Source organism: Canis lupus, chromosome 13 (assembly GCF_048164855.1).
Source record: "Canis lupus baileyi chromosome 13, mCanLup2.hap1, whole genome shotgun sequence".
NCBI classification, from domain to species: domain Eukaryota; kingdom Metazoa; phylum Chordata; class Mammalia; order Carnivora; family Canidae; genus Canis; species Canis lupus.
The window spans coordinates 43,011,090-43,071,541 of record NC_132850.1 but is presented as its reverse complement, the minus strand read 5'-3'; the positions used below and the strand labels follow the sequence as shown (position 1 = coordinate 43,071,541).

At 39.2% G+C, this 60,452-nt stretch overlaps 1 long non-coding RNA gene across 7 annotated transcripts; it reads left to right on the top strand.

Moving 5' to 3' along the window:
• The first annotated feature begins 29,598 nt into the window (after window positions 1–29,598).
• LOC140602992 (uncharacterized) lies at window positions 29,599–57,593 on the top strand. 7 transcript variants are annotated; one of them, XR_012006016.1, is made up of 4 exons: window positions 29,694–29,851; window positions 31,817–33,360; window positions 49,762–52,055; window positions 57,579–57,593. It is a non-coding gene; the product is annotated as an uncharacterized lncRNA (long non-coding RNA). The 7 variants fall into 7 exon arrangements; XR_012006017.1 differs by having other exon boundaries at window positions 49,744–52,055; XR_012006014.1 differs by lacking the exons at window positions 49,762–52,055; window positions 57,579–57,593 and adding exons at window positions 35,818–36,172; window positions 36,784–36,958.
• The last annotated feature ends 2,859 nt before the right edge of the window (window positions 57,594–60,452 follow it).

The following is a 60,452-nucleotide window of genomic DNA, read 5'->3' as shown; positions in this document are numbered from 1 at the left end:
CTATAATTTTATTATTGCTTTTTATATTTACTTATATCAAGGAGAAAAAAATCAGATAGGTACTTTGATTCTTTAGTGCTCTTGGGCAATTGCTTTGTGGCTCTGCACATTGTTAATTTTGTAAATGTCCACTGAATGCTTGAAAATAATACTGCTCTCTACTTTTAGGATTGAGAATACTATCCTCTAATTTTAGGATTCAAAGTTTTAATATGCAAGATACATATTCAAGATTTTTTATTTTGTTTTTCAAAATGTTTTATGACTTTGCTAATTTTACCTGCTAAACTGATCTACCAGTTTCTCACAGACGTGTGTTAACCTATGAGTTTGTCATTATCTGATTGCTCCTTTAGATAGCGTGAATCTAGATGATGTGGTTCTTATAGGCCAGGATTACTATAGTTTTCTGATAAATTATTCCTTTTAGCATTATTCACAATAAAGCTTTTTCCCTTCGATAATGTTATAGCAGCTTTCTTCTTTTTTCCCCAAGTTTTTATTTAAATTCTAGTTAGTTTACATACAGTGCAGCATTAGTTTGAGGTGTAGAATCTTGTGATTCATCCCTTACATACGACACCTGGAGCTCATCACAGCAAGTGCCCTTCTTAATACCCACCACCCATCTAGCCCTCCCTCCACATCCCTTCCAGCAACCCTCACTTTGTTCTCCATCCTTAAGAGTCTGTTTTATGGTTTGCCTCTCTCTTTTTTCCCCTCATGTTCATCTATTTGTGTTCCTTAAATTCCACATATGAGTGAAATCATATGGTACTTGTCTTTCTCTGACTTTTTTCGCTTAGCATAATACCCTCTAGCTCCATCCATGTCATTGCAAGTGGCAAATTTCTTTTTTTGATGCCTGAGTAATATTCCATTGTGTGTATATACCACTTCTTTATCCATCCATCACTCGGTGGACATTTGGTATCTTTCCATAATTTTGCTATTATTGATAGTGCTGCTATAAATGTTGGGGTGCATGTATGTCTTTGAATTAATATTTTTGCATCCTTTGGGTAAATATCCAGTAGTGAACTTCCTGGGTCTTAGCGTAGCTCTATTTTTAACTTTTTGAGGAAATGCCATCCTGTTTTCCAGAGTGGCTGCACCAGTTTGCATTCCCACCTGCTTTCTTCTGGTTAATATTTTCCCGGTAAATGCTTTTCCTTCAAGTTCTTTTCAATCTTTCATTATCATTGCATTTCAATAATGTCTCTTAGAAACAGCCTTAGCAGGATTTTATAATTTTATTCAAACTGAGAATATCTGTCTTTTGACTATGGAGCTTACAAGTTCATGTTTATTGTGATTACTGATATATGTGATTTCTTTCTGTAGTGTGATTTTTTTTTTTTATTTTCCCCTATGCCTTCTTTTTTTCTCCCTTCTCTTTTCCTGTCTTCTTGGGATTACTTGACTTTTCTTTATTCCCTTTTTCCCCACTATCAATCTTTAGATGTCCTATATTCTATTTTCGTACTTTTAGTGGATACCCACAACTTTTAGCTCTGAATCCACAAAGTCTAAAGTTTAATAATATTTCCACATTTCTTCTCGAACAAAATATTTTAGATCACTTACCCACATTTCATATTACTATTGCAAAGTCATAGTTCCATGTTGTTTTATCTTTATTTTAAAAATATTTTTTTTCGGGACAGCCGGGTGGCTCAGCGGTTTGGTGCCACCTTTCGCCCGGGCGGGGTATGATTCTGGAGACCCGGGATCAAGTCCCACGTCGGGCTCCCTACATGGAGCCTGCTTCTCCTTCTGCCTGTGTCTCTGCCTCTCTCTTTCTCTCTGTCTGTCTGTCTCTCATGAATAAGTAAATAAAATATTTTTAAAATTAAAAAAAAATAAAAATATATTTGTCTATTTAAATATACTTAAATTTATTTAAAATAAAAATAAAACAATATGGAATCATAAGGTTAAAAATTACTCTTTTTTTAGAGAACAGTCCATGTTTGTGCATATTTTCCCTCATGTTTGGTATTCTATTTTTCCATCATCGCTAGTGCACCCCGTTTCCTTCAGGTTCAGCTTCCTTGTTACCTAGGTGCATACTTCAGTGATTTTATTTCAGTGAGGGTCTGCAAGCAATAAACTCAGTCGCTGTGAGTGACATACCTTTATTTTACTTTCTTGAATTTTAGGTAAGCTGGGCATTATTCCATCTTTTTCTGAATTCTATTTCTGTTGCTAGGGAGCCTTGTCAATTGAACTACCATCCCTCATAAGTTTTCTTTGCAATTGCATCATGACTTACCAGATATGGTTTTATTCTTTTTATCCTACTTGGTACTAGTATGCTTCGTCAGTCTATAGTTTCATGTTTCTAGTGAGTTCTGGAAAGAACTTCTATCACTATACCTTTGAATATATTGTCTTCTCCATTCTCAAACCTCTTCCTAGATGCCTGTTGAAATGTCCTATGACTCTGTTCTATCCTTCCTGTCACTAACATCCCTTTCAAATTTCACATGTGAATAAAAATGATTGAGTGCATCTAAGGTGATGAGCACTGAGTAACATATAGAACTGTTGAATCACTCTACTATACACCTGAAACTCATACAATACTGTGTGTGAAATGCACTTCACAAAAAAGGAAAAAACCAACAGATTTCACATGTTCTATCTTTTGATCCCTTGGTGTAGCATTCTGTGTAATTTCTTCATATTTAGCTCCAAATCTGTACTTTTTTCTTCTTGTATCTAGTCTGCTTTTGAGTTTTTCATTTAAATAGATATTAATTAATTTAATTTAAATAATTCTTGAGTTTTTTAATTTAAAAATACATTTTAAATTATAGGCAGTTCCATTCAGTTTTTCTTCAAATCTAATTATGTTTTAGCGTCCATTCTATTTTTTAAGTTAAAAGTTTTTTGTTTCCTATTTCATAAACTCTTCCAGCTATAATAACATCTGAAATTATGGAGATGATCATCCTCCTCTTCATTGTGTCTGCTGATTCTCCCTTTTAGTGGATCAGTTTTTCATATCGTTTGCAATTTTGGGCTGTGATTTCATCTTTGTCTGCACTTTCTTCCTGCCAGCTCCCATGTGCCAAGGTAGAAGTGTCTCTATAGAGCATACTCATTTGCCTCTGGTTTTTGTCTAAGACAAATCTTTACATGTGTTTCTTTGCTTGAAATACCAGCATAGTGTGGGAACATGCATTCCAAGCCACACCTGAAGACAGCTCAGGCTTGGGTTTTGACATTCATGGGGAAGGTGGGGGCTATTTTGTTCTATTAGAGCCTCAAGAAAAGACAAACATCCCTGCTACTTTCATGACCTTGTGGATGGAGATTTTCTCCCCACTCTTATATGGCGAGGCACCCCCACCAAGGGTTAGAACCTTATGTCACATCTTCTGAGTCTTCTTTTCCTACATAAACATGAAAGCCACAACTCCTGCCTATTTGGAAGACATTTCTATAGCCAGCGTTCTCCTAGATTGCTGTAGTGTTCATTTGTTCAGACTTCACTCTGGTTCTGCAATTTGAGATCTGGGACTTTGGCTTTCTTTATTCTAAACTCATCTTTAACTAACTGTGTTATATATTATCCAGTGTGTTCTGTGTATGTGTGTGTGTGTGTGTGTGTGTGTGTTTAAACTGGGAAGGGACTCTGCACTGGATCTGTCTATACCATGTTGCCAAGACTGAAAATATTCGCATATAACCTCATTTAGACATATATATTTGAATATCATTTTTTGTCACTTATTAACTGTGCTCTAACTTCTTACTGCCTCAGTTTCCTCCTACAAAAAAATGGAGTTAATTATACCTACTGCATTTGACTGCCATAAAGATTAAATGAGATGGTGCATATAAGCCAGGCACAGCACCTAGCATGGAGTAGCCACATGATAAATGTGAACTATTAATTAGGTGGTTTTGAGTACAATTGATAAACTTCAATTATGCTATTGAATATCTATAACTCTACAGATTTTAGACATTATTAAAATTAGTTTTTATTTATTTATTTTTAATAAGCACAAGCTTATGCTTGTATGCAGTGTATTTATTTTATTCTCCAGAGTCTTAAAGGGGGTAAAAAACCCATTTGGTCCACAACATTTTCTTTCCAATGATTTTTTAGTATCTATAAGGCCTATGATTAAATATAACCCAAAAGATGAACAGATGAGATGTTGTTCTGAGACCAAGTCATTAAGATACATGCCACGTGTCTTCTGGTCTAGCCATGCTTCTGATTTGATGAGCGTACTCCAAATTCAAAGCCTTTTCCTTATGTTCTGGCTTAAATGAGAAAGATTTTCAAGGATAAGATTCAGTCTGTCAAAGAAGATGTTTATCTTATAAGTAATAGGAATCCATGAATGGATTAAAAGCCAAGGAATGGCATAATCCAATTTGCATTCTTATGAGATGGCTACTTTTGGAGGAAGATATAATAGACAGAATTCTAAATGGTCCCTAAGATTCTCACTGCCTGTGAGCAGGTGTGCATAACTTGTGTAATCCTCTACCCTTGAGTGTGAGAGGAACTGTGAATGATGACAAGTCATTCCTGTGATTTAGTTATACTGTATATAAGATTCTGACTTAGTGTCTGGGGTGAGGAAAAGATAGAAGTCAGAGAGATGTGCTCCTACTGACCTGGAAAAAAGCAACTCTCATGTTTATGGAGCAGGATTTGTGAAAGGAACAACAGGTGGCTTCTAGTGCTGATGACCAACAAGAAAGTAGAGATCTCTATGCTATGACTGCAAGCAATTGAATTCTGCTAACATCCCAGTGACCTTGGTAAAGGGTTCTGAGCTCCAGAAAGGAAACATAACACAGCTGATATCCTGTAAGAGCCTCAGCAGAGAAACCAGCTAACCCATACCTGGACTTCTGATCTACAGAAACTGGAAGATAATAAATGGGTGTTTTTTCAAGCTGCTAAATTTGTAGTAAATTGTGATGTAGCAATAGAAAATTAATGTGGAAAGTAATAATCGGAGATGTTTCAGTTGGGTTATCAGAATAATCCAGGCAAAAATGAGAATATATACTCACACCGAGTCTATTGGAATGGAGATGCTGAGAATATTGAATAAAGATCTATCAATCAAGTAGAGATAATAAAACTCAACCACCCACTGTCAGCATGACACTCACCCAGAATATTTTAAGGTTTTTGGGTAGGCTTTCATGGCTTTAACCAAACTGGAAGAATTGGGGGTGAGAAAAGTTTCATTGTGAACATAATGAGTTCAGTTTAGGACAGCTTGGGATTATCAACAAAATGGCCATAATAATTTCCCTCAGTGTATCCACACTTCTTTGCAGTGAGACTTTGTAGCTCTTTCCACCAAGAAATGGAAGCTACCCAACCCTTGTCTCCCGCCCTTGACTTGTAGTGTGTATTGGCCAATAGAATGCAGATGAAGGAATGTGTTCCAGTTCCAAGTCTATACCTGAAGAAGCTCTGGACATTTCTGCTCTTTCTCTTGGAACCATGTAGCCCCTACGTGAGCAAGCCTAGGCTGGCCAACTACAGAATGGAAGATCATGAGCAGCAGGAACAAGCCACTTGACTGAGGCCATTCTGGACCAGCCAACCCACCTTATCAAATAGCCGAGCATGGACACATGAGTGAGTCCAGCCTATACCAGAAGAACCACCCTGCTGAGCCCAGCCCAAATGGCCAACCCACAGAATCATGAGCTAAATCAATAGTTACCATTTTGAACACTAATTTTTCAGAAGTTTATCATATAACAAAAGCTGACATCTATAGAAATATTACATTTGATATTCTCGTGAAATATCCACTTAGATACGAAGGAAGCTTGGTTCCGATCTGGATCTCAGGAAGGCAGATGAAGTTCTACATAAATCTCTCTACATAGAGATTTATTGCTTATTAGCATGGGGATGGCATTGATGTCAGTCAAGGATGTATCTGAGAATATTTATTTTCTGAATAAGATAGTAGTTTTCTGATCATGAAATATTGTTCCTCATTCAGCTCTATGGCCATTATTTCTTAGGAGATGCTATCATGAGATGAACAATTAGGGAAAATTCCTCTAAGAGAGTGATGATTTTTCTCTTGAGGCATTTTGGTGTGTCATGTAAATTGAATCATTCCCCTCAGAATGAAGTGTTTGAAAAATAAAGTTTAAATTTATCCTTTCATTGGAATCGTCCTTATCTTTGGTTATCCTGCTAGACCCACCTACCTGCTGGATATGTCATATCTGTGCATATTGTAGCAACTCAAAAGCAAGCTATAACTAGCAGCTGTGTGATTCAACATAACCTATGAGTTTCCTCCTCATGTGATCCTTGCAATAACCCTGTGAAGTTGGGGTAATGGTTATCCCCATTTTACAGGTGGAGAAAGGAAAATTCCTGAGTTTCAAAAGTTGCTCAAGATCACTCAACAAATAAATTTAAGAGCCAAAGTTCAAGTCTGATTTTCTAACTAAAGTCTTTTGCACCTCCTACTACACTATCACATCCCAGGTGAAGGACTTTTCATATATACAACTGAATTCAGTTCTTAGTACTATTTCTGCAGTATTATTAATCATTACAAAACCTCCTACATCCTATAAAGCTTTATTTTTGTCACTCCCCCCCACACACATACACTTTTCTACAGATTATCTTACTCTGTCTAAAATCCCATGGATGCCCCTCCACATGGCCCAAGAAATAGGGCAGGACCAGACTGGGTTATGCTCCCGAGTGAGTCACACTAACCTATCTTGTCATTATAAATGGCTCTGAGTCTTTATCTGCCCACAAACTCTAATTAATGATCATTTAACTGTACTGTCAACTCTGTTTAAATTTGAGTGATACCAGTTGTTTCTTCCTTGGGCCAACCAATAGTAACAGGGGAAGGCATTCATGCATGCCATTGTCCGGGTGGCTCTGGGCCTATGGCAGCCCAGTTTAATGGGCATTCAGAGCTCATTAGTGAGGAAACACATCGGGAGTGACCGCTCCGGTGCCACACGTTGCAACTAATAGCTCTGCCGAACAGAATCGTTTCTGTTTCTGCTCACTTGTTGTGAAATCCTTTCAATGTCAACAAGTGGTCTTGTCGGCAGGAGCCCGCCATTCTGCCCAGCAGTTTTATCCGTTGCTCTCCTGAGCCAGACTTGTGTCCTCCTCCATTGTCCAGTCCCACAAAGGAGCCTGAGCAATCACAAAGCCTTCACAGCCATTCATCATCAGTACACCGATTCTGTGGGCAAGATTGCCCGCCAAAGTTTGGGCCAGTCCTGTGGGCATAGCATGTGTGGCTCCAAAGGCAGGACACCAGTCCTATGGCCTCCTGCCTTGGGGATCTAAACAGCACAGACATCCAAGGTTTGATTTCCTTATCCAAGAGAAAAACAAAATTACATGCAATGTACAGAATTGGGCTAAGAATATACTATGAGTGTAGCAGAAATTGCAGATGTGGCAAGAGTGGGTAACTTGTTTTTGTTGATACAAAAATATTCCATAGTTTGGGAAAGAGAGAACTCTCTGGTCAAAGGGGAGACTGCACTAATTAGATAGGTTTATCTACTCAAAGGATGTATATATTCTGTTATTCCTGAATAATTCCATCTGTTTTCCCAGTACATAGAAATGAGATTGTCTACAAATTGTCATGTCCCGTTTATGCAATGTTCTGATAATCAGATGATTAAGAACTGGTCACATTTTCTTGAAATACAGAAGCACTAAAAATGATTCTCCAGATACAGCACTTCATACCACGGCAGAAAATGCCTTATATTTTAATATTTTAAAGCTAAAAGAATCAATACAAGAATACAATGTGCTTGGAGACAATATCTTTTCCATTCTTCCAAAGTTCTCCCGAAAAGAGCCTTTATTTTGTATTTGAAAAAGTAGGCAATGATCAATGCGATAAGGATCCTGAGTCCCTCAACTCATCCTTCAAGCCCCTGTGTGCCTATTGCAGCCAGTTTCTGTATACTCTTGGACATACCTCTTTCCTACCTACCAGATTACCAGATTGTCATTATACCTACCAGATTTCTAAGCTACTGGCTTGTGTGTCTGCATCTCTTGCTATACTCAAAGTTGCTAGAAAGCCTTTTCTACTTCTTGCTTATTTTGATTGACTCAGCACATATAAGGGTAGTAGATAAGTGACAATTATATATTGAGTTAAGAATGAATGTCACAAGTTCATCAACAAGTGAAACTATGCCTTTATATTTTCAATCTTCTGGTGCCACAAAAGTGATCAGCCTGTTAAACGTTTTTGGAATATTATACTCCATCAACAAACCTTGCAAATTTTGGACTTTAGGATATGGTAGATGAAAATCACAGAGGAAAGCTAACAAACTTGCCCAAGATTAGGGGAGCTAGAGGGCCATTGAACCAGTGTTTGAGCTTCTTTTAAGAGCTTGTGTCCTAGACTTGCTTCCATTGGTTCCCATTGTGAGGCCAGGGCTGAAGTTTGAATTTACTTCGCATCTTTGGGCTGTTGCAGATGGAAATTTCCTTAAATAAATCTCTCGTGATGCCAGAGCTACTTTGGGAACGTTGGCCCAGCGTCCCCAGCAGGGTGCCACAAAGGAGACTGTTTCCATGCAACTTGCCATCCTCTGTTCTCCAAGCCCTGCAAAAACATCCCTTTGCTGCCTGACCACCTCTAATATTTTACAACGGAATACATCGGAGTTTGTTTTGTTCTCATCTTGCAATCCCCACAGCATGTCGCAGAGGAAGTAATATAGAACTGTTATTAAGAGCAGCTTTTGTGTCCCTGTCTGCATGGGTGGGGAATGGAGAGCTTTGCAGCACATTTCTTTGGGGGACTTTAAAAAGGGTAATTGAATTGTTTAAATCAAATTTGGGGCCCCCTGTCACAAATCATTACCTTGTCTTTCCTCTATCTATCTCCTTGTTTTTCAAATTAATGGCACATACCACACACTGATCTCCATTAGCTTAATTTGGTTGAGACATTTTCCAGCCCATATCATCAAAATGAGAGAGAAAATTATGTTGGCCAGGGGACCATCTGTGGAGTGCAAGATGTTAAAGAAGCAGGCATTTTTCTGCATTTTCTCATTTTTCAGTTTTGAAACTATTCTATATACAACTCTAGATACTTAGTTATTAATTCAAGACTTTTCTTAGATTGCTGACTTGGATTTGGTAAGTAAGACTGGTGTTTCTGTGGTCAAGGATGAAATTCAAAATATTCTTGTCCTCAAACCCTAACACATGAGCTGCATAAAAAATGATTAAGGCTTTGACTTCTTAATCAAACTTTTCTAACTTTTCTCTTAACTAAGAGTGCTGGGTATAGCTAGAGCTATATTCTCTCTAACATTCACAAGACATTCTGTGAAATAAAGTCATGTCCAAGCACACCTGTTCAACACAGTCCATTTTTAAAGCATTGATGCATTAACCAGCAGTGATCCCTCCCTTCTGTGAACTAAGCAGTTTTACTAACTTCTCTGTTGGGTTTATTATCATCAATGTACATCTGAGCTTAAGAAATATACTCTGTAGATGGAATGGTCACTATATAATTCAATTTAGCATGCCTTTTTTTTAATATGTTCCAAGATTACAGAATGCCCATAGGACAGGGCAAGGGGAGGAAAGCACACTTTTCACTAGAGCACAGGTAAAATGATCATATAACCATCAAAATCTAATGTACTCAAAAATCCCTCCATAGACTCCTTGCAGACATAGGGAGAAAGCCTGCTGAAGTACATTGTAAATGGGACAAGATGTAGATGATGACCCTGGTCCCGGCATACAGTTTGGGAGCCACAGAACTAGACAATTTTATCATAGTCAAGTGTTTGTTTTTACTAGACTTCTTTAAGATGATGGAAAGTGCTAAGAGATGCTATTATGACATTTGGAGACCACTAAGTGAGGAGCTACAAGACCAGAGGATCTGTAGAGACCTTCCTTTGAAGGCCTAATATAGTACCCTTCTTTTACACCACCTACTGATGCAGCTACTAGATATTAGAAGCTGATCTAAGGTCTTAGGATACACCACTGAACACAACATAAAAATCTGCCTTTGTGGGACTTCCGTTCTAGTGAAGAAAGACAGGAAATAAAATAAGTGAATTATGTTGTATGTTGGGAGGTGATAAGTGTGGGGAATCGGGACTCCCTGAGCAACTATAATTTTAAACAAGGTTGTTGGGAACAGATCTTTCTTATAAAGAAAGTGACATCTAATCAGAAACTGGAAGGAAATGAGATGTCAGTACAAATTGGGAGGGTATGTTCCAGACAGAGGGACAGTCAGGTACAGACTCTAAGGCACAAGAATATCTGGGCTGCTCAAGAACGGCAAGGACACCAGTGTGACTAGTGTGATTAGACCAGAGCCATCAGGAAATGCAGTGGTAAGAAAAGAGGTCCCAGGTAAGGCAGGACTGGAGGCAGAACAGGGAAGGCCTGGTAGACCACCATAAGAACACAGTTTCTTCTGAGTGAAAGGGGATGCCACTGAGTCTTGAAAGGAGGTGTGACATGATCTGACTTACATTTTCACAGGATCACTTCAGCTGCTGTATTGAAATAAAATGTAGGGACAAGGGCCTAGTTAGGGAGCAATTATAGTAATCTAGGTGGTGGTGATTATAATATGATATAATACATATAATTATATATAATACATGGTATATATAAAATATATGATATGAAATACAGTTAATTTGTTATATATATTATATACATTATATCATGTTTCATATACGTTATATATCACATATACACACATAAATAGAGAGAGAGATATATATAGATATATGGTAGCATAATTGATGGCAGCTTAAACCAAAGTAAGTAGTAGAAGTGGTAAGAATGATCGGGATTCTGGATATATTGTGAAATAATGTTCTGATGGATTCTGGAGTGTGAAAGAGTGGAGTCAAAAAGAATCAAAGATTTGGAGCACAAAGCAAAAATAAAAACGCTACCATTAAAAAAAATTAAAACATTGATATGAATCCATTCATAAAATAGTAAAATTAACTTTACTGCTTAATTTTGAGAGTTTTTTACTTTTTTTCAACTTTTTGCACTGAATATTAAGCAATTTTACTAGGAAATTACTTCAGAACACATTAACAACACTTCAGTGCAACCAGATGCATAACAGAGCCACAGATATTTAATAAAAAATTATTTTTCCTCTGACAAGTATGCATCTTGAATCTTATGCAGCAGGCAAGATCTTGAGCTCTCTGGAGATGATCATAATTTGCTCCTGCCCTCAAGAAATGTACATTCTAGGAGGTAAATAAAATGTGTACATATGGAATATTTAAAGAGAAAGGGGCCAGAAAAGGTTCAGATAAAGTGCTGTGAAGAGTCAGAAGAGGAAGAGATGACTTCTAGCTTTTACTGTAGGAGGAGGATATTTGGGGAAAGGACTCATGAATTACATGGGCCTCTAGGAGTGAAAGGAACTTAAATCTGCTGAAATAAGGAGTAACCTCTGTGGCCTATGAATTCAAAGAGAGCCAGGAATGGATGGTTCCCTTTGAGGTTTATAGGAGGTGAGACTGATTTTTATACCTATGTATATAAGACCTAAGAGGAGTTTGAACTTGATTCAGTATGAAATAGAGCACCACTCATGGTATTTCAACAGGGAAGTAACTTGAAGGGACCCAACATGCAAGACAATGGGAGGAGGAAAGACCAATGACATCCAGCATAAGTAAGAAAGTAATAAAGACCTCATATAAGCTAGTGGTAGGCAAAGCAGAAATAAGGTCACAGATTTAAGAGATTGTAGGGTGGGCTGTTTCTCCCAGGACTGCCTTGAGTAAGAGGAAGACCTGAACTTTTCCTCTCACACCACATGGTCTCTGTAAAATGCAGAACAGAGCCCATTCTCCATCTCAAGGGATAGTTGGGAGGGAGAGGTTTACAAAGTCATTGACAGGAGGATGCCCACACACAGAAAGTTGGTAAGTCACAGTGAGTCTTTTAGGATTTCTATGTCCTAAGTCCCAAGTCATTTCGGCTGGTTATTATCCATAGATGAGCACCAGATATCATCTCTAAGGACCACCTAATGGAGCCGCCCAGCATGGCCATGGACACCGTACACTGAGATGAATCTCCACCATGAGCACTGGCCCAGTTCCTCAGGACTGCCAGGACTGGCTAAGGATGACATCCATGGAAGTGGAAGTTGTGAGCCCTGAATGTCATCAGTCCTGGCCTCCTTGTCCTAGAGCCCACAGACTTCTCTCCTTATTTATACCTCTGGTCCTCTCATTTTTCCCTTCAACCGAAGACATCCTCATCTAGCTGATGTGGATAGAGAAGCCAGAATTTACCAGAAATTTCTCCAAATTCAGTGTTTACACACTGAATTCTCTTGGAATCTTGGTTTTGAGCTTGAAGACCCAAGATTGTTTTCTCCTGGGACACTCCTTTACTGCCCAGTGAATGGTGGTTTTTGTAAGACAAAACGTACATGTGGAAGCATGGGTAGAGGAGGGGGTGGGGTGACACACTGTCTAGTTCATCAGAATATCCTGCTGTAAGATGCTAGAGGGTTTGAATATCGATGGCTAATGGGTGATTGATAGCAGAAGAGAACACTGCAGAAATGGGAGCGGGTTTAACAATTAACTCAGAAATGGTCAAGCTGAGCTGGGTAGTCCTGAGACATCCTTGAGGGAAGAGGACACTACACATAGGGAATGAATGACTGCAGAAGTCTCTGCTTGAGGTTGAAATTTGGGGCTGTCTTTTCAGAGGAGATTACAAGGAATTGCAGGAGAAAATCAATTGCTAACAAGGAAAGTGTGAAAAGAAAAGAGAAGGGAAGTAGGAGGAGACCCAGGATGGTGACACATCACAAAGGTGTCAGGCCAGATGATTCTGGACAGAGAGGCAAGAGTTGTTCATGCTAGAACAAGGTCAGGGCACTTGGGGGTATGAACAGGACTTGACCACTAAGATATGCTGGTAATAATGTTGGCGGCATAGTAATCAATTATTTCAATATGTCATTATCCCATAATACAACCTTCTTTAGATATTGCGGCAAGAAAGGTGTGGAGCTGGCACTCCATGATAATCAATCCTGGGGACAAAGTAGGTTGCAGTGGGTGTTGGAGAGACAAGAATGACCAAGGTATTCAATAAATAGCGTTTTTGAGAAAGAGTGTCTCAGATCAGTCGTGAGTTGCTGTGACAAAAATGCATCCTTTTGTTGTTACAGTAATAGAAACAGCAGCTCAGTATAATTAAGATTTCGGTTAGCAGCCCTAGCCGTGAATATTCTCAGGTTGTGATATTTAAAGTGATTGGCAACCCAAGGGCCTCTCAGCTGGAATAGTGTCACAGAATCCTAAATTTGAATTATATTTTTCTTCCTGCAACTTAAGAAAACAAGGTGTAAAAAGAATCTGAGTCTCTTTCTATTATTAGCTTCCTGCATCTGCAAAGTACCTCTAGGGGGAGGTTCTACCAAAAGGCAGATGATAAGAAAAACTCTTGACCCTCCTGCTCTCCTCCCCGGGGGGCTTGCACTTGTGGCTGATAAGTAACAGAAATCCCTGCAGTTCAGTAGCTTTTGTAGGAAACCAGAATCCTTCATGATGCCCCCTACCCCCCAAGAAATGCTAGGAATCAGAGGAAGCTGTCATCTAACAAACAAAAGCAAACCAAACAAACAAAAATCTGCTTTTCTTGGTACATTGACTTTCCCCCTGTGCTCTGACCGGTGAGCGTTGTAGTATCTGTCCTAAGTCCTATTGATGACATCCAACCCCTCAGTGCTCTCTCCACCCCACATTATTTCCTATTATGGAATTTGACAAATCACTAGATGAAATACTTTTAAAGACACTTTTCCTCCCAGTAAGGGCAGAATTTAGTCTTGTAAGAAAAAAAACAAAAACAAAAACAATGCTGTGCATTCAATGATAGGGTTCATTTGGAGGAAAAAAGAGACTTCAAATGAAGCATGTGGGTTCTGTGGGTTTTTAAAGGCAAAAGGTAAGATGCTGGCCCAAAATATCTTTTAAATCAAGGACAACAAATCTCTAGGGTTGGCAAATGATGCATGAATGACAAGAATCTAAGCCTTAATCACAGTACTTATAACTGACAATTGATTAATCCCAGTTTACAGATTAATTACAGATTTACATTATTTTTTACTGACACTAGAATTTTTTGTTTGAATGAGAGTTTACATTTCTTTGGTTTCTTTCTCCTGTTTCTATCCCAAACCAAAGAGAGGACAGCTCTCCTATCATAGTGCCAGACCAGATACAAAAACAGAAAATGAGGAAAGGATATAATGGACTCTGAGAGTGTTCTGTGACCCCAAAGAGATGTTTGTTCTTGTATCTTTTTTTATTTAAAAAAGAGAGGAAAAAAAAACTTCACAGAGAAGTAAACCTGAGACACTGATTCAAGAGCCAGACAGTTCAATGAACAGGATAATCGGGGTAGTTTTTGACAGGTGCGGCTGCCTGCCTATAGCTGGCATATAATCATTACCATGTTAATAAGGCTCTAATAGGGGGGCTGATCATTCAATGGGGTGTGAGGATCCTAATTCAGCTCCCAATCCCACATGAATGTGCTAGAATTTGCAAGCTTTGTTTTCCTCTTTTGTACCTCTGAATGCCAATAATTACTGGCTATAGATTCAAAAATTCTTAGAACTGGAAGCTAAATTAGCTCTCCTAATACTGCACAAGAATGTCAATACTCATAAAAAAGGAAGCAAGTGGTTTTTTTGTATTCTTTTTTTTTTTTTTTTATTACACTTGTAGGCATTGTGAAGACCGGCAGTTAAAGTGGGCTGGTTTACTGCATGAATAATGACATTACTGTCTCTCACAGGAAGCACCCTCCCCTTTCAGGAACAGAAGTTATCCATTGGTCCCAGTGAAATAAGACTTCCAAAAATCATACATTGCTTTTTAGCATTCTGCCCTGCTAGTTGTGAAAGACTTCTCTCTGGCCTGGTTTAGAGACAGAATTTTTTAAATGAATATTCTATAACTCCTAGTTGAAATGTAGGTATCTCCCCCCCTTCTACCCCCAAACCTTTTTTATATTCCCAGAGCACTGTCTTCAAACCTCTTGGGTCATGAATGAAATTGTAATCATAATTATTATGATATTGGATATCATTTAGATGGCACAATATGCTAGGTGCTATACTTGATGCTTTATGTGAATTACCACATCCTTCAACACCTCCTTAAGATACACATTGTTTTTTTAGGTCCATTTACAAAGAACGACACTTAAAGTAATTAAATAATTTACCCAAAGGCATATGTCCATTAAGTGGTGCAGAAAGGATTCCAACTGCCTATCTTATAACACAAGTTCTTCCCATGTTTCTTATAGGTGGCATTCACACTGTCTGAAGTGCCCCATGACTTGACTTAATTTAATGGTGACTGCCTCTCCACCCCCCCAATCCCACCTGATGTCACAAGGTGCCACAGCCATTCATTTCCCCAGTGTCCATGGAGCTAAGAAATCGAGCTGATGCCAGGAACACTTGAATTTCCCTCCCTCACACATCAGACCCTCCTCTCTCCAAACAAGCCATGGAAAATGAAAACTTCAGTTGTTGATAGGTAATCTCTGAAATGTACTTTGTCTGCACTGATGTCCTGTTACATTGCTGTCCTTTGGGAGTCATGCCAGCTGCTCTGCCAGCTTCTAATGCGACTTGTGGTGGCAACCACAGACCAGAGACCTTGTGGATAAATACTGCACGTGTGCTCACCTTAAAACAAAAATCTCTTTGGGTCAATCAGGCCAGGCTGAAGTGCCACATGCCTACATTTGAAGTCTTAGGAATACTGATTACCCTCCTCAGGCTTGGTTGTGTTTGATTAATCTACTGTATTCATGAAAGTTTTGCAATTTTATAATTTGGACAGCTAAATGTCTTGACCATTGTCACAGGGCAGACCTGCCACCTGAATCCAATTTCCATGATGTGTCAGAATTACTTTCATTATGAATCAAAATCACTGGAATCCTTTAACACACACACACACACACACACACACACACAAATAAATAAAATCTCCATAAGTTGCACCCAGACCGTGTGAAACATCACTAGGAAAAGATACTGTTAGGCCTACTCCTTATATGGAAGACTGAAGTCTCATTAACAGGTTTCTGATGGACCAACATAAGTCGAAAAAGATAAGTAATGGAAAGAGGTACCAACTGATATTATTTATTTATTTATTTATTTATTTATTTATTTATTTATTTATTTTTTATGATAGTCACATAGAGGAGAGAGAGAGAGAGGCAGAGACATAGGCAGAGGGAGAAGCAGAGGGAGAAGCAGGCTCCATGCACCAGGAGCCCGACGTGGGATTCGATCCCGGGTCTCCAGGATCGCGCCCTGGGCCAAAGGCAGGCGCCAAACCGCTGCGCCACCCAGGGATCCCATATATTTATTTTCTTAAATGACACTGACTCTGTCACTGTCTATGACTCTTTATAGCTATTGCTGCAAAAGACCTTAAGCTCAAAATTTAGCAGCTGAGGGCAACAATAAACTTTTTATTGTCTCACAGTTTTTGTAGGTCAGGAGCTGAGGAACAAGTGAGATGAGTGGGTTCTGGCTCAGGGGTCTCTCATGGGGTTGCTGTTAAGATGTGAACCAACACTGCAGTGACCTGAAGCTCGCAAGGCTGGGACATGTGTTCTGAAGATGGCTCGCTCACACGGCTGTCCCACTGTCCCTTCACTGTCTCATCACATGGATCTCTCCATGGGGCTGCCTGAGTGTCTTCTTGCATGGCAACTGCTTCCCACAGTTCCGTAAGAGAGAACAGGGTGGAAGCCATAATGTCTCTCCTGATCCAGTCTTGGAAGTCGTATACCACTCTTTCTTCAATATTTTATTGGTTGCACGGGTCAGCCTTACTCAGCAGAGGAGGGGACTACACAGGGGCAAAAATGTGAAAGGAGAGAATCACCAAGGGCCATCTGGGAGGTAGGTACCACAAACTCCACCCCAGAACTCTTGCCTCTAGTGGTGCTTTGGGATAAGAGGAAAGACGTAGCTCCTGCTCAACAAACAGAATAAGCCAACTGGTTAAATTCTTCACATACAAGTTTATACTGAAGCAGAGACCATACGGACCCCGATCACAAGCTACCTCATATGTATTTTCTATTAATGTCCAATTCATGGCTAGGAAATACAAAGGCTTCTATTTCCTATGTAATCATATATTCATCCTTTCATTCAACAAAAACTTGCCAAGAATCTGCTACCTGCTATGCACTGTGCTATGTTGGATAACAACAATAAAAAATAGATCTAGAATGCGCTCTCTAGAATTCAACATCCACTTTCACAGAGGAGTAGCACTGAGGTACTAGTTCCTCATGGAAAATTCTCCTAACATTCTAAGCTTGGAACTCCTTATTAAGGAAAAATTGATGTGTTTGTGAGTCCCATTCCACTTTCCATGTTCCCTAAGTATCAAAGAACTACCAGACCCAGGGAAATGTTAGACAAGTAACACACATTTCCCAGTTAGGCAGGGAAGGACATTTTGGCAAGGTCAACTAGGCAAACATAAAGCTACAAAAGGTACCTTGCAGTATTTAAGACTGTGGTAATAGATATAATATCTGGTTTTGGTTCATAACATCTAACTCATTACATTACCTAGAGTATTTATGTGCAAATTTTATGTTATTCATAAAGTTGAATATATTAATCATGTCCTGTCGGATAAAAATATTTCACTAATGTAAGAGATGACTGAAATCACCATCCTTGACCTGATAGTGTTTTTCCCCTTAAATTGTTCGACTTGGTTTTGTTCATCAGAAAAAAAAAATAAGTGTAAAAATAATAGTACCCATTTCACAGGACTATGTGAGAATTGAATACAGTAGTTCATATATAATAATTAGCACAGTGTCTGAACCATAAGTTCTCAGTAAATATTGTTATTACATATCAGTATGTTATAAACTACTCACAGATAACTGGCTTTGCTTTGATGTTACTCATTTATTATCAATTTTTTAGAGAGTTTCAGTGATTGATCAAAAACTCAAATCTCAAACTCAGCTTTTCTCTTAAAGCCTTAAAATCCTCCATAGTTAATGGGCTCTCCTATGATCTAAAGACGATGTCTCTTCTACATATTTTTTCCTACATTATTTTTCATCAGTGTTATGTGACCCAGGAACTGGTTATATGACTCAAGTATAGCTGGTGTTTTAAATGAATTACAATGTCATTTTAGACTAAAATCAGAATCACTGAAGTCTATGACATGCATTTCCCTGTGCAAAATGGGATGACTGTTTTTATTAGCCTTCTGTCACTGAATACACCACAATTAGTATCTTAGGAATGCAGGAATGCACATGTTGTTGAAATTATTAAGTGGAATAGTAGGTGAAACTAACTTCTGCTGCCCTCCTTCAGATAACATCCTTGAGTTTTTCACTTGCCAGGTTTTGCATCTGTCTGTTATCATACAGAGTAGAACAATATATTTTGCCAATATCCAAACTTCCTGATTTTGTGAGTATGACCTTTAGAGCGAAATTTAGGCCCCCCTGCTTCCAATTCTGCTGAACGCAAAGAAAATGTGATTTCCTGGAGCAAAATAAAAGGCTTAGAAAGAAGACTAAGAAGTCTCTCTAGATATCAAATCGCTCTTGCGAAACACGGTTTTGATGAAGCAGCAAAAACGAATCAGAAACATATGTATTAAATTTCCCTTGAGTTACTTGGGGTTTCAAAATCAAGGGATTAAGAAGGTGGTAAGGGCTGCCCTGTGGTTGCACAGTGCCCTATGAAACCCCCCAAAACATGTTTTGTGGGAGAGATTTAGTCAGTCCCTCAAAATTTCAGGATATTCTCCAGCTGACCAGGAAGTATCCAGAACTCATAAGATTGTCTCTTATTGCCAGATCTCCAGTCCCATTTCTAGATCAAAGAAGTGGAGTTAAGTACCCAGATGCTGGGAGGCTTATTTGTACTGAAGTAATGATCCTTTCCTTAGGTTTGTCATGCATTAGAAATAATCCTTTCTTTTTTCCGTCTTAAACCAGAAAAGAAATACTAGACACATTTTGCTTTACTGAACTCCAGTTCTGAAGATACTGCCCTCAGAAGAATTTGTTAAATTGGGAGGTGTGACTAGCTCATCTTTCATTTAGCTTAATTGAGTAAAGTAACCCTTTGGTGCCTTAAGCCCCAAGTCTCTGATTGTTTTGTTATTGGGGGATGTCAGTAGTTGTCTCCAGAGGATGTTGAAGAATGCTTAAAAATGCTCCAATTACATTATTAAATTATATTCTAAAAAAATAGATTCCTAACATCACTATTAAAGTAAAGGGAAGGTGGGAGAAAGAGTGAGGTGTCTGGAGGTCTAACAACAAAAGGTCTGCTCTGAGGTATTGGAGTTCCATGTGTTGAACAAATTCAGATTAAATTTAAATCCAGCAAGATTTGGAGACCATTCTCTTTGGAGCTTGGAGAAATTGGCAAATCAGCTATTAAAAATAGGACTGGAGTGTTTTATCTGTGTTGTCCTTTGTAATTAGGCTGCTGAATAACAGAAGTATTATCACACCAGGGTTAGTGCCAGAGGATTATCCAAAGTTTTACAAATGGGATGCTAAAGTGGCCTGAACAGGTGCACATACAAAGACTAAGGGAGGGGAGAAGCAAGAGAATGAAAGCTGAGGCCTACTACTTTCAGCCACATAGTAAAATTAATGGTTTCTGTAAATGAATGGCACGGTTAGATTACCATTGAACTTGTAAAATTAGAGGAAGGAGTCAGATTCTTCATTACACTCCTTTTTCTCTTTTTTAATTTGAACGGAGGAGGTCGACCTTAATTGTCGTTTTACCTCCAAAAAGAAAATCTTTTCATTCAAATAATTTTGCAGCAGGCACAGTGACTCCTCAAAGGAATTGTGCTTTCTGAAATCTTTTTCTTTTCTTTTCTTTTTTTTTTTTCTTTCTGGTCTTCTCATGTGACCTCTGTGCTGGAGAGAAAAGGGAGTTAGATTTAAACAAGTTCATATTTGTGAAATTGGTGAATTTAGAAAAAGGGAGAAAAATGGCTTCTACCTTAAAAACAATAGCAAAAATGGAAAGTCAAATGGGCTTCATGTAGGCAAATGATAGATTAATATATTAATAATATATTAATATGTTAATAAAATATTAATATACATATGTGTATGTATATCTATATTTTTTACTAAGGTCTTTGCCTAGAGGCAGCCCAGGTGGCGCAGCGGTTTAGCGCCGCCTGCAGCCTGAGGTGTGATCCTGGAGACCCGGAATCGAGTCCCACTTCGGGCTCCCTGCATGGAGCCTGCTTCTCCCTCTGTCTGTGTCTCTGTCTCTCTCTCTCTGAATAAATAAAAAATAATAATAAAATCTTAAAAAAATATTTGCTTAGAATTAAAAGCAATTATGTCAGAAGTCCTGGATTCTAAGCATCTTCATTTGAACTTTATATTAGTTTCCCCCAAATGTATCTATTTTCTAAGATAATGGCAGTTCCATTCATTTAACACTGTGTTACTTCTTTATTATAATTTACTTGCAGGAAAATAAAAAAGCTTTAGATTATTTAACTTAAGAAATTTAAGTGTTCTGAAGCTACTCTATGAAGACGATGCATTTCCATTTCTTCTCCTTCACTGTCTTACTCAATTCTTCCGGAGCTGAATGGAGCACGGTTTTTACTTGACTACCTGGGTAAGCCTGCAGCACTGACTTTGCTTGATTGGTGTTAGATTACAAGAACTTGACAGCATTACCAGGTTTCCAGGCCTTCCCAGGGCACCACGCGTATGTTTTGATTTTAGCCAACATGATGCATATGAAGTATGAAACTCAGTTCTCAACAAATGACAATATCTCAATATATATTTAGCTGTTACTGTTGTTATTGTTGTTATTTCATCTTTCTGCCAACACATCCCCACACAACAACAGGATCTACTTGTAAACATAACCTATGGCCCTGAAACTACATCATTGACACCCCCTTCCAAGATGAAATATACAGTCTGAATTTCATCAGACACTAATCAAATGATCTTGTCAGCCATGTTGAGGTTATGAGTTCTGTAGCTATTTGAGAACAGTACCAAAACATTTTCATACATCAACAATTAAATCTTAAAACTGTGCTTACTTATTTGCATAAAAATTTGGGGATTAGAAACTGTGGGTATCACTGGCTAAGAACTTACTGTGTCAAGTACTGTGCTAAGGACACTATGCCCAATGCTATATTGAATTTTCCAACAAACCTTCTTTGGAAGTATTATATTTCCATTTTTTATAGTTGAGGATCCTGGAAGTTAGAAATGTTAAAAACTTTACCAAAAGATGCAATAAATGGCAAAGTCAGAAAACTCACACCTCATTGTCTAGTAACTAAAGACCTACATTATGTACTGCATTGTTTTATATCCTATTTCAATATATTTATTGATTGAAATCAAAAGACAGTTCACATTTCCTAAGAGCCATAGAAGACCTGGTCTGTGGAGTAGAAGTTTCAAACTCAGCTCTTCATATGAAACCTACCGACTACAGTTGTGTTCATCTAAAGAATGGCAATGCTTTAAAATCCAAACCTGAGATGAAAAATAATTTCTGTTAAACAATTGGCAGCAACAGCTTGAGAATCTAACTAGCATTTCTATTAAATTGCCAGTAAAGAGCTGAACAAGTTTAACTTTAATCTTCAGATATTTCTCATAATATGAAGTTCTAATTTGTATGTTTAGATGATCAAAATAGAAACTATGCCTTGAAAAATCATCTTTGACAAGACCAAGGGAAAATTCTAACATGAACCATGAACTTTGGGTAATTATGATGTGTCCATGTAGGTCTGTCAATTGTACCAAATGTATCCACTGGTAAGGGATGTTGATAATGGGGGTGGGAGGGCCTAGGCGTGTGTTGGGACAAGGAGAATGTGGTAAATCCCTGTATCTTTCAAATTTTCTGTGAAGCTAAAATTGTTCTTAAAAAGTCTAAAAAAGTAACCCTGAGCCTGCAACTGGATGCTAGGACTTTGAAGTTACTGTTTTTGCTTTTGTGTCTACATTTGCATGTATTCTACATTGGGCCTCATTTCATTCTCCATCCTTGGTTGGCATGTCCCTTGAGCATACTATAAAGCTGCTCCTGAAATGTCCATAGAACTAGTATGCCAGTATCTTTACAGAAACCTGCTGAGCCCTCACGCTCTTTGCTGGCTATGTGTCTAATTCATACGAAGTGTCACTGAATAGTTCGTTTGTAGTATGTTACCAAATAATGTCACAGTTCACCTACCTACTTATCTCTTGATTAAAATATGGTAGTATCAGCTTCTATGGCAGTAGTGTTGTAATATTTTTACTGGCTTTATGCACATGGATTTATTAAACAGAGTGTAATACTAATCACTTAAAAGGATAGGAGTGTTTTTAAGGATCAGAGGTGATGGCAAATGTGCAATAAGTATTTGTAGAATAAATGAAGGAATATATGAGCAAAATAAAATGATGTGAGAGAAGAAGCCACTAAACAGAGATTGGATGTAAGTCAGTTTAGCACAAAGTGGAGCAACAGAGGAGGAAAACACTGCAGATAAGCATTCTGGGACTGGTTATGCCATGATTACCGTAGGCTAATCATATGTCCTAGTTTGCCCAGAACAGACCTAGTTTGCCTGACTTACATCTGCCTTTCTGATATAATTATTAATATCATCCACTTCTACTCTTTCAGAGGTGCCCTGGTTTGAATGATAAATTCTATAGTCACTTGACATATTACCATGTAACTGAAAAAAAATCATTTAAAATTTTCCAGATTTTTTTCTTTACATAAAATAAAATAGTTGAACTAGGTAGACTATGTCCTACCTTCAGCTTCTTGGATATGTGAAGTCATTTCTTTCCCATCTCCCTGCCAACAGTTCCTACTTTCTACTGGGAACGTTAAAAAAAAAAAATAGTGACAGAGCTTCTCCAGACACAAAATCATTTGGGGGAGGGGACAAATATAGAGCTGCATTAGCAATAAGAGTGAGGAGGATCATATTTGAACCATAATGTGAAACACAGCCAGGTTATTACAGAACTACAAGCCATAAATAAAAATCATAACTATGCACCAGCATACACTGTAAATTTAAAGAAATATCAAACTACATTAATAATTAAGAAAAGTATTTGATTGTTTTTGTAATGTCAGGCATTTACTAATTAGGATCAAGAATCAGAATGGAACTGAACTTCTCGAAAGCAACATGGAATGCTAAAAGACAATGGAGTAATGCCATTCTAGGCCCAGACAAGCTATCATTTGAGTGCATGCAGAATAAATGCATTTCCAAAAATGAAAAGTTTTAATAAATGATCTCTCGTGTACTCTTCCTCAGGAAGCTACTAGAGGAAGTGTCTTTAAAAAACAAATAAGGAACTAAGAAAATAGAAGATACAGGATTATAGAAATAGGAGATCTAACATAAGGGAGGGAAAGGAAGACTAATCATCTCCCTATGAGGAAAGATCCAAAACAACAGCTCTGGACCAGGCGTAGAGAATAATCTGCTCAGATTATTTTATTCTAAGAGCAATCTACAAAAAGGTCAAAATATTTAGAGCACCTAATATGTTTGAATGTATCCAAAGGGGGTTTTCACAAGTTGGAGAGATTCTGAAGTTAAATTAATGGCTCATTTATAAATATATTTAGATCTACCAATTACTAAATATTCCTACAGCCCCCAGAAGATGGGATATGGAAAATACGCTGGTGTGTGATGGGAGGAAGAGGTAGCCATCATGTGGGACGTTAACAGATAAATATTTAAAACTGAATAATCGGAATGCAAATATAGAAAGTATGCAGCAGTGTAATATAGCAGAGTAGTTACATGTGCAGACTCTTGAGTCAGACTCTCTGAGTTTAAATCCCACCACCACCAGGGGCACCTGGGGGGCTCAGCGGTTGAGCATTTGCCTTTGGTTCAGGGTGTGACCCCAGGACCCTGGGATCGAGTCCCTCATCAGGGTCCCCATAGAGAGCCTACTTCTCCCTCTGCCTGTGTCTCTGCCTCTCTCTGTGTGTCTCTCATGAATAAATAAATAAAATCTTAAAAAAAAAAATCCCACCACCACCAGTTAATAATCATATGACTTTGGTCATATTGTTTATTTATCTGTATCTCAGTTTTATCATCTGAAAACTGGGTTTATAGTCATCTACTTCACAAGATTGTTACATGGGCTATACTTTTCAAGTGCTTAGAACAGTACTTGCTTACTGCAAGTAATATGGGATAGGTTACTAAGAAAACATTGCTAGAGATGTGATAATAAATATGGAAAGAGTCAACTGAGGAAGTAGAACTTGGTTGTGGGGGAAGGAACTGAGGCTGTAGAGAGAAGATTCTTCCTTTTCATACTTTGTAGGCATTCTTTTTTTTTTTTTTTTTTTTTTAGTTTATGTTCATGAATAACTTCACACACAAAAAAAAATACAGCTAAGTTTAAAGTGATAAGAAGTATATTTTTCCCCTATAGCCTGGGCCTGGATAAAGCAGTTTTTGTTCAGGTTTTGCAAATATTATGATAAACAGGACAGGAAGAGTGCATGCTCTTTCAGACCATTTGTATTAACCTGATTCTTAGGTGTGGGCAAGAGGGATTTATTGAGGTAGTTTAAATACAAAGGTATTAATTTAAAAGATATTGGGGAGCTCACAAAACTGATTGGCATGCTACGGAACTAGGCCTTAAAACGGACAGGCAGGGATCCCTGGGTGGCAGCGGTTTGGCGCCTGCCTTTGGCCCAGGTCGCGATCCTGGAGACTCGGGATCGAATCCCACATCGGGCTCCCGGTGCATGGAGCCTGCTTCTCCCTCTGCCTGTGTCTCTGCCTCTCTCTCTCTCTCTCTGTGTGACTATCATAAATAAATAAAAATTAAAAAAAAAATTAAAACGGACAGGCATGACGGGAAGCCACAGCTATAACTACCCCTGGAATGTCCCTGCATACCTGAGGGAAGCATACCCTACTGCTCACCCTGGGACTCTGAATACCTCAGCTTGCACTTTCGATGCTGGAAGTTATCACTGGCACGATTGCCACGGCTGTCCCTGCAGATCGGATGCTGCTGCCACCAGAGCCTTGCCGGAAAGAAGTCTCCCTTTCTATGTTGCTTTATATCAATAACCCCAGTTTAAATCATACCCCAGGGCATATGTTTGGGGCAGGAAGCCTGGGAAGACAAATTATCAGGTATTTTTCATTTCTAAAGCACGACGCGGGCTCTACTTTCCCACAGGAGCCATCGGTCAGGTAATTTTCCAATTATACAACTGGACGAGGTAGACTGTTCATTGTTACTTATACTCACTGCTTCTCCAATGGGAGAAGCACGTTATTCACCCCCATTGATTCAGGCTCAGCAATGTGATTAGCTTTGGCCAATCAAATAGGAGTAATGGGAGTAATATCACTTCAAGACAGAAGCACCAAGGGCCCGCATATGGTTCCTCCAACTCACTTTTCCTTGCCTCTGAAAATATAGAAGCATGCTAAGATAACGCTTCTATCAGTCTAAGTCTCTGAATGAATATAGTGAGCAAAATTTTTTTTGCCAACCTGTGGTGGATACATGGAATGAGCAAGAAATCAACATACTTGCTTAAAACCACAACAATTTGGGGAATTGTTACTACAACTTAATCTTGCCTGTCCTGACTGTGGTGATTCAGCTGCTGGGCAGTCAAAAACATGGCAGATGCCCATCTGCCATGGGCAGTAGTAGTAGTACTTATCTGTACACCAAACATGCTAACACTTGTCCACATACACAAACTTCTTAATTATCCACTAATAACTGCAAGAGCAGCAGCTCTCACGTTATTTCAGAAAACTGTTGTTGGCTGCCCTTTGTTTGCCTTTGACCTACACTCTTTCCAACCCTACTTTCTGTCCTGTCCCTATGCCTTATCTCTCTTTTTGACTCTTGCCCTAGGCAATCGGCCCTATACCTGGTTTTCCCACACCTGGACTCTGACTGCTTTCAGAGATAGAGCAGTGAACGAAACCAAAATTCTTGCCCTTGGGAGCTGACATTCTCACGGAGGGAAAATGGTAGAGGGGTTTATTTCCATACCCTAGAAATAAAGTTAAGCAAATTAAAGATAAGCTAGTGGGCAGTAGGAAAGGGTACTTTCAGTTTTAAAGTTGATCAGGGCTGATCAAGGTTGTCCTCATTGAGAAGGTGATACTTGAGCACAGACTTGAAGGATTAAGGAAGTGAGCCTTGTGGGCATCTGAAAGTTTTCTAAGGAGATGGAATGGGCAGTGCAAACTCTCTAAAACACAACTATAACTAGAATTTTTAGAGAACACCAAAGGGGTCTTTTAGAGGAACTCCTGACTTATTAATTTACATGGGCACCCACTTTCTTTGTTATAATATTTTTTTCTAATTTATGATTGCACAATCTGGGCTTCTGTTTATGCCTTTGATAATACCATCTATAAGTTTGTATCCTTGTATGAAAGAAAGTTCTCAGTTCTTTTTATCTTACTTTTACGTCAGTAAATTATTCGACCATAATTATCCCAGAGACTGGTGTGAGGCAACTTTTCCTCAATCAATTACAACTTTTTCTTTTCTTTTCTTTCCTTGTTTTTTTCTTTACAACTTTTTCTAATGATCCATTCTACTCATATTCTTTCCTGGAAGCCATCAAGAGTCCATATTTGGCCTTGTTACTAATACCCAAAACAACCACCACTGAGACAGTAATCTCTGGGTGTAATGGAAGATGTATAAATGCCTGGAGATCTGATGGCCATTTTATAAAAATTAAAGAAGAAAAGAGCAATGAAAGGATGTGTTCACAGATGTCTTCACCTCCTCTGAGAGCAACATGAGGAAGCACACTGGAGCTGACCTCAGTTTTCAAACCAGATATACATTCCTATAGCTGAGTTGTTTGAAGTTTGCCCCATGTGGTTTAGCATGTGGTATAAGATGTCAAATAAAGCATAGTATAAGATGTCAGTGTCCTTTTGGACAAAGCAACTTCTGAATTTTCAGCAGGACAAAATTACATTCATAAGAGTAGAAAACACCCACTGCCATGAACAAGTCCCTTCTTGTCTTTAGATTAAGTCTTTTCAAATATTTCAAGATTAAAATAGACCATGCAAACAATACCTATAATCAAATTTTCTTCCCTAATACCTGTCACTCATTAACCTCTTGAGGGAATGCATTCAAGGTTTTCACTTTATTGAGTTACCGTTGACCCACTGTATGAAGCAGAGTATATGCAGCCATCATGCAGTTGACTAAATCTAAATTTTGGTTAGTAAGAATAAAAACTTTTCCATTGTATTTTACTATTAAATCAGAATCCAAAGAGAACTACCAAGAGATTGAGGTTAAAGGCAAGTTAACATAGTGGTCACCTAGGTAGTAGCACTAATTTATAGAATAAAAATGATACTATATCCTTTTGTGTACTTCTAAAATTCCGGAATTATAGATTTGCAGTAATAGAAAAGCAGGAAAGAAAGAAAGAAAGAAAGAAAGAAAGAAAGAAAGAAAGAAAGAAAGAAAGAAAGAAAAAAAAAAGAAAGAAAGAAAGAAAGAAAGAAAGAAAGAAAGAAAGAAAGAAAGGAAGAAAATTTAAACCACATAAACTTTGACACTGTGAATCCCACCAGCTGAATGACTTTAGGCAAATTCTTTTATTTTTTTAAACAATTTAAAAAATTATTTTATTTTGATTATTTAGTTTTAGTTTATTTTTATTTTATACAGTGCTATATTAGTTTCAGGTGTACAATATAGTGATTCAACAATTCAAACATCACCCAGTGCTCATCAAGACAACAAGTACACTCCTTAATCCCCATTCCCCATTTTACACATCCCCCCCCCGCACCTCCCCCTTGGTAACCATCAGTTTGCTTTCTATAGTTAAGACTCTGTATCTTGGTTTCTCTCTCTCTCTCTCTCTCTCTTTCTTCCTTTTGTTTTATTTCTTATATTCCACATATGAATGAAATCATATGCTATTTATCTTATTTCACTGAGAATTATACTCTCTAGCTTCATCCATATAGTAGCAAATGGCACAATTTCATTCTTTTTATAGCTGAATATATAATATATATTTATATATATATTTCGCCTCTTCTTTATCCATTCATCTATTGATCAATGGATACTTTGGCTGCTTCCATAATTTGGGTATTGCAAATAATGTTGCTATAAACATTGAGGTGTATGTATCCTTTTGAATCAGTGATTTTTGTATTTTGGGGATAAATACCCAGTAGGCTGATTGCTAGATCATAGGGTAGTTCTTTCACAGTGCAAGAAAATTCTTTTTTCTCCACATCTTCGCCAACACTTGTTTCTTGTGTTTTTTATTTTAGCCATTTGACAGATGTGAGGTGCTATCTCATTATAGTTTTGATTTGCATTTGCTTGATGATGAGTGATGTTGAACATCTTTTATGTGTCTGTCAGACATCTGGATGTCTTCTTTGGAGAAATGTCTGTTCATGTCTTCTGCATATTTTTTAATTGGATTCTTTGGGGGTTTTTGGTGTTGAGTTGTGTCATGTCTTTTCTTTTTAAGATTTTATTTATTTATTTTGGCAGACAGAGAGAGACACACAAGCAGGGGGAGGGGCAGAGGTAGAAGCAGAGGCAGAGGGAGAAGTAGACTCCTCGCTGAGCAGGGAGCCTAATAATAGGTGATGGGGGGGCTTGATCCCAGAACTCTGGGATCATGACCTGAGCCAAAGACAGACACTGAACCAACTGAGTTACCCAGGTGCCCTAAGTTGTATCATTTCTTTATGTATTTAGGGTAATTACCCTTTATCAGAAATGTCATTTGCAAATATCTTCTCCTATTCAGTAGGTTGCCATTTAATCTTGTTGTTTCCTTTGCTATAAAGGAGCATTTTATTTTGATGTGGTCCCAATAGCTTATTTTTGTTTTCATTTCCCTTGGACTTTAGGCTAATTCTTAATTTCTTTAAGCCTCTGCTTTCTCAACCTTAAAAGTGGGCTCTGATCCATCAATTACTAATATTACGAGGATTGAATGAACCAACTTACGTAAAGTGCCTAAAACATATGTAAGAGGCAGTCAATAATTTTAACTTCTTCTCCCCTTATTTTATAAATGATTAAGTAAAAGCCCATGAGGTATCAGAGTCTTGCCCAGAATCGGTCATCCAGTGAATGAATGGTAGAACTAAGGCAGAATTTTAAGCCCCAGTGCCCCTTTAATATTGTACAAATTATTACCGTTATTTTTTTTTTTAGTTTTTATTTTCATCAACTTAAATATCATCTGTTACAATGTGAGGCTGAAAATGGGACTGACTCAATTCATTTTGTGATTACATGATAATAAATGTCACTAATAGAGGTAAAAATTATGGACTCTAAATTCAGAATTTTGATTCCTAGAACTGACTTTGGGGATTGTGGTGCCAGTGGCCATTTGGATCCCTTCCACAATGTTCACAACACATGAGGAAGCCTTGTTCTCACCCTCACCAGATGTTCCTGGGTCATGAGTGTGGACAATTATTCTTTTATGATGTAACGGTATCACCTGGCACCAGGAATCTCTCCAGGAATTCTCTTGGCCTTCATTGGAACTTATCTCAAAGAGCTCCCAGCAAGGATGCCAAACAGTCTCCCCCTTTTCCACTAGCTACTACTTGGCTAGTCTGGATCATTGCAACATAGTGGGTAAGAACACAGGATTGGAGTTAGCTGTCTGGGTTCAAAGCCAATTCTACCACTTACTTGTTAGGTGACTTGGGCAAGTTACTTACATTCTCTGTGCTTTGGTTTCTCCACTATATAAACTTAATCCATATGTATAAAGTTTTTAGAAAAGTGGTTGGAACACAGTTAATACAACGTGGTTGTTGTTACTAGTATTATCAGGCTCCCTCCAATGGGTAGGTCTCTCCTGACTTTATAATCTGCAATACCAAAATATTTGTACCTTTCTTCTCTGTTGACTAGCATTTTACAATGCTTAATAGATGTTTTCTACAGGAGGTTCTCCAACTAGCAATTTAAACTCAATGCCTTCAGATTCGTAGAACATGTTAATTACATCTTCAATTGTTTTTGAAAGAAGGAGGGCATAAGCAAACAGACAAATCCATTCTTTCATATAAGTCCTGATAATTTGATATTAGAGTGTACATACTTTGGGCAAATGAGTCTAGAACAAAGTGCCAAGATCTTCCTCCATGTGTATATATGGGTACAATTTTATTTTTTCAACCTAGAAACTCGATTTAACTTAATTGGCTGATATGAACAATAGTACAGCATAGGCTTTGGGGTCAGACTGGCTAGGTCTGAATCCCCATTTCATCACTCACTATTTGTTTGACTTGGGGAGACTTTATTAACCTCTTACCTCAGTTCCCTTATCTATAAAATGCAGATAATAATTATACCTAATGGCAGGATTGGTACAAGGATTAAAGGGGTTATTATAAAGCACTTAGCACAGACTCTGGTACATTGGAGTGCTATACACATACACATTATTTAATTACATAAATAAGGGTTAGGTATCATCAGAATGGCACAGACTAACTAGCATGGAATAGAATTATTCCAGTGTGAGACTTTGCCATATAATTCTCACAAGGTTTTCTCCAACAGCAACCATGAAGACCAAAAGATACTTTATCCATTCACCAGGATTACTAAGTCCCTCTTGTGACTTTGTAGGAATGGCTATGGACCCAGTCCTCTTATGTATCTCAGAAAGTCTTCTCTGGCCCTAGCATAAGCACATTGCCAGGCCTCCTAAGTGTAAAGAACATACTGGGCTTGAGTATGTTACATTGAGTATCAATGTAACAGTGATAGCCCATATTTCTCTGCCTCCTGCCCTCATTTGATCACATAGAATAATAATTCCCTATAAATTACCCAAGAAACATCCTAGGGAGTTGTAACACAACACTGTATTTGTGTGTTTCATTGATTTTCTATATAGTTGTTCTATATTGTTTCTATATTGTTGTTCTGTTTTCAATTTCAGTGATTTCTGCACTTAACTTTATTATTTTCTTCCTTTTGCTTTTTTTTTTTTTTGGCTTATTTTGCTCTTCATTATGTAGCTGTCTTAGGAGGGGCCTTAGATTATTAATTTGAAACTTTCCCTCTTCTCTAATGTGTGATTTTAGTACTATAAATGTCCCTTTCAATACCATTTTAACTATGTCCCAGAAGTTATATTATGCTACATTTTCACTCTTACTCAGTTAAATGTATCTTTAAATTCCCCTCCAGACTTCTTTATAGATTCTTGTTGTTTAGTTTGTGTTTGAGAATTTTGCCAATATATTGATGCATAATTTAAATATGTTGATTTCCTGAAGACAACCCAACCTTTGGAAATCGCGTAAGATGTTTCAAGCACCACCTGCCCAAATAAAACTCAAATACTTCCCTTCCCTTCATACTACACTGGGTCTTTCTGAGTACTCCATGCTCCCTTAGCCAAACTAGAAAATGTAGAGTTGGGTGAAATATCTCACATTTTCTCCTTGCCCCTTGAGCCCCTAATCATGCACAGAATCCTAATAATCATGCTCCTAAGATGTCCTGTAATAGTTTTCCTCTCCCATAGTCAGTATTCTGATCATTCTTTCCATTGTTTGCCTCCCCCTATGTTTTCAGTGGAGATCATATGAAGAACTTGGACTTCTGTTCTACCTAGCAGTAATGAGAGTTCCTACTTCTTCCCATTTGGAAGGTGCCAGAGGAGACCAATGGAAAGTCAGAACCTTCACCACTAACCAGCAGTAAAGAGGACACTTCTATCCATGGTGTCAGTGGAGGAAATACGAGGAACAGTAATAAGACACTCCTACTTCCCCCAGCAAAGAAGAAATCAGTGGAGGCCTAATGGGGAGCCAAAACTTTCATCCCCACCTAGCAGCCCCTCAAAAATTACAGGGGATGAGAAAACTACACAAAGAAATGGTGAAGAATAACTCTAGAATTTGGCAAAAAATGCATAAGTCTACAGATTCAAGAAGTTGAACATAATCTAAACACAATAACCTAAAGAAATTCAGTCCAAAGCACATTATCGTTCACCTTCTGAAAACCAAAGACAAAATATCTTGGATGCAATGAGAGAAAAATGACACATTACCTACAGGGATAAAACAATATGGATGACTATTTCTCTTAGAAACCACAGTGGCCAGAAATGGCACATTTTTCAAGTGATGAAAGAAAAGATGACATTACAACCCTACATGTGTATGTCCTGAACACAGAGCTGCAAAATACAAGAAGAAAATTTGTAGAATAGAAAGGATAGTCAAGTCCACAGTTAGAATTGATTACTTTAACATCCTTCTCTCAACAATGCATAGAACTACACAAAAAATTAGCCATCATCATCAATAAGATCTAATGGGTATTAACAAAACACTTTAGTCAACAAAGTAGAATACAGATTCTTTCCATTGTCCACAGAACATCTATCAAGACAGCCCACATCCTGAGCTGTAAAACAAACCTCAACACATTGAAAAGAATTAAAATCATACTGAATGTGCTCTCCAACTATGATGGAATCAAACTGGAAATCAATGACACAAAGATGAGAAAATCTCCAAACACTTGGAAACTAAACAAGAATCTATAAAGAAGTCTCGAGGGGAATTTAAAGATACATTTAACTGAGTAAGAGTGAAAATGTAGCATAATATAACTTCTGGGACACAGCTAAAATGGTATTGAAAGGGACATTTCTAGCACTAAAATCACACATTAGAGAAGAGGGAAAGTTTCAAATTAATAATCTAAGCCCCTCCTAAGACAGCTACATAATGAAGAGCAAAATAAGCCAAAAAAAAAAAAAAAAAAAAGCAGAAGGAAGAAAATAATAAAGTGAAGTGCAGAAATCACTGAAATTGAGAACAGAACAACAATATAGAAAATCAATGAAACAAAGAGCTGGTTCTTTGAAAAGATCAATAACATTGACAACCCTCCAACAAGACTGACATGATTTGCTAATATTAGGAATGAAAAAGGGGATATTACTACAGACTCTGCAGACATCAAACGGGTAATAAGGATAACCAGGAGCTCTGCATATATACATTTCACAACTTAGATGTAGTGGAATGGACCAAGAAAGGATGTTTTACAAGAATTAACCATAAAAGACACAACTGGTAAAGCCACCAGGATGGCTCAATCAGGTAAGCATCTGTTCTTGGTTTCCATGATCTCAGGGCTGTGATATCCAGCCCCACACTGGGCTCTGCACTCCGTCCTCCCCCTCTGCTCCTTCCGCACCCCACCTTTCAAATAAATAAATAAATAAATAAATAAAATATTTTTTAAATTAAATTAAACTTAATGAAATTTAAGAACTTTATATTCCCCATAAAACACCTTTATAAGAGTGCAGAGAAAGGCCATAAAGAGATTTTATAGTATATATATTTAACAAAGGACTTATATCCAGAATATATAAATAACTCCTTTGAATCAGGAAAAAAGAAATGCAGACAATTGAATAAGACATGGACAAGTGTCTTGAACAGGCTTTTCACAAAGAGGATTCTAAGTGAATGTACACACATGCATCCACACTAAAGACCCTAAAGATCAGTAGTTATCAGAGAAATGCAAATAAAACCACTACTCATCCATCAGAATGTCTAAAATAAAACCTGTGTGGGTCTCCTGGGTGGCTCAGTCAGTTAAACATCCAATACTTGATTTCAGCTCAGGTTGTGACATCAGGGTCATGGGATCGAGCCCCATGTCAGGCTCCGTGCTGAGTGTGGAGCCTGCTTCAGATTCTGTGCCTCCCTCTCCCTCCGCCCTTCCCCCTCCCGTTCGCACTCTCTCTGTCTCTCTCTTTAAAAAATAAAATAAGTGAAAATACCAAGAATAGGAGAGGATTTAGATCATATGAATTCTCAGAAATTAGTGGCAGGAATGTAAACCACTGAAGCCACTTTGAAAAATTGCTTGGCAGCAACTATAAACTGATTATATGCATAAAGCGTGATGTTGTGATTAGTACATTCGCCCCTGAGTATAAGCCTAACAGAAATATGTGTGTATGTAGACAAAGTAACATGTACAAAGCATTCACAGCAGCATTATTTTTAAAACTTAAAACAGAACACAAGTCCACTAACAAGAAAATGGAGAAACTGTAAGTATTTATAAACAAAATATTATAAAGCAATGAAAGAGATAAATTACTGTGGCAGACACCATGATCAATATCATACACCAAATGTTAAGGGCAAGAAGCCAGCCTCAAAAGAATTTACACTCTATAATTTCATTTAATAAAATTTACAGATGGGCAAAAGTAGAGCCGTGTTTTGTAATTTGTGTAATGTCTTCAGAGAAGCACGAGGGAACCTTCCAGGATACCGGTAATATCCTATCTCTTGCTTGAGGTTGTGGCTACATGGTCGTGTGTGCTTTTTAAAATTCATTGTTGTGCTCACTTCAGACATGTGTAATTTGCCATGTGTATTTAAACTTCAATGAAATGTTTTGAAAAAATATCAGAATTTGGTCAGCTGGTAGGTGCAGGAAATAAGGAGTAGTTGTAAGTCTGTAGAGTAGGGCAATGGTGAGCCAGCCAACATGAAGGGCGGAATGGGAAACAATCCTGCTTGGAGGCTCACTGCACGGGTTCCAGAGCTATAAGGTCTTGGTTTGAATACTGGCTCTGTCACTACTTCTAGGAGTTCATGCAAGTTATATGACCTCTCATGCCTCTGTTCCTGCAACTGTAAGAAGGTAATGATAATTGCAGCACTTGCTCTATTCGGAGGGTTAGTGCAATGATGAAATTATTCAATGTTTGTATAGTGCTTAACTTACTGCTTTATAGAAAGTACATTTTACACATGTATTTTTAGAATAAAATGAATATTGAGGGACCCAGTTTAGGAAGGAATTAGGGAATTCAGTCTTGGACAAGTTGAGTTGGAAATATATCTAGATCTCTCTATAGAGATAGCTATGATAGAGGTCATGAGCATAGAGGTGTTAACTGGAGCCCTACAAATGCACGAGAGTCTTCCAGGAAAAGCATATATTAGAACAATTTATGGAAAGAAGATGGAGCAGGAGGCAGAAAAAGTCACCCATGATGTGGAGGAAGAACGGAAAGAGAACTTCAGGGACAGCCAGAAGAGCTCACATTCACGGGAGCCAAGGAAATAAAGCACGTCACATAGGGAGAGGAAAGATATGATTGCATGGTTAGAAGATCCAAGGTTACCTTGGCCAGATTAATATCACCGCATCAGGGGTGGAAGGCAGCTCGGCGGACTCACACAGGAATGGAAAGTGAGCAAGTGGGGAAAGCAGGTGTGACTTAACTCAGGAAAAGCTTGGAAGAGAAAGAGAAAGAAACCGGAGAGAAGTTGGTGTTCGCAGGACACTGAGTGGTGTTCAGGCCGAAGGAAGGAGCAAAACGGCTTGTAAGAGGCTAAGGAGAAGAGGGGGGAGAAGAGACTGGGGTAGGACTTTCTAGAAGGGCAGGCAGAGACAGGACAGGGCTTGCACTCACCGAACCTCTTCTCACTGATTGGGGGTATCCCCGTCTGACACCCACACTTAGGAAGCTAGCCCACTCATACTCCATGGTGATGGCTTTTTGTGGTTGCTCTTGGCAGCTTTCCCTCGGTGCTTGAACATAAATATCCCTACAGAAGAATATTGATACTTTATGTGGCAGAAGTCAGATCCTAAAGGGAGCAAAGGGAATTGAGGAGATATGGACGACGTGTTTCCGGATCTCTGGGGATGGTTTGCTGTGATGGTTGTCATTTCCTCTCCTGAAGTCACCTCACCAGAACCAGAGCCTGGCCTGGCCCAGAAAGGGAGAAAGAGGATTATCGACCATCATTTCTCACAGGCTTTCTGGGTCTTGAACTCCAACGTAGCCAAAGGGAGGGATGCTGGAGTCATTGGCAAACACCTGATCACCACTGAAGCTCAGAGGCTTTACCAACCAGAAGTGTGGTCAAGGTCTAACTACCAGTTGTTCATTCATTAGAATTACCTAGGGTTAATTGGCTACCTGACCCCATATAGCACAAACTTCGTCGGCATTTTGTTTTTGTTTTTTGTTTTGTTTTTCCCTCTGAAATGTTACTTCATCCCTTTTCTGGTCACCACGGAACACTTTTGGTTTTATCTTCTTTCCAGAAAATCATCTTTTCCAACTCTCTGAAGGAACTCTGTTCAAAGTATTATGATAACATAACCAATGGTCCATTCAGAAATGTACAGAAAATATTTGATGGTCAGTATAGGGAGCAGAGCTGGGTAAACAGGGAAGGCAGGGTATTTAGAGCAGAGCATTTTTTAAGTCTGTTACTTCCAATTCCAATACAAATAAGGCTATTGGTGTTGTGTCGATAATAATGCTATTTCTACTCTTTTTGAAACCTGGAGGAGTTCACACAAACGGATTTCTTTAGAGTCTTAATGCTTAGCCACATAAGATTTACAATGAGTTTCTATAAAATTTTGACCATTTGGCATGAAAACCTTCCCAATATATTACATTTCCTTTTCTTGATACCCAGTGTAACTAAATCTCCAGCCTTTTCTTAATAGCTGTTTTGTTTATGCAGGTCTCCACAGATAGAGAGCTGCTGAGATACCTAGGACTGCTTGCTGAGGCACTTAGTGACCTCAGGTGGCCATACTTCCTGCACTGTTGTGGCTACTCTGTATAGGATTTATCTCTTATATACAGCCATGAGAACACAATAAAAACATTTACTCTCATTTTAAACATAATTAAAATTACTCAGTCATCTGGATTTCGAGCCTACAACAGATAAGAAGCTGTGGCTGCCCCAGTGTCTGTTCCTGGCAGCCATCCCATCTAAACCTCTGCTCAAAATCCATGTGGGCTCCATGCAAGGCACCGTGATAAGCACAACAATAAAGGTAGTAGGGTTCTTAGAATTGTGTCATGTTTTATAAAAATGCATCCTGCTTCTTCATTCAGTATACTATTTGATCCTAACAAAGAACCCGGCGAGGAATAAAATAACATTTATTGGGCATCTGCTGTGTACCAGGCATGGTGTGACACTTGTTATATTCATTATTTCATGTATTCACTCAGGAAATTTTCACGGAATGGCTTCCCAGGTAGCCAGGTACTGTTCTAGGCCAGGTAGAATGGTGCCAGGTACTGTTCTAGGCCCAGGGAGTAGTGTAATAGAACAAAATGGCCCAAGTTCCTACCATTGTATAGCTCATATTTTGGTGGAGTGACAGATCGCAATCAACTGATCAAATAAATAAATAAATAAATAAATAAATAAATAAATGGTGCTTCAGGTGGAAAGAGTGCTCCGGAGAAAAATAAAGCACGGAAATAGGTTAGGGATGTGAGGAAGGGGGGATAGCCACCGAGAGAAGGGCAACGGGGAAGGACTCACTGAGGTGGTGCCATCAGAGCAAAGAACTGATAGACATCAGGGAATCATCCAAGTGGATTATCTAAGGAACCAAGCATCCTAGTCAGAGGAAACAACAAGTGCAAAATCCCTGCAATAGGAATGAGATTTGAGTCCCAGGAGTAACAAGGAGCCAGTATGACAAAATAGAACAAGCAAGAGAAAGAGTAGTAAGAGATGATTATAAAAGGTCACTGACAGGGCTTTGGCTTTTACTCTCAAAAAGAATAAAACATGGGAAGGCTTTTGAGCAGAGGAGGACTTAAGATTTGACTATATTTAAATAGGATCCTAGTGATTGCTGTGATGAGAACAGACATGAGGAGCAAGGATAGAAGCAGAGAAGCTCATTGGGTGGCGTTTTCCTTGATCAGGGTGAGAGATGATGGTAGCATGAACCCAGGGCTGTGGTGAGAATGAGAGGAGGCCAGAGTCAGATGCCCTTTGGAGGTGCAGAGTCAGGGGCTATTGTGGGTGAATAGGATGTGGGAGTTGAGAATCCAGGACCATTCCTGGGTTGGTGGCCTGATCAATGAAAATGACAGTATTGCTATTGATGGAAATGGCAGAGATAATGAGAAGGGAGGAGCAGAATGGAGGAAGGCATAAGATACTTTCACGCATTCAGATGAGAACACAAGGAAACAGTGGGTGTACAGGCATTTGGAGGTTTAATTTTTTTCAGGTTGGAGGCAAATGGGAGGAGATTAAATCCACAGTAGGCAGGAAGAAGATAGCTTTGGAGAAAAAAAAAAAACGTGTCATTTTTTCCTTGAGATAGTTGCTTAGGAGAAGCTGGTGATGAGAGAAGGAAATAATGGCGTAGAAAATACATCAGGAAACTCATCTCAGGTGGCCTCAGACTTCGAGATAAAATAATTGGTAGGTGTCAGGAGCACTATAACCTCTCAGGCAGGGTTTACAAGCCCCTAGCTAATGGGCAAAGCCTGCCTGTTCCAGCACCCACTGCAGACATCACTAGTTAACCACAGCACTCTTTCCTGCCCATCCGGGGTGCAGCCTTGATCTCGTCGTCCTTGGTACCACGCTTCCCGGTCCAGGCCAGCGTGGTTTCCCAGTGAAACTAATGGCCGAATCTACTCAAGGGTGAGCTCAAGGGTTTCCCCTCTACTCAATTCATCCTGATAAAGAAGCAGCTGGGATCAGAACCCAGTACACACGGGAGCTGTCATGGGTACAGAGCAAGGTTTCCTGGGTGTGGGCTGCTGTCTGCAGTGGAAAGGTGGGAGGATGGAAGGCTCTTCTCTGTGTTCTCCCTCTTTTGCTCTTTGTTGGAAGGAGGCAGACACATGGCCTCCTCTCTGAAGGCCAATACAGAACTTCTTTTTCAGTATTTTCTTGAAATTTTGCCCGTTCTCAATGGATGTACTTTACGTCCTTGGGCCTATAACAATCCATGGTTAGAAGAGGCAGAGAATTCCTCCTGGCAGTTCAAGAAGGGCATCCCAGAGGAAGAATGTTTTGAGTATTTGTGCACTAGATGGACGGATGAGAAAGGGAACATCTAGACAGGGAAGCCGCACATAAGGCTGCATGCACGGACAGGGTGGATGCAAAGAAGGCCTCGAGGAATGGTGGATGGTGGCCGCCTCACCGATAAGTGAGCTGCAGGGAGTGGTGGAGAGATTGTTATGACACTAGAGGCAGCAAGCAAAACCAGAAAGGTAGGTTGTAGTCGAACTGTGGAAAACACTAAGGCTGTGATCCAGCTGCAGCAACATGCTGTAGCTTTTACAAAGCTGGAGAACATATTTATTCATGGTAAATATGAAGGACTTTGTATACATAACGCATTTCACTCTGCAACCTCCCTGGGAGGCAGGGAGTTGGTGTTTGTGTTTTACAGATGAGAAAATGGAGACACAGCAAGGTTATCTGATCCAATGCAACTCACTTAGTAACCGATAGAATTGGAATTTATAACTGAGCCATCGAGCTCTATAGGTTCCTTGGGACAAGCCCCGTGTGGGTTTTATTATTTTTATGACCCCTCCTTCCTGCTGTGAACAAAAACAAACAAACAAACAAACAAACAAACAACCTATCATGGTGCCTGCAATATCTCAGGCATTCAATGATCTATGCTGGTATCAGCCAGAGACTCCTCTGTCTTACCTTCATCCTCCCCACGTCCTTAAAGAGCCTCATTTTATCATGGGGATTGTCAATTCTAGCAAAGTTTGGCTGAGTGCAGAGGAATCACTTGAACTGCAGTCATCACAACAGTCCCATGCAGTAGCCATCATCTGCAGCTGAGGCTCAGAAAGGTGTAAAAGCTCACCCAGAGTCAGTCAGTGCAGGGACATTGAGGGATCTCCCCGGGGTCTGGCTGTCTCCATCACACACCCCTCACCACCCCCCACCTGTCTCCCTTCCCACCTTGTCCCTGCAGAAATACTCCTGCCTCCGCAGGCCCCAGTGACAGCTTGCTTCCTGATGGTCCCCCGCAGCACAGGATGGATTTGCTAGGCTCTAGCTGGGCTGTTTTGTGCAGTGACCAAGGGCACACATTTTGTTAGACATTCGGTCTGAATGAGGGGCTCAAGCCTTTAGTTTGTGGCTATGGAACAGAGAAAAGCTAACTGACCCAGAAGGGGATTGAACTTGTGACCCAGATTTCAGAGCACCAGGCTCTAACCGCTGGGCTGCAGACACAGCACCTCCAGAGGGAGGTTTTATGGGAGACTTGCCTTGCATTTTAAATCCTGGGCCCTTCTCTCCGATGCCCGCTCCTCAGTGCTGAAGATTAAGAAACTGAGGTTCATGCGAGAGCAGGGTGAGAAGAAAATAAATCATGATTTAAATTCATGCCTCTGGACGCGTAGCTTAGCCCACTGAACCCCTCTCGCTTCATCTCTGCCACCTCCATTCTGTGATTTATTTCAGGCGATGGCCCTCTGTGTATGTGTAAAAATCCCCCTGAATGCTTTCCCCTGAGGGCAGTCAATGCGTCTCTCTGAAGTTTAGCGCCAATGCTGATGTGTGCAAAGGGATGAAAAACGTACATTTTCAAGTTTCCCCAAAGCTCGGAGCCAAAAGAAAAAAAAAAGAAGAAAGAGAAAAAAAGTTGTCCATTCCCCTTTTTCAGCCCTCGCACTTCAAATGCTAATGAAAAGTGTGTTGTCTTGGGCCCTGAATAGGTCTAAAATGCTCTGGTTTGGAAGTATTTGCATACCCTCCTGAATGGGGAGGCAGCCAGCAGACGGGATTAGCGCTACACATCAACTCCTCCAAAAAGGAGCTGACAGGGCTGAAGAAAATAGAGTGTAGGCAAAAGCCCAACTGGAAGGTGAGGGGGGGATGTATCTTCTCTGGAGACTCATCCTTTCCTTCTTTCTCCCTCAACAAATACATACATACATACAAACAATACACAGAGGAGGTGAACTATTCCAAGTAAAGGAATTTGCACCAAAAAAGTGTGTGGGGGGGTGGGGGTGGGGGTGGGGAAGAGAATCATAACCTGTCACTCAAAAACCACTAGCAACTTTTTAATTTTGCAATTCAGCAACATGCATGCAATTTCTATTTCTAATTACCTGTTCTTTTCTTGAGGATAAGTTGACCTCTGGCCGTACGCACGCAGTCTTTCACAAGCTGGCACTGTTCTGCATTTTCCATGTTCATTTTATATCACACAATTGTTCTTTCCCCCATCTTTGGAGCTCCGTAAAGTGCTATTTTTATTGGCTGCTTAATCTTCCTTTGTTGTGTAACACTACTCTTCCTTAGTTACACGAGGTGTCTTCATGCTTACAGCCCTTGATTCTGATGGGTTACATCCTGACAATAAATCCTTCTAAGGTTTGTTCAAGCCCAAATGGCACGAATGTCTTCATAATTTTTCTGTTTTATCAATTGGTGGATTACTGACTTTCCCAGTTTCCCTTCAAACATACAATTAGTTTGAATGATAATTTTTGACCAATGTTTCAGTTTCTATGATCTTAACTTTTCAGATACTTTAGCATCCCTGAGTTGATATCTTTTACTATCAATATCTTTAATATCTGTTTCTTTAATCACTAACAAGAATTAAAATGTTTTCACTTGTTTGTTTCCTATTTGTATTTTCCCTTGGAGGAATTATCTGTTCTTTGCTCATTTATCAAATGGAATGTGGACTTCTATAACCTTGAATAGGTCTTTGCAAGTATCAATATGAGCACTTCAGATGCAGATATATTGTTCTAGTCTGTTCTTTATTCTTGTTTTGTTCTTTAGCATGGTATAAGCGCATTCAAATCTCTATATTTTCAAACTGATCTATTTTGTCGTGTGTGGTTCCAATAAATATTTTGTGTGGAATTCTGAGCTTCTAAATGCATGACAATGTACCAACTTAATATGAAGATGAAGGTGGAGGAAGTACTGAAGGGCACTAGTCAGCTATGAGCTAAGAACTAAACGAAGCACGTTTCCAGGCTTGATAGCCTGGATTCTGTGGCATACCTGCCCCTCCTGCCTCTTCATCCTTTTGTGGAGCCCAGGGATCACCAGCCAGTGGACAATTGCAGGGCAGTCTGATTTAAGCTCTTAGGGAATCTTGCTTTCCAGGCACAGATGCCAAGGACTCATTTCTCTGGCCACTCTTTTGTTGAAATAAAAATTCGTGCAAAAGAAATTAACTATATTGCAACTAAAAAATTATTTCTTGTTACTAGTGAACCACAGATTAATTCATTAAAAATACTTTATCTTATAATGCCTAAAATAAAAGCCATCAGCTTGCATGAAAAATGCATTAGATTTATGACAACCTTTTGCCATTAGATCCTTAGAGGTGAATCGAAAAAACATCAAACTCTAAGAAGCAGATGGTTTAGGCATCTTCCTTTTGAGTGTTAGAGTTAAATTTTCTATCAGGGAAGCTGAGATGATACCAAAAAATTCCTTTTCCTCCTTACAAAAAATGACATACCTGGTTGTATTAAAGTAACATTATGCACGATGGAGACACTTAACAGGGAATTTTTAAATCTTTGTCCCAAAGAGATCTTTAAAAGCAAGACAACTATACATATAAGTCTATTAATATGCAGGTGCAACTCTTCTTTTTAAAAAAGGACTTATTTAAAGCCTTTCTACAACTATTAATTTGTGATTTTGTTTAATAATGCACATCATGCTCTATAATAGCCTCATTTTCGAAATTTTTTAAAGAAGTTTTTTTTTTTTTAAGGAATCTTTTTTGTTTCCTTGTTGAAGCTCTTAAAACTTTGAGCCAAGTAGGGCTATGAACTTTGAGCCAAGAAGGGATATAAAATGAAAAATAATGCAAAGATTTTTTAAAATAAAGCTCTATCTACCTATCTACCTATGTATCATCTACTTGTCAAGTGTGTGCACATTACCACACATTCATTGAGCACCTAATAAGCCCAGTGTTTTCAAGGACACAAACAGATATCTCTTGTGCTCACAAAAATAAAAAGATAAATCACAATAAACACTAGCATATGCTACATACCAAATTAGTGGCAAAGGCAAGAGATGTACAGCGGTGATAATCAAAATGTAGCCCACGGGCTCATGCCAGCCCCCAGAATGTTCTGGTCCGAGGTGATATAAATGCAGAAATTGAGAATATGCATTTAGAAACTTTCATAGAAATTTGACAGAGTGATATTATGTTTGTTGAACCCCATAATTATGTATCTGGCCTTGTACTTTGTATGGATTTGCTTTGTTAAAACCCCTTTATTCTAGTTGTTTATTTGTATTATATTTTGCAAAAAAAGACATGTATGAATGATAATCTTAAAAGCAAGCCTGGTCATTCACCCTGAACAACACTGAGACAGAATGTACACATTTACACAATGGCTCAGCATTCTGTCTGTAGTAGAAGACCCTACGGAAGAGCATGCATACTTTGTCAGAAAAGGAAGTTCTTCTGCTGAAACCATATCTTTTCTGCCTCGGAGCTTTCCTCTACCTTCATGTCTTTTAAGGCGGTTATCTTTCAAGATAATTATTATCACCATTCAGTTCTGAAGTTTAATACCAAGAGTAAAAGTCACATTTCCTGCTAAACAGCAAATATCCTGATGAAGTCTCAATAGTTTATTTTTTGCTTTTGTTTCCCTTGTCTCAGAAGACCTATGGCCCATCTTAACGAGATTACTGCCTATGTTCTCCTCTAGGATTTTAATGATTTTACATCTTACATGTAGGCCCTTAGTTCATTTTCAATTCATTTTTCTGTATGGTGTAAGAATGGTCCAGTGTCATTCTTCTGCATGTTGCTGGACAGTTTTTCTAACAGAAAGACTATCTTTCTCCCACTGGATATTCTTTCTTGCTTTGTCTAAGATTAAATAACTATGTACTTGTGGGTTCATTTCTAGTTTTCTATTCTGTTCTATTGATCTATGTGTCTGTTTTTGTGTCAGCACCATATTGCCTTGATCATGAAAGCTTTGTAATGTAACTTGAAGTCCAGAATTGTGATATCTCCAGCTTTGCTTCTTTTTCCAGTTTGCTTTGTCTATTTGGTGTCTTTTGTGGTTCCATACAAATTTTAGGATTGTTTATTTCAGGTCTGTGAAAAATACTGTTGATATTTTGATAGGGATTGCATTAAATGTGTAGCGTTAGCATAGACATTTTAACATTTGTTCTTTTGATCCATGAGCATGGAATGTATTTCCATTTCTTTGTGTCATCTTCAATTTCTTTCATCAGCCTTTTATAGTTTTCAGAATATAGGTCATTCACCTATAGGTATCTTATGGGGTTTGGTGCAATTGCAAAGGGGATTGAGTCTTTGATGTCTCTTTCTGCTGCTTCATTACTGGTGTATAGAAATGCAACAGGGGTGCCTGAGTGGCTCAGTCATTTAAGCGTCTGACTCCTGGTTTGGGCTCAGGTCATGATGTCAGGGTCCTGGGATGGAGCCCTATGTTAGGCTCCACACTCAGAGGGAAGTCTGCTTGAGGATTCTCTCTCCTTCTGCCCCTCTCCCTGCTCATGCTCTCTCTCTTTCACAGAAATAAATGATGAATGAATGAACGAATAAGTAAGTAAGTAAGTAAATAAATAATGAATAATAAATAAATAAATAAATCTTTTTTAAAAAAGGAAATGCAACAGATTTCTGTACACTGATTTTGTATCCCATGAGTTTATTGAATTCATCTATCAGTTCTAGCAGCTTATTGACAGTCTTTTTGGTTTTCTATATAGAGAATCATATCATTTGCAAATAGTGCAAGTTTTACTTCTTCCTTGTCAGTTGGATGGCTTTTATTTCTTTCTGTTGTCTGATTGCTGAGACTAGGACTTCCAGTACTTTGTTAGATAACAGTGACAAGGGCAGCCTGGGTGGCTCAGTGGTTTAGTGCCGCCTTCAGCCCAGGGCCTGATCCCAGAGATCCGGGATCGAGTCCCATGTCAGTCTCCCTGCATGGAGCCTGCTTCTCCCTCTGCCTATGTCTCTACCTCTCTCTCTGTGTGCCTCTCTCATGAATAATTAAATAAAATCCTTAAAAAAAAAGATAACAGTGACGAGGCTCGACATCCCTGTCTTGTTCCTGACCATAGAAGAAACACTCTCAGTTTTTCCTTATTGAGGGTAATATTAGCTGTGGCTTTTTTGTACATGGCCTTTATTATGTTGGAGTATGTTCCCTCTAAACCTATTTTGTTGAGAGTTTTTATCATGGATGGATGTTGTACTTTGTCAAATATTTTTCCTGCACCCATTGAAAGGACCTGACAGTTCTTATCCTTTCTTTTATTAATGGCATGTGCCATGTTGATTCATTTGTGAATATTGAACCACCCTTGCAACTCAGGAATAAATCACATTTGATGGTGGTGAATGATTCTTTTAATGTATTGTTGGATTTGGTTTGCTAGTGTTTTATTGAGGATTTTTGCACCCATATTCATCAGAGATACTGACCTGTAGTTCTCTTTCTTAATAGAGTTTTTTTTTTTTTAATCTGGTTTTGTTATCAGGGTAATGCTGGCCTCATAGAATGAATCTGGAAGTTTTCTTTCCTTTTCTGTTTTTTAGAATAGATTGAGAAAAATAGGTATTAACTCTTCTTTAAATATTTGGTAGAATTCACCTGTGAGGTCATATGGCCCTGGACCTTTTTTTTGGAAGACTTTTTATTACTGATTCAATTTCTTTGCTGGTTATTGGTCTGTTCAAACTTTTCTATTTTATCAAAATAAAAAGCTTCTGGATAATGAAGGAAACAATCAATAAAACTAAAAGGAAACCTACTGAATTGGAGAAGATATTTACAAATGATATATTTGATAAAGGGTTAGTATCCAAGATACATAAAGAACATATAAAATTCAACACCAGAGATGCCTGGGTGGCTCTGTAGTTGAGCATCTGCCTTTGGCTCAAGGCATGATCCCACAGTTCCGGGATCGAGTCTTTCATTGGGCTTCCCTGAATGGAGCCTGCTTCTCCCTCTGCCTGTGTCTTTGCCTCTCTCTGTGTGTCTCTTATGAATAAATAAATAAAATATTAAAAATAATAATAAAATTAAAAAGTAAAAAATAAATAAAATAAAATTCAACACCAAAAAAACAGATAATCTAATTAAAAACTAGCAGAAGACATGAAAAGACATTTCTCCAAAGTAGACATACACATGGCCAATGGAAGCATGAAAAGATGTTCAACATGACTCATCATCAGAGAAATACAAATCAAAACTATAATGAGATATCACTTCACACCTGTCAGAATGGCTAAAATCGACAACACCAGAAAGAACAGATGTTGGTGAGAATGTGGAGAAAGGGGAGCCCTCCTGCACTGTTGGTGGGAATGCAGACAAGTACAGCCACTGTGCATGGAGTTAGAAGGTATTATGCTAAGGGAAATAGTCAGAGAAAGACAAATACCATACGATCTTACTATATGTGGAAGGTAAGAAACAAAACTAACAAGCTCAGGGCAAAAGAAGAGAGAGAGAGAGAGAGAAATCAAGACACAGACTCTTAACTATAGAGAGCAAACTTTTGGTTACCAGAGGGAATATGAAGTGAGGAGATGGGTTGAATAGGTGATGGGAGTAAGGAGGGCACTTGTGATGAGCACTGGGTGTTGTATGCTAAGTGTTGAATCACTATATTGCACACATGAAACTAATATTACACTGTATGTTAACTAACTGGAATTTTTTTAAAAACCTAAAGAGAAACACATGAGTATCTTATAAAAAAACCTCAAGGAAAGGAAAGCTAAAAGAATGCTGGAAGAAAAATTTAAAAGATAACCTGTCAAAGTGTGTTCTATCATTTTTCCAACTTATCGGGGTACAGAAATCACTCAAAGGGCAAATTCCCATTTTCATATTTGCCTGACAAGTTCCTATAGAGTTAAGGAAAATGAATGATTAAAGGCTTATACCTTTATAAGGTAAAGATACATATATGTGTATATACATAGATTTTTATATGTTAAGTATTATATATTGTTTTATATATTATTTAGTATCATATATGTTATATAGTTATTATGGTACATGTATAATATTTTATAATACATGGGTGGTATATAATAAAAGTATAATTAATTATAGAATTTTATAGACTGTTAATATTGACATAAGCATAGATTTATGAAAACTTAGAACTGAAGGAGACCTTCAAGGTTATGTCAAAGTATTTTCCAAAATATGTTACATGGAAGTATTGTGAATGGTCCTACAGAAGGAAAAAAGCTTCTGAGCTTAAATAAATTTGGATAGTTTTGAGTTAAATCCAGTTGCTACTGCTGAATTTCTCAGAGTCTTTAGTAACATTTTGTGAACAAAGGGTCTCTGCACTTTTGTTTTGCACTGAGTCTCACAGATTATGCAGCCAGTCCTGCTAGGAAGGCTGACCCTTGAAGGGAACTTTTGCACAAAATCCTGAGGGAGGTAAGAAGAAGGCTGTGAAACTATGGGGGGCAGAGGGAAAAGCATATGCAAAACCTCCGAGTGGGAACACGCCCAGTGTGCTCTGGGCACAGCAAGGGGGATGGAAAAAATGAACAAATTGGAGAGGAGAAGTAGCTGAAGTCACCTTGGTTTGAGGTGGGGAAGAGGGGCTGAGCCGACAGAAGGGCCCTGAAAGGCCACTATGAGGATCTTTAGCTTTTCTCTGTGTGAGAAGGAAACACAGCACAGGAAGGTTTTGAGCAGAGATGCAACATGATCTGATTGACCTTTAAGTAAGACCATCTTGGCTATAAGGTTGAACCACCAGAAGTGTGAGGGTGGGGAATGGTCAGGAAGAACATGGAAGCCAAGGCTAGGAGACCACGCTGGAGGCACTGCACTGGTCTAAGCAAGAGACGGTGGTGGCCCAGAGGAGCCGCAAGCCATCCCAAATGCTGAGTGGCTGGCTGGGATGTCAGAGAGCGTCCAGGTGACCACAGGAGTTTGGGTTTGCAGCGACAGAAGAGAATTGCCAATAATCAGGAATCAGTTTTAAGGGTTCTATTTGGACATATTAGCTTAGAAATACAGAGTGTCCACCTGGATATAAACCTAAGGGCTCAGGAGATGGCGTGGCTGGAAAATGTAAATTCCAAAGTCGTCAATTTATGGATTGTATTTAAAGCCATGGGATTGGATGACATTCCCAAGGAGGGGGATGGATCAGGACAAGTAGAGCCCAGACTGGAGCCTTGGGAAATGTGAAAAGTGAGGTGACCAGGGAGATGAGAACATACTTGCAAAGAAGGCTAACAATTTTTGGCAATATCAAGAATTAGGATCATTTCAATCGTCCTTATCCTTTTCTGATACCCATAATATTGGTAAAAACCTACCTGGTAAAAGTTTCATGGCATGATTTAGGAATCTAGAACAATCTATGGTCCACAGTAAGGTTCAATGAATTATGACAATTTATTATTCATATTTAAGGATTGCTCTTTTTATTTCACCAATGAGGAAACAGGTTTAGTGATTTCCAAGCAGGTGTAGCTGATAACTGACAGAATCAGAATCACATCCAAGTCCTTTTGTCTCCAAAAATCTGTGCTTTTTCTGTTGCTTGCCCTAGGTGACTTTGCTCCCAAATAGTCTTACCTGTGCCAACCAGGAAATAAAATCTAAAACTCACAAGCTCCCATCACTTGTGGAGCACTTTAATGTCCAAGAAACAGATTGGAACAGGAGCGGCTACACAACCATTCAGTACAGTTGTCAAAATGACCTGGGTGGATGTGGGTGGGCTCTTTCAGGTGTATGGTTTTGGTGTGGGATTTGGGGGATTTTTAGCATTGGTGATTAATAGTTACCAACTCACCAGAAGACATGAGCTGTTGGCCAAAGCTCCTTTTTGGGGAGTGCTCGTCTGTATTTGTTTTCAGCTTTATGAAGATATGATGGATAAGTAAACATTGTCTGCATTTAAAGTGTACAGTGAGACTTTTTGGTACAAGGAAGGTATATCATTGTAGAGAAAGCTTACATTCTATCAAGGATTTTCCCTGGGCAGGGAAAAAAGAATTTTTCTCATTTCACCTTCTCTCTCTTCATTCCTTTATTCTCTTCATTCCTTCATTCTCTTCACTCATTCATTCATTCTCTTCATTCCTTCATTGCTCCATTTCTTTCTTCTATTCTCTCTGTTCCTTCCTCCCTCCTTCCCTCCACTATTTCTTCTTTCCTTTCTTTCTCCCTCCCTCCCTCCACTATTCCTTCTTTCCTTTCTCCTTCCTTCCTTCCTTCCTTCCTTGTCTCTTCTTCCTCTCTTGCAGAGAGGACTTGGGTTCGGATCCAAAGCAGCTCTACACAAGGTTATGAAGAACTGCAGGGCCACTCACTTCAGTGTTTATACAGAGAAATAACCCTGCCAGAAGTAGCAGATGGTGAAGTTTCTGGTGTTTCTTTGCCTGGTCAACTTCCACCCTGACGTGAACAAGATGGCTTTGGCTTTACTTCTACTTCCCTACAGACCCCTCTTATACCCCCTACTCTGTTATGCAGATTTCCTCACAATGCAAAAGTAGAGCATTTCCCTGAAATCTTTTATAAGCTGAAATGCTATAAGGGAAAGAAGGAATTACCACTAGTTTATATGGAAAAAAAAAATGAGCTTTTCCTAACCCTCCAAAATAACCTCTCTCAGGCTTTTCTTATATTTTAGGACACATCTTGCTGAGGAATAAATGAGTTGAGATAAGCGGCACGGTTCATGGAGGCCTGAATGCTGAGATGCTACGGGTAGTTCCCAGGGCAGGAGGCTGACCCGGCCTTTTGCGCCGCGCCTGTCACAGCTTGCCGCAACGCAAATGCTGAATGATATCTTTCCTCTTCATCTCGTTTCATAAAAGCAAAAATCGCCTTTGGACTTAATTCGGTTAGTAAACAGGCACTAATGTAGGTCCTTCCTGAAAGCCAAGGGGCATAAGGCAAACTCGCAAAAAGCAAAGGATACCTATGTCACAATTCATCTACTTCTATGATGCGTATGCCACCGGAGCGAATCAGCTGAAGGCTTGGGACTCGGTGTTTCAAGAATGAAAAGCCTTGTTGGAAAAGACAGTGAGGAGTCCAAGAAATGAGTAATGCAGTGGAGTGATTGCGAGGGTGGGGTCTGGACACAGAGTGCACAGGATCCAACTTGGTCTGGCACTTACCAGCTTCACAACCAGAGACAAATCGTTGAACCTCCCCGAGGCTCTATTTCCACGTCTCTAAAAAAGAGGGATAATAGAACCTCTTCCTCGGGGTTGTTAGGAGGCCTACATATGTAGCAATTAATACATGTGGCATGTGATCCTGATCCCGCTTCCCGAAGCACTTTGCCCAGAGGTCTGCAGGGCAAATTCCTTTATCTCCTCCAAGAATCTGGATATCATCTTTCCAGTGAGCTAAACCCAGACCACCTTATTTCAATCACAATACCCTCGACACCATCCTCGGACCCCTGAGTCCTCTGTTCCAATTTTACTATTTTTATAGCACGTATTATTTTCCACCATACTATATAATTTGCTTGTTCATTACGTGCTCCTTACTAAGCTGGAAATTCAATATTTGGGACTTAAGGAGATTCTAGTTTAAAACAGCTGCGTCTGATTACATGTTTGGCACTTACTGGAGTGTGACATTAGCATGTAATGACTGAGGTTGGCTTCGTTCAAAATAAGTCCTTGAACACTAAACCTGCACAATATCTGTTCCTGAAAAGCTAAAGGGATTCTTCCCCCAGAGACCTGTGTGCAGGATGATATACAGATGTTAGTCTCAGACACTCCAGCAAGGCTGCCTCTTCTGGACATGGCTCTGTACGACCTGTATAACAACATAAACTCTGGAAAGAACATAAGAAACAAATACCTGAAGGCACTGGAAAGCATCCTCACACACACAAAGGCAAAGTCTGGAAAGGGAGTGACTATTGGAAAAAGGAAATGTCGTTGGGTGGGTTCCTATTCTTATGACTGCCCATGGTTTACTGGCCTGAAAACCTAGAGGATAGATTTCAGAGCAATTACAGAAGAAGGGAGGTTCCCTGGGTGAATGGGACAGAGAGACACAGCCATAAATCCTGTATATAAATTTTGCTTAAATCCCTGGCTGATCTCAAACCACACATGGATAGCGAAGGGGCAAACTCCTAAGGGCTCATTTATGGAAAAAAAAAAAAGAACTGAATTAAAATTTCAGCTACTGCTCACTGCAGGGAGACCAAAGTTTGCAGATGAGTTCAGCGAAATTAACTGTTTGATAAGACAAACGAACAAAAATCAATACTCTTTATAAGAGCATAGCGCTATCCAGAGTTCAGACATTGCATCATCTACGATTTACAGGATACAACCCAAAATTATTTGACATTTAAAAAAGGACATTGTAAAAAAAATAAAATAAAATAAAAAAATAAAAATAAATAAAAAAAGACATTGTGACTCATAGTGAAGAGACAGCCAAAGGAGAATGACTTTGAGATAATGCAGAATTTGGAATTATCGGACAACAATTTTAAATCATCTGTGATCCTCATAACCGATTAAAGACAGAAAATATCAGCAGAAAAATAGAAATCACAAAATTCAAATGGGAATCATATGACTAAAAAAGGTAATGTAAGCAATAAGAAGCCACTGGGTAGATTGAAGATGAAAAATAGTTAATTCAAAAATAAATCAATAGAGATACTCTAATACAAAGAACGGTGATTTTAAAAAAAGCAGGTCTGATTTCTCTCAGGGATGATTCTTGTTTTTGTTTGTATGTTTGTGGACTGGACTGTGGCCCTACCCCATGGAACTCTGTTACAAGGACCCTTCAGAAGCCATGGGATGACTGATGCTGGGGGGTTTACCCTCGGGGGCTCTCAGGCCACAGCTGAACGAGGCTGGAGCCAGTTCACAGGCCGTGTTAGGATCCACAGCCTGGATGCACTTCCACATGCCCATTGCTCAGTGCACACAGGTAGGTGTGACTCCCGAGTCCCTTGGCCTATGGTGCTGGTGATGGCATCACGTCCCATGGGGCTGCAGCTGAGTCTTCAGGGGGTGGGGTGGTTTCTAGGTCTGTAGCCAGAGTCACAGTTGGTGAGTCAGCAACGTGGCTGTGGGCCTATGTTCCCAGGATGGTTCTTGTCATCTTAGACTACACCAGGATTTCACCATCTTAAATGTGAATCCCAAAGGTCCCTCAAAGGTTCTTTGTCCATGGATAGAGGCCACATTAGTATTGTTTAAAGGGGGGCATCTTATTAGGCCATCTTATTGTCCTCATTCTCTGCAACCTTGGTTTCTTGATCTAGCCTTTTCTATGGTATATTCCTTAGGTTTTCCCACAGAAACAGAATGAGTAGAATGTGTATATACACAGAAGGAGATTTGCTGTAAGAAATTGGCTCATACAATCATGAAAGATGACAAGCATAAATCTTCAGTGTGAGTCAGGAAGCTTGAAACCCAGGAGAGTTGATGGTGCCGGTGAAATCTACATCAGTCTAAAGGAGAATTCCTTCTTGGTGGGGAAGCTGGTCTTTTTGTTCTATTTGGACCTTCAACTGATTGGATGAGGCCCACCCACATTACATAGGCTGATTGGGTTGCTCAAAATTCACCAATTTAAATGTCAGTCCCCTCCAAAACATCATGCAGGTTGACACATCAAAATATATGACAACCTGTATCTTCATTTTTCAGAGTCTTAGTGTCACCTGGTAACAACACTTGCATTATCTCCATGTCTGACACCAGAGGAAGGGAAGAAACTCTGGGGCTAGGTTCTTATTAAGTCGTAACTCTCTTTTCATTGATGTTAGTTATACAAAATGACCGTCCTAAGATGGTTATGGCCACACTGACAAAATCAAATGGAGATTTAAGGTATTATCGGATCAATCTTATCAATTTCAGCAGCCTGTTTAGTAAATTAGAGTAAGAAGAAAATCATCTTTTTTCTCAAAGTTGTGTCTTGGTTTACATAGTTCCTGTCACAGCTTTGCTTGATGGATATACCCATTTTTTTTAAGCCATAGATTTTATTAGCTGGATAGCGTCATAATTTTGTAGCTTTAGCCACCATTTTTACTAGGAAGAACATTTTCAGGGGTTAGATAATTCTTTCTAGAGTACACAAGGCCAAAATTGAATCTTGTATTTTACTGTGTGAGATCAAAATTTATATGGAAGAGATCTATACATTACTCTTCATACTGTGCAAGTTGTTGATTTTGTTTGCTTTTCTTCATAATCTTCCTAAAGCTTGTTCCCCCTCACTCCATAAGTAATCTGCCTGGATTTGAGATACGTTAATTTAGTGAAAGGTATACTTTCTTTCATGAGAGCATCTGACACACTCACTTGGAGTGGCCCAAAGCCGATGTGTTGTTGACCCTGCTGTGGTGTAATCTGACTCATTTATCAGTTTTTGCTTAGGAGGACCTGGAGGAGAGCTAATTTAGAGACTGGATTATCTCTGGCCCTCAGAGCCAGATGGCAAGTTCCTGTGAAGGTGGGAAATGTTGCTTCCAGGCATTAATGGAAAATAATCTCCACACCTGCCACAGCCTCTAGAGAAGACTGATAAAACCAGAACATTCTCCATCCCTCCCCCCAACCCATGGCCCCAAACAAACACTCTGCAGCCTGAATCAACTCCAGCATGAAATGTAGACGTTATCAGTCCCTTTGCTTACAAGTCCCATTTGACCCAAACTCTCTCAAACAGTGACTCTACACTTTCAAACAGAAAATTCGGGTTAGCTATCACTTTCCATCCAGGTGCTTAAGTAAGTCTTTTCTTCTTGTTGTTGTTGTTATGAAATAGCGTGGTCAAAGGCAGGGAAGGATGAAGAATGGGGAAAACACTCATATGTTGGTTTACAGGAGTATTATTAAAGAGAAGGAATTACTTTGCTTCAAAGGAAGAGATTTACAATACCTGTATAATGTTTCTAAAAGGGATAATGAAAGGTTTGACCAGAGTCCTACTTCTTGCACTGATGGGTTTTTTGACCTGTGTATGCATATTCACACACACACACACACACACACACACACACACCTTTGTAATATGTGGATTCTATATATCTTGCCTGCCCCTTGGGGTTGTTTTTTTTTTAAGATTTTATTTATTTATTCATGAGAGACACACAGAGAGAGATCACCAGAGACACAGGCAGAGGGAGAAGCAGGCTTCATGCAGGAAGCCTGATATGGGTCACCAGAGACACAGGCAGAGGGAGAAGCAGGCTTCATGAAGGAAGCCTGATATGGGACTTGATCCCGGGTCTCCAAGATCAGGCCCTGGCCTGAAGGTGGCGCTAAACCGCTGAGCCACCTGGGCTGCCCTCCCTTGGGGTTGTTAAAGAGTGATTCAGGGACGCCTGAGGGGCTCAAAGCATTTGGCTCAGGGTGTGATCCCAGGTGTCAGATTGAGTCCCACATGGGGCTCCCCATAAGAAGTCTACTTCTCCCTCTGTTTATTTCTCTGCCTCTTTGTCTGTGTCTCTCATGAACAAATAAAATCTTTAAAAAATAATGATTTATTCATTTTCTCACTTAATAACTATGTTTGCTGGGAGGGATGAAAACACGGAGAAGACATAGTCTAGTTTCTGAAGGAGCCCATCTTCAAAAAATGATTAAATCATGTGATAATATGGATAGTAACTCAAATTATTTAAGAAAGTTGTTATTGCATTAATATGTTTTCATAAACAGAGGCCTTTTATTTTCATCTAGAAATGCCAAATATGGGCATATTCAGAATTCTTGGATCCAGATGGTTTATAGTAACATGTTGAGTTGACATTTATTCAGAGTTTTTCATGGTTCTATCCACAGCATCTTATCACTTTTAACACTAATGTTTCTTTTTGTGCTCCTTTGGCTTTTTTAAATTAATAACAAAAACTTGGTGGAAGCATGGGAGAATGTGGGCTTTCAAGCTAGCCAGACGTGCCATTGACTCTTGGTTTCAGCAATGAGTCACTGGGTGACCTTGAGAAAATCACATAGACTCTCTGACCTTTATTGTCCTTATCTATTGAATGGGGAGAACAATCTTTAACTGTCAAAGTGTTTTTTATAAGACTTATTTATGATTCTGGTTCTTAAAAACACTCAAGAGGATAAGTGGTTCCATAAATGATGAAAATAAATGGTGGTCTGATTTTGCTTCATAAAAAACCTGGTTATTATAACATGACAAATCAATTGAAGACCTCAGACAAAATCATACCTTTCTAAATCCAACTCTAGGGAATCATCTCAAGAAGACCTTTAAAAAAAATTTTTAGGATTTATTTATTTATTTGAGAAAGAGAGAGACAGTAATCAGGGAAAGAGACAGAGGAAGAGGGGGAGGATCTTAAGCAGACTCCCCACTAAGTGATGAGCCCAATGTAGGGTTCAATCCCAGAGCTCCGAGATCATGACCTGAGCTGAGATCAAGAGTTGGACAATTAATGGGCTGAGTGACCCAGGTGGCTTAATTTTTTTTATTTGAATTTTAGTTAGTTAACATATATTCAGTGTTGGGTTTAAAAATTTTTTAAATGTCATCTATGAAAGCCCTAAGAGATTTTTGTCATAATAAATAAAGACGTCTAGGAAGTCATTCATATGACATCTTTCTCAGCCTGCGAGGGCAAAACAAAATTTTATAAATCCAACAAGGGGATGAGGACATCAGGCTGCTGCTATTTTTTTTCCTTCCAAGGATAGCTCTTAATCAGAGTGCATTCTCCATTCAAAATAATCTGTGAAGACTGGCATGAAAATGCAGATTCCTAATTGAACAAAGACAATTATTTCCAGATTGAAGTACAGTGGTGAATAGCTCTGTGCTCCAATTATCGTCAGACTTTTATTTCAAATGGGAGGCTGAAATCACAGATGAGTTAGCCTTAATTGGGAGAAATGGCTGCAATTGCACTTTTAATACCCTACTGTAACATCATCTATGTAGGTCACCTTTTCTCATGTATACATGACAGTGCCCTGTTTGTGTCCATTTGGGGCCACAAGCTGTAATGGCGAAAGGGATAGCCTTCCCTCAGACAAAGGTAAAAGCACACAAAAGTTAAGCAGAGACATAAAACTGTAAAGCTTTTAAATAAAGGAATTGAAGATTACATTATTATTAAAGCGATGTGTGAGATCACAGACTAATGTGAAAACCTAACTCAAGATGTATTAGTTCAAGCAACATTTTCTTTGACCCTGGCTTTTCTTTCATAATATATCCACTTAAAAACTATCAGAGGGTAGCCCAGCCATGAATATATGGTCCGCTCAAATTAGGGCAGGTCTAACAGATGAAGAAAAGATTATTGAAAAAAAAATAAGAAGAATATGCAAAATCTGTGCTTCTCAGACAACCCATGAGCACTCTAGGAGTGTCTGCTGAATGGCTGAGTCAGAAGTGCTGATGGATTGGGAGAGATGAAGGTACAGAAACGTTGTTATCCGTGATTCCTCCCCTTACGCTCTTTTCTCACTCCAGCCAATTACTCTCAACTCAAGTACTCTAGCCAGTTGGGTACTCTTCTTTCAGCCAGCCAGATACTCTAGCCACATCACCAACTATCATGAATCATTTGCACTTGTGTAGATATTCCCAGTTTTCTTTTTTTCTTTTTCTTTTTTATTTATGATAGTCACAAACACACACACACACACACACACACACACACACACAGAGAGAGAGAGAGAAAGAGAGGCAGAGACATAGGCAGAGGGAGAAGCAGGCTCCATGCACCGGGAGCCCGACGTGGGATTCGATCCCGGGTCTCCAGGACCACACCCTGGGCCAAAGGCAGGCGCCAAGCCGCTGCGCCACCCAGGGATCCCTATTCCCAGTTTTCGAAGGGATTTTATGAACTGCATTTTATTTGACCCTCATCCTTCCAAGCTAGGTGTGGTAGATATTATCACCTCTTTATATGAATGAAGAAACAGGCCCCATCCTGGCTTAGGGTTACAGAATGAATAAGCTTAGAGCTGGAATTAGGACCTAGCCTTTGATTAATGCTAACTAACCCAAAATGTAACATGTCACTGGAGGAATTGCAAATGACTTCAATACCTTGGCCTGGGGACCACAACGTGGTCCATTTATCAGGTCATAGAAACAACAATAAGAACTCCTGAGCTGTCTGTTGTCTTATTGCCTTAAGGTTTACAATTAGCAAGATATTTATGGTTATTCCCATTTTGCAGATGTGGTAACTGGGACACACAAAGGATAAGCAACTCTTCTAAAGTAGTACAATATTTAAGTGCTGGAGCCAGACCCCGAGCCAGAACCCAACCCAGACTCACCAAACTAGGTTTTTATTTCTATCCCTTCTGCTGCTATTCATGAATATATTCATCATTCAACAAAAGTCACAGCAGCAGACAAAATAGAACCAAATCCCTCATAGGGATTTCCCCCCAATAAATCTCTTACACTTTATTAATTATTTAAAGATTTTATTTTATTTTATAGAAAGAGAGTGGAGTGAAGGGCAGAGGGAGAAGGAGAGAAACTCAAGCAGACTCCATGCTGAGTGCAGAGCCCAATGAGGGGCTTAATTCTATGACCCTGAGATCATGACCTGAGCTGAAACCAAGAGCCAGACGTTTAACCAACCAAGCCACCCAGGTACCCTTCTCTTGCACTTTAAATTCCAAGTAGCATCTTCTTCTCAGGGGACTTAAACTACATGTATGACCTCTCATATCAGCCCTAAACTTCAGTGGTTCTGTCTTTCTCTCTGCTGAGGTTCTTTGAGCCCCAAATAGCCAATTGTTTACTCTAGCCAATTGCAAATATGATATGACTAATAATAATCATTAATATAAGTTGATCTCTTAACACGTGCCCAAAACTGTGCTACATGCTTTGTTTTCAATCTTTATTACAAACTAATGAGGAATGTACTATTTTATGTATGAGAAACTTTGTTTAGAAAGAGTAATGGATTTATCCAAATTCAAACAGCTGGTAAATGAAGGGACCTACCATTGAAGTGCATCAGCCCAAGTATAGAATCTAAACTTTTATTACTGTATCATCTCCGGACAGGGTCTTCCAACTACTCTGACCCATTGGCTTCATGCTTCTCGGCTACTTGATGCCACTCTTCAATATTAATAAAAGATTTTGACCGAACTTGTCTTTGGCATTCAGCAAGAAATTGGGGTACCCTCTTTATGGTTAGACTTCCAACCAACTTCCCAGGGTCACACAATTCCACTTCTCTAGGAGAGAACTGTTCTTATTTCTCTGCAAATATTAGCCTGATGCCTGGCTAGTGTCTTCGTTACCATATTTCATCATTAATTTTTTATTAATTTTAAGTAACAACTGTTTTATAAAATATCATGGGGTATAGGAAAAAGCACTAGATTGAGATCAGAATATTTGAGTTCTAGTTCCAATTCTAACACCAATATAATTCAAGACATTTTCAGCTACAAATCACAAAACTCCAATTGAGCTAGCCAAAGCAAAGAAAGGTTTGCTGTCTAAACAGGAAAGTTCATAGGGTGGCTCTAATTTCATACAAGACTGTCCAGAGATTAAAATAACAGCACTGGGACTCTCTCTCTCTCTCTGGGCATCGATCACCTCTGCCTGCCACTGTTTTGGCTTTATTCTTTGGTAGACCCTCCCTTTAACTCCATGCTATATTTTCCTTAACACTGGAGATCACAAAAGAAGAGAAACTGTCTCTCAATGTTCATATAAATCCCCAAATAAGGGGATTTGCCCTTTTTGGGCAGGTGCTTAACCATGAACCAGTCACTGGGCTCAGGATAATGATGTATTTTCTCATGGACCGGCCAGAGACATGAGTGCATCTTTGCAGTGGGGAGGAAAGGACCAAGTGATGAGGCAACCTGTCAGTAGGAAACATTTCTTTCTGCAACAAAAATGCGGATGCTGGGCTAGCAAATGTAACAATAAGTCTGTCCCACAACCCACAAGGTGTTCTGAATATAATACACACCCATGCTCCTCCACAAGACAGGCATCATCAAACCTCATCTATTTGCCACATTCAGCTCAAAGTCCCAAACTTCTGGGTATAAAGCAGTCTTCTTCATCAGGTCCAGATGGGGTTTGGAGAGCTCTCAAGTTGTGAACATGTGGGGACGTTGGGGAAAAGGACCCACATAGGGAGGGCATGAAAGAGGAGTGACTTATGCATCTCTGCCATCTTGATGTTCCTGAGTCATATCCTTTTACAATAAACTGGTGATCTAGTAAGTTAAATATTTCTTTGAATTCTGTGAGCTGCTCTAGTGGGAGAACCTCTAATCTAGTTGGCCAATCAGAAGCACAGGGTTGTGACTGGCATCTGAAGTTGGGGTGGGGCTGAGGCAGCCTTGTAGGGACTGAACCCTTAACTTTAGAATGTATTGCTATATCCAGGTAGATAGTATCAGAATTCAGTTGACTTGTAAGATCCCTAGCTGGTGTCAGAGCACTGCTTGTTATATGTGTGGTCCCCCTCCCCCATACTGGAATTGGGTCCAGAAACCCAATTTAGTTGGTATCAGTGCAGTGGGATTTGCTAGAATGGCCCTGCCTGACCCACAGAAACATGTTATTTGTGAAGAGAAAAGATGATAGAATGGAGAATGAGGAAATCTGTGATTCCTGAGTGAGCGCATGGTCACCCATGGTGTTGAGCAGCAGCTGTGCTACAATCAGTTGCTAAAGGTAAGAGTTACCAATGGACTTTACCTATGGATCCACCTCCTAGGACTGTTTCCCTTCATGCGTGAGGAAACATAAACTATTGAGAAAAAAGCAAACATTCTATCCTTTAGTTCCTGTTATCCATAACAGCTAAATTAAAAGAAAAAGCTTGGTTGGACCCCAATGTTGGACCAAGCTCAGATTTCAGTGAATCTGAGCTTTGGCCACTAGTCTCAAAACTGCCCACCCAAAGTAAAAATGAGGCAGGTATACAGAAAATACCTCTAAGATCTCTGGTTACCGAGAAAGTAATAATGCGGGCAAAGGGCAAAACCAAGAAACTATGGAAACCAGAATTTTTGAGTGAAGGAGCTGTTCTATTTTAGGGATTGTTAATATTAACTTCCCAAGGAACTTTTCCTGATGTGGATTCTGAGGGTAAGTAACCTGGGAGCTGTGTCTTTGGTTTTGAATGTTGCAGAGTGGAGGAGCATGTTTGGGCTGATGCAGGACCCACAGCTCACAGATGGCTACATGTGGTTCAGACATGCAGGAGGTTGTTCCTGAAGGAACAGCCAGTCTGGTGGACTGGCTAAAAGCTCCTGGAGGGGCACCCAGGGGGCTCAGTCAGTTAAGCATCTGTCTTCAGCTTAGGTCATGATCTTGGGGTCC